The following is a 53,630-nucleotide window of genomic DNA, read 5'->3' on the forward strand; positions in this document are numbered from 1 at the left end:
TAACTGCTTTACTTTTTATAGTGGTTGACATTTGAATCAGCCTCTAGGCCCTTATACACTTTGTCAACGTAAGATCAAGAATTACACACTAACATTATATATGTGCGTGTGTGTGTGTATATATATATATATATATATATATATATATATATATATATGTGTGTGTGTGTGTGTGTGTGTGTGTGTGTGTGTGTGTGTGCGTGTGTGTGTGTGTGTGTGTGTGCTCTGCCAAAGTGCGTCTATGTACCTAAATAATGTATACGTATAATATACTTCAGCTTTTTATAAGTAAACCTGAAATAGCTTATGTCCATTGCTCACTATTGTTATTTTAATGATGAGACTTCAATGTAATAGAAAGTTCCAAAACGTGAATGAGGAAGATCCTCTTTCCCCGACAACTTTCCTATTAATATGGTGAGATATTTATTATTTATAATAACTTCAGTTATTTACTATGTATGTAAGACCTATTTTGGAATACAATACAACAACTTGGAATTTTGCATGTAATGATAATATGAAAATCATGCTTGAAAATGTACAGAAAATATTAATTTCATTTTTGTACTTTAAATTCAGACTTATTAGATCTTATTATGAATATTACAATTTGTTAGATAAACTTAATACTTCGTGCCTCTTGAATAGAAGAAATGCTAACGATTAGAATTTTATTTCCAAATTAATTAATGGAAAATCTGATGCACCTTATTTATTATCTAAAATTATCTAAAAAAAGTCTCATCGCTATGCACTTCGAAATAACTGCTCTGCAATTTCTGTCATTTCCCATTTTAGAAATAATAGGTACTTTAATTTTCTTATACCCAATACGGTCATAATCCTCTGGAGTCTAATGACCTTTTATTATTAAAATAACATGTGTAATTTCACTACTAACGTGTTTTAATGTGAGTGATTGTATTGTATTTTTGAAATTTGTAATTCTTTTATTTCAATGTAAATTAATCTTCTTAGTATGTCTTATTATGTAGTACACATTTAATTTTATATTGTTAGGTATATTGTATATATGATTCGGTCAAAAGAGATAAATTATATAACATATTAGAAGAGTTTGGAATACCTAAGAAGCTTGTTAGTATGATAAAAATATGCACCAGTGAAACAGAAAGTAAAATTCGTGTGGGTATTAATAGGTCTGACAAATTTACAATTCATGATGGGTTAAAACAAGGAGATGCATTATCGCCATTGCTCTTTAATTTTGCCTTAGAACATGCTGTTAGGAAGGTAAAAGAAACTAAAGAAAGACTAAAATTAAATGGTGTGACTCAGTTGTTAGCATATGCAGATGATTACTGGGGGATGATGTGATGTGAATAGAATTAAGAATAATGCTAAAATATTTTTCAAAGCGGCTAAAGAGATAGGTTTGAAAGTTAACAAAGAGATGCTTACAGGCCGAAACCAAGTGTTAGGTAATAATCAAAATCTTATTATCAATAACAACTCGTTTGAACAAGTTTCCAAATTCAAATACTTAGGAGTAATATTAACAAATGAAAATTATATCAAAGAGGAAATAAAAAGTAGGCTTAATTCAGGAAATGCATGTTACTTCTCTCTTCATAAACTTTTGGCTTCTCGTTTAATATCTAAGAAACTAAAAGTTAAAATATACAAAACCGCAATTTTGCCTGCAGTATTATATGGATGTGATACTTGGTCCCTTACATTGAAAGAGGAACATAAATTGATAGTATTTGAAAATAAGATCCTTAGGAAAATCTTTGGACCTAAAAGGGATGAGGAGATAGGTGAGTAGAGAAGGTTACATAATTTAGAACTACACAATTTGTATTCATGTCCAGATATTATTAGAATAATTAAATCAAGAAGACTTAGGTGGGCAGGCCATGTGGCACGAATGGGAGAGGAAAGAGGAGTTTACATAATTCTTGTTGGGAAACCTGATGTTAAGGGACCTGTAGGAAGGCCAAGATGAAGATGGAGGGACAATGTTGAGATGGACCTAAGGGAAATCGGAAGCAATGGAAAAGAGTATATAGAACTTGCTCAAGATAGGGAAAGATGGAAGGCCTGTGTTGCTGCAGCCATGAACCTTCGGGTTTAAGAAGGATAGAGAGTTAGTTAGTTAGTTAGTCCAGTATTTTCTCTCATTGGATTATCCGGATACATGGCACAGTTGACGAAGGTGTAAATTACAAAATGTTTAATTATAATAAAGGGAACTCGAGATGTAATAATTGATGCCAATGATTGTTTAGAAGTTTTTGAAGTCTCCCATGTATCCATAAAACTTCGAGAAGCAACAAGTCTTGGAGATGTTATTCAGGTAACTACATCTACAAAGCAGACCAGTGATGTTTCTTCCAACTTCAAGAAAATATCTTTACACAGAAAGGTAACAATTTTCACTTCAAACAAGAGTGCAATGCTGCATATTCGACAAGTTAATTTTGAGATTTAGTTCCATTTTTCATTATTGCATTCATCCACATAATAGTTCAAAAGATGATAAACTTGCCATAGTTTCAAACCACCATAAATATACAGTATATTAACATTATTTAGTTATTTATTTATTTGACTTCTACAGAGAAAGGATATCTCCAATTACAAATGCATTAATATAACATAAATAATGTGAATATGAATATAAGTGAGATTAAATAGCATGCATACATATTACACAGTTATTAACTATAACATAAATACACTTATATAACGTAGAGTAATGACGTGCTCGCACACACACACACACACACACACACACACACACATATATATATATATATATATATATATATATATATATATATATATATATACATACATACACAACATACACAAATTATACAGATATATCCACAACCAATAGTATTACATTTCTCATTAATGTACAGAATAAATATGACCATAATAGGATAGAAAGAATAATGAAAAGAATACATAGACATATTAATGCACACATATCCTTAAGCCTATCCCCATACATATATTTACATTTTATATATATATATATATATATATACTATAATATATATATATATATATATATATATATATATACATTTATGTGAATATAGGGATACATATAGAACATATTGTACAATAATTAATAAATACAATAAATAATCAACCATTTGTGAAAGTATCTCTGTCAAGTATGGCTTTTATAGCATTTTTATATTCCAAAATGTTGAGATTAAAATCAATATTTGGATTTGTACATGTTCTTCTATTATACATACTACTCATTCTAATTAATGGTGATTGTTTGTACTTTTCAGTTTTAGGGATATTATATAGCAATAAATTTCTTATTCTTAAATTACATGTGCTAGCATTGAAACATATTTGGTGAAGAAACTCTCTATTATCCAACAACCCAGTTATAATTTTATAAAGAAATATCTGTTGTCCTAATTCTCTTCTGTTGCTGAGTGTCATACACGAGAATTCCTGCTGTGAAAAGCCATACGAAACTCTGTTTGCGTATGCAGACATGTTGAACCTCTTGTAATGTAGATATCTCAGAAACTTTTTTTGCACTTGTTCTATTTGTTTTATGTGGGTTTTGCAAATTGGCGGTCAAACAATAGATTCATATTCTAGTTTGTTTCTAACTAAGGCACTATAAAGAAGCTTGATAGAAGTAGTACTGCTAAAATTGAGACAGTTTCTTATTAGTAAACCCAAAGATCTATACGCATTATTTATTATGTGAGATGTATGTTCAAGAAACGCTAGTTTACAATCAATTATTATTCCCAGATCTTTAATAGTTTTCACTTGTTTCAGTTTATCCTGATTAATGAAGAACTCATAATGTGTGGTATGTTCTCTATTTGATATTATCATAAAACAGCATTTCTTGATATTGAGTCCAAGATTATATACATTTCTGATATAACATTTATTTCATTTCCCTTTTCTTAGTGTCTATATTTTAGAATTTCAAAGTCTTTCATGCCTGGCATTTATCGGGTAACATCATAGAAATTCTTCATATTGAAAATTCTTATACCCAATAGTAGAGAAATCAGGTGAAAACATTTTTACATCAGCTGGATTTTCAAATGTCTCCTTCACTGTCCCACAACTACTCTTCTTCTAATGGACTCAAATATATATGCTGTCCTGTCCTACTGTGTAAGCAGCATTTTAAATTATAAGGGACAGTCAAATGAAAATAGATCAGTCACCATTGAAAATGTACTATCTCAAAGGTAATTATTACCTCTCCATAACTGTTAACATATTTTTATTACTGGGATATATGGCGATCAATTCCATTCTTGTAGAAGCTTGTCGGCTGCTGACGGATTCACAACCATATCAGTCGAATACGTCCTCATCCAAGTGAAATTTATTTCCACGAACATCTCTCTTCAGGTCTTCAAAAATGTGAAAATCACATGAGGGAAGGATCTGGAATGGAGGGAGGATCAAGCATGTCCCTCAGCAGATTAGAAGTGTGGAAGTGAGCGTCATCACACACAAGAATGATGTCATGGAATAGAATGTTTCGACTTAATGGCATACCTCAGTTTGTGCAAAGTGCCTTCATAGCAACATAAATGCGATGATGAATTTCTCATTCTCCAGCAGGCTCAGCAGAAAAAAAACTCTCTCTTCTCTTCTTTACTCGCCTCCATCCTGATTTTGGACGAATACACATATCGCTTACCTCACTTCCTTGCAATAAACAAACAACGAGAATGCACATGCGAGTTGTCACTGTGCTTCTCTCCCTCTTCAAAGATGGCAGTATTGTTCATAAGCAGCAGTATTTCCAACTTTAGCGCACCTTAAGCTCTATGCGTGTGACCAGTTTCAATTTCACTGGGCATTATACACTCCTCAAAACAAGTTTGGAATATTGTTATATTAGGCACCTTTGGAATATTATTATGTTAGGCAATAGTTGATAGGCACGGTGGCATATGTCGACGCAAGAAACGAGAATGTCCACCAGACAGATACCATGTGCTGTTGCATTCCAATGCTGTGTCTATAAGCTATTGTCTAACGTAATAATATTGTGAGGAGCGTATATTAGGACGAGGAATGCAATCACAGAATCGTTCCAGGAGTTTTCACATTAGAACTTTGAGCTCGTCTCTATCTCCATGATTGAACTCTGAATCTATTCTTCTCTCTTTGAAGCTGTTCCAAGTATTCATTATCTTCACACATGTCTTTCTTCTTTTTTCTTGTTCAGTCGATTTCTTTCCCGGTCCCTCTTCCGATGCTTTGCTATCTTCTCATAATCTTACATCAATCTTTATTATACTTAGCTATTCGTTGTCCTGCTGTAGTACGTGCCACCATCTGCAATGAATAGAATCAAATCACGTAGTTGAATACTGCATGTACCAAAGTTCTATAATAAGTTGAAAAACATTTTATATTGCTCCCACATTATCAATTTTGCATTTCATTTTAATATACAGGTAGAACAAATTATAGTTCGGTAACGCGTCTGACTACCATGCTAAAGGTCCCGGGTTCGATCCCCGGAAGGTTCAAATCCGGGAACTTTTCTAACAATGGAAGCGGCCCCGGCGCCCACCCAGCGTCGAATAACATGGGTACCTGGGGGGAAACCCTGGGGGGTAAAGGCAGTCAGATGCGTGATGCTGATCACATCACCCCCACTCACGACCGGATCAAGAAAGTGTGGGGCGTTACCCCCACACCCCCTATACGCCTTCATAGCGTGGTGCTATGCACAGGGGAGCACTTTACCTTTTTTTAATATTAAGAATCAACTGATAATTCTTGCATATACTGATAAAATACAGTACTGATAACTGACATCCTAATGACCTGACGATCACAAACACTCCATGAAAAAACTGAATAAATCATTCACCTTCTGCATTCATGCATACAAAACGTGAATGCAGAGGCATGTTTTAGGAAAGGAATAGATGTGACAGTTTGTGTTGTGGGTAACACCGTTTTCTTGTAATCAAGAGTTCTCAGATTCGATTTCTCATGGAACACATTGTTTTAGATTTCATGCTAAATTGTAGGTACAGTTCTGATTAGGCTACTTGAGCATTAACCATAACAAAGTTAGTGAAGAAACGGTATAATTACACTCTAAATTACAGCCTGTTTAAAAAAGTATCAGTGCCTCCTTGATGGCATATTTGTAATGTTTTTTTCCTAGTAATCTAGGGGTTCTAGGCTCAGTGCCTGGTGGAAGTACATATTGGTTTGGATACCACTTTAAAATGTTGACCACAAAAATATGACTAATTGGATAAACTTAAAAACATACTTACGATGTTAGAATCTGGTACATCTGACGAAGGTTCCACTCGGCAGAAAGAAATGAAAGAAGACGTAATCTCTGTATAAGTCCTTTCAGTACCACGCAGAGTAAAGAAACATCTGTGACGAATCATGGTATCTGTGACATCCATGATAAATAATTTATTAGACGTTAGTTTGTGAATGTTGGAGGGATATTTTAATCACATTACAAGACTTGTCCATAAACATCCCAAAAATTGCTAAAATTCCCACCAACAACTTTAATGAGACATTCTATCATGGAATTCATAACACTATCCTGTTGCCTCTATATAGAGGGACATACCAATGATAGGAGGTAAACACATGTCAACGACTTTATAGATTTGTGACACTTTTACAATTCCACAGATTAGTCAGTTTCTGACCAAGAAGAACTTCGTTGCTTTCTCCTCACTAAATGTTGAAAATAATTTTGCACCTTTGAAGGACCTGTATTATATGTTTACATCCTTGAATGGTTATTTGTATATAAAATATCAAAACCCAAAAGCAATAGTTCTTTATGGAAGAATAAAATGCATGCCTCTACCAATATGCAAGTGGAATGAATTTGAATACTTATTCAATATTCAAATGGACAGAATTTGGAGAAAATGTGATCAAAATATTGTCACGATTAGTTGCATTCTCATGGAAGAGGGTTCGCGTATTTAAAAAATAAACGTAGTTACTCAGGGGTACATAAACGAGTATACAGGTAAAGGTAAAGTTAAAGTTCCCTGTGCACATAGTACCTTGCCATGAAGGCACAATTAGGGTATGTGGGGGTAGGTCCCACATATTTTCGATGTGATCAGCACCACGCTTTATGCGGGACAAAGCCGGAAAAATTCCGACCATAGATCACCCACCCCGGGTCTTCCACGTGGCAGTCAGACTAGAATCAAATCAGGTTAGATTTTCACGATAAATGCAGTGGTGAAGGTCTCTTCAACCTATATGTAATAAGGAAAAATTATTACTGAATGATTCTAACAAAGTTATAATTTTCCAGATGTGAGAAAACAGTGTCATATATATATGTGTGTGTGTGTGTCACATCACTAAGGCCCACGGACGCAGAAACCTGGGAGACCAGGGGACCCGGGCCCCTTCAGTTCTCGCCCAAACCCCCCACTTTCAACAAATTACATAACTTTTGCACACACAAACTTCGCACACAACAGGTGGGAAAATACGCAGGATTTTGCCGGGTAGAATCAATAATGTGGGGCTATCACCCAGTTTGAGAGTCTTTTTTGTGCTTCTCGTTTACTATTTCAGAATTTTCTTTTTAAACCGACAATGAATTAAGGATAACGCATGGTATGTATGTGAATGCATATGTGTGAGAAAAGAGGAAGAAACAAGGGAATACTCTAGTCTTCATTCTCTTGAATGAGCCAGTCCATTGCAAAATAGTCACCTTTGTTTCCCCTCGGAAAAGTCAAGCATAAGTTGAAAGTATCCTGTTTTCAATATGCCACTGTTTTATATAATCAGATTAGTATTTCTTTTACATGTACCTATAAATAGATAAGTGCTACTTCATACTGCATTGATGTGGCTGAAAGTTGCAGTGCTACAAGTTTATACCAATGCTTAACCAACGTCCAAAAAAATACGTGTATGTGTGTGTGTGAGCGGCTTAAGGGCGTCCCGATTTAATAGAGCCAAATCCTTATTTCTGATTACATAAATGTGGATATTTATTTTATAAACAGTTGGATTTATTTAGAAAAAAATTAATTGAAGTTACTTCTCAATGACACAAGTATATTGCAAAATCATGTATTAATTTAAACTAAGACAATACTGTTATTTTGATATCAACCTACAATATACGAGTGCTTCGACAATAACATATTGAAAAAAAAGGCTATTATTCATTGTCATTCAAACCATAAATATACAAGATGGTCTTTTTTTTATTGGCTGAAGGTGGAAAGTAGTGGGATCAGAGTGGAAAGTTGACGCGGGGGTGACAAAAATCGACCTCACCTGGATGAAAATTTTATTATGGGCCTTCCTTTTTTATGTAAGTATGTGTGAAGATATTAAACTCCTATAAAGGATTGTAGGAATAAGTATTATAAACCGAATTATGGATATAAGTATTATAAACCAAATTCTCAGTCAAAAGTTACATGCAGAGTATTATGTTGTACAATTACATAATCACAGTAGTAGACAGTGAATTAATTTTTTGTCCAGCTAAAAAGTTCAATGTACCCTGATATATATATGATGTGTTGTCAAAGCTAGTTATTGTAATTGCAATTTTTCAAATGTTAACTCAAGTGTATTATGTCCCAACTAACCCCTCCCCCAAACAGAAAGAAATCAGTATTCATGCTTTACTTAGCTTTGCTCTCCCCCCAAATCTCTGAAAAATTCGGCGCATAAGCACATCACCCCCTTCCCATTTAAAATTTTTGAGTTGAATTCAATATGGCGGCCACCAATATGGCGGACATCCGCTTGGAACACGCCAATGTAGTTCCATCTAAGCCTAACCTGTTTCTATCTTAACCAATTGTACCCAGCCTAACTCCATTACTTTTTGTAGGGAGTGTTAAGGGACTTTTGAATCACCCTATAGGCCCATGTGACTGTCAACATGAAATCAAGAACATACACACACACATACATTATATATGGTGTAATATATATATATATATATATATATATATATATATATATATATATATAGTGTATGTGAAGGTAGATAGTAATAGCCCTTGGTAATCTTTTGCGGGGGGGGGGGGGCAAGATTTGTAGATCCGGCACTGATTTTCTCGCAATATGGCTCCAAGAGGCTGTGTTATTTCTCCGGATAGCTTTTGTTTTATTTGTGGCGAATACACTGTTAAAGAGCAACGACGAAACATAAGTGATTTTGTGAAGAAAGTTTACTTCGAATTACAGCGCCTAGAATAACGTAGTGTGGAAAACGGCATGCTTCTGCGCTCTCTGGGTGGTTCCACTCGAAAATGATCCGCTAGAGGCGCTGGTGTTGACCCCGGTGCTTGGTGTTCGACTGTTTATAATGGAAGTAAATGGAGTTTTCGCTGCAACGTCTGATTCTTTTACATGAAGCATTTCTATGAATGTGATAATTGCTATGATATTTGGTACAGTGGTCGCGAAGATATTAACGAACATTCTAGACAGTCGACCACGTCCTGTTATCGTCATACTTTCGTTAATAATACGGGAGAAAAAATACGCGTAAAATGCTCTTGGCAACTAAATTTTTGTGTATGAATTAGGTTCGTTATTATTATCATCATCATTTCTTTTAAAGATATACATACTGAAGCATTTGTATTTTTGATATTTACTGTCTCTTTTCTTCCGATTTAAACTAATCGCGGCGATGATGATAATGATGATTGCATGAAACGACAAGGGGAACCCCACAAAACTTTCTTAGTGCCATAGACATGATTGTAAGGCAACTTTCAAGCCAATGGGACAAGCGACACGGGATGTTCACACTGTCACACTAGTGACACATACTTCCAGACTGTAAAATAGCATTCATTGCACATGAGGGTCCAAACAGCAAACGACACGTTCATATGGCGTATTCGCGTGCTACTTGTTACTTCAGTCGGAAAGCTCCTTAAAGGAAGGGTGCTGAGACCGAAGCGACGCGCTACAGGGGGAGTTCCAAACTAAGTGACAAGCGACATGGTGCCTTCAGTCTATTAGCAACAACAGATAGGCGACACGATAAACCGCACATTACAACTACAGATCTAGGCGACACGATAAGCAACACGTGTCGCTTTGTTGCTTCTGCGTCGCTCAAACTGGGCCATTTCCTCAATAGCTTGCAACATGTTGCCGTGGTTTGTTGTTCGCACATACGCCATGCAATAAGTGTCTTGATTTAGTGAGATTGCGCACCAAAGCGACAAGCGGCACGCGACACTTATAGCTTGAGGATTTCACCAACCGAACGCTGCCCTGTGCTTCCCGTCATGCCGCTACGATGTGAAATGTTGCTCTTGATTGGCTCGTTTCCAAGCAACATGTGTCGCTTCGGTGTGAAAGTTGCCTTGGACCGAAGGACCCGTGTCGCTTTGGTGTGAAATCCTCGTATCGTTTGTCGCGTGTCGCTTTGGTGTAAAATCTCCATGAGGAAACGGTGCAGTCAGAGCTTGTGTCCCTACGGTTCGAAAGGCTGCATTGATTTCCGACTGCTCGCTTTCAAGCGACATTTGTGGTTTGTCGCCTTGGTATGAAATATCTCTCAGGATACTATTTATATTCTAATAACATAGAAAAATAAACTCTAATACACAGTCCAAGACCTGACGTCCGGAATCACATTGCGATGTTTCTTCTTGTGTTACGCATGCTATATATTTATTAATTTTATTTTACTTTTCTTTCCAAATTAATGCCATTTCGTGACTGCAAATCACTCCACAAATGTAACTGTTTCCATCAATTCACTTACCGCCTTTCTAGAGAAACAAATCTACACAATATATTCCAAAAAGTAACTAAGCCGCATTACTTTCATTACAAAATTAGCACCTGGGTCGATCGCACTGCCATCTACTTGTCATCGCCTCGGGGAACCAGTTTCTTGGGTCGTTTTCCACACTACGTTATTCAAGGCGCTGTACTTCGAATACTTCAAACTGAAACTTGGGGATCAAGACAAGGCCTGGGCAGGAGGTGCGAAGAAGATCTCCGCTTGTGGTATAAGGGTAAGAAGCAATCTTTTCGTTTTGTCATCCCAATGATGTGGCGTGAACAGCAGAACCACGATAATGACTACTACTTTTGTTCGGTCATTGTTAAAGGTTTCAATAGACGAAACAAAAAAGAAATAACTTATCCAAACTTAAATTCAACTATTCGTTCAGTCCTTCACTCCAGCGAAATACAAATACCACATCCATCCCCTAATTTGGATGATATCTGATTGGAATCAGCAGAATAAGATGCAATACCAGCACAGGAAGATTCTGGCTCTGATTTTTTTTTATCGATGAGGGGCCTCTACTTTTTTCTCAGAAAAGTTAAACGATCTTGTTAGAGATCAAAAGATACTGCTGAATTGTTGGGATCAAGACTCAAGAATAAAAACCTTCTATCACCTGGAACGTCGTTTTCGTGGTACAGGCAATAGATAGAGAAATAATTCACATCGTTTTATTCTAATGGCGTGGTGCTAAGCACAGGGGAGCACTTTACCTTTACCTTTTTTTTTTAATCTAAAGAGGGAAATCTTGTTTTTTGTAGTGATGTCCTGGGCTCATGAGGCAATTTGACATAGAATACGAATCGTCCCAATTGTGCTTATTTATAGACTCTTCCAAAGCAAGCCTCAAAGCAGTCTTGCTGCATAATGGAAATGAATTCGCTTCAATTCCTGTTGGATACTCAGTGCATCTGGAAGAAGGTTATAAAGATTTGGCTCTAATTCTTGAGAAAAGTCAAGTACGATGGATGGTTTGTGGAGACTTCAAGATACTAACCACGTTTTTGGGCCAACAGTCAGGATATGCAAAGTATCCCTGCTTCCTGTGCTTGTGGGATAATCGAGCCCGAGATCTTCATTGGAAAAAAACCGACTGGCCACTTCGAAATACCCTAACTCCTGGTGAGAGGAACGTCATAAGTAAAAGCCTGGTTCCACGTGAAAAGTTCTAGTCCCACCTCTTCACATCAAATTGGGACTTATCAAGCAGTTTGTGAAATCTCTACCAAGAGATACCTGTGCTCCAAGTTCCCGAAACTGTCTGAAGCCAAGTTGAAAGAGGGAGTTTTTGTAGGACCCGACATACGTAAACTTTTGTCTGATTCCTTGTTTCCAGACTCCACGAATGAAATTGAAACACAAGCATGTGATTCATTTAGAGATGTGGTGCACAAATTTTGGGAAATAAAGATCCAGATTACAAAAACATTGTAGAACGAATGCTGTCTGCATTTAAAGCTCAAGGCTGCAACATGAGCTTAAAGGTCCATTTTTTACATTCACACGTGGATTACTTTCCTGATAACTTAGGAGCCTACAATGAGGAGCAGGGGGAAAGATACCATCAAGATGTTATGGAAATAGAGAGACGTTACAAAGGAAGATGGGACGTGAATATGATGGCTGACTATTGTTGGATGTTAAGCGGGAAACTGGAAATACCGAGAAACGAAAGCACACAAGGAGAAGTATGAAAGAGAAGAAATAAAGGCTTCACAGGTCAACATTGTGAATATTGAACATGTATCAATCAACCGTGTTTCATGGATGACAAATTTAATTGTGTTTTAGTTGATAATAAAATTATGTTTTTTTGACCGAGAATTGTGGATTCAATACTATTTCCTCTTCTTTTGCAAAAAAACGGTACGTGCTGGGAAAAAATGGAGGTCATATTCAGATTCAGCACACCAAAAAACATAAAATTCAATAAATAGAACCCATGCAGCTGTTAATTTTCTTCTTTTTTCTTTTGCAGACATGAGTTATTTATAACACAAAATCTTGGATGAAAAATAGACCTCAGATAGGTGAAAGCGAATATGCTCATTAAGATGTAAAATTTTATTTTAAGATTTAATGCATCATAATAAAATCACCTGCTCGGCACTCCTTGGCTCTCAAAGGGCTGTTGATTGGAACATTGGAATTTCTTCCGTTCATAATATATTCACTCATAATATATAGTATTGCTATTACTACTCCTCTTCTTCAAAACCTGTTTCCTTTATTTTCTACAACAGACATTTCAACTACAATCAATAGATTTATTTTCTTCTTACTATTTGTGCATACTTTCGATAAAACGTATTCTTTCTTTCATTTCTCATTGTTCAATAATTTCTTAACCTTTTTATCATTCAGACATCTAGTTTTCGGCAAACATGAAGTCCCTTATAACACGAATTCTTCTGAGGCTGCACGTAGAAAATAAAAATCAATAGTTGAAAATAAAAACAATTTATTACGCATTTAAAGTCCTCTATATAAGCACAGATTAAACTGTTACCTACGATCATAACTGATATATTTCATCCGTATTTGGAGTTGAACCAAGGTACACTTGTGCATATAGCTCCATAGCATTAACATTAAAGTATATTTCTTGGAAAAGTATTTTAAGAAAATAAGTTAAAATTTAAAGTTACAGCACTGCAATTGGTTCTAATGAAATCAACGCTCTTAAAAATGCAGGAAACCGCACCTTATATGTCCACAACTGCCGTTAAAAAGTTATAAAATATATAGAAAAGTATAAAGTAAAGTACTCCCCTGTGCTTTGCTCTACGTCATGAAGCCATATAGGAGTGTGTGCAGTTAAGGCCGATCACGGCCGAAGGTGGAGGTGATGTGATCAGCACCACGCCCCTGGCCACCTTCACCCCCAGAGTTTCCTCCAGGTTAGGTTATACGACATTACAACGCTGGGTGGTCACCAGTGCAGCTTAAACAAGTGGAAAAAATCCCGGTTCTCCCCCGCCGGGGATCGAACCCGGGTCTCTCGCATGGTAGTTAGACGCCCTGAATATTTCTTTTTTAAGGAATACCCCTAAGCGGTAGTGACCCCCGTTTTTCTCTTTATTCTCAATTTTCACATATCTCTTTTCTTTCTCATTACAACAAACACAAACATCCATGTCTTACCCGGAATTCGAACCCAGGACCTCTGCCGTGCTGTGCTAACCACTACGCCACGGAGGTCGACGAACGACTGAGCTACACACACGTGTGTGTGTGTGTGTATATATATATATATATATATATATATATAAATTCTAGCCTCATTTGATACATCACATCACCCCCTTTCCTTTGAAATTTTTGCGTTGAATTCAATATGGCGGTCAACAATATGCCGGACCTGCGCTTGACACACACGGCTAGGGATCTCCCTGTGCCTAACCTATTTCTCTTATGACCAATTATACCCAGGATAACTCCTTCACATTTTGTAGGGAGTGTTAAGGGACATTTGACTCTTCATAGTTCATGTAATGGGGCTTTTATCAGTCACATAGTTACACATATTATTTTGTATCTTCTGATCCCATTGCAGTCCCAGAATGATTTTTTGGTATGTTTTAGAGTATGGTATGAGGGACCAAATATATTTTTTTCTCGACTTTTGGTGATGACATGTTTTGAGATATTCAAGGTCAAAAGTCAAGGTCACGTGACAAAATTATATTTTTATCCAAAGGTAGGCTTTTTATATATCACTGGAAAGCTTATTCAATTCCCTGTACAATGAGCTTTATTTGAGCTTCCTAGGCAAAATAGGGGCGGAGTTACAGCAGATTTAGTATAGCTAAGCGGGCTCAAAAAGAGCAATTTATGCTAACTTTGACCTTGAATAATTTAACAATTACAAGACGCACGAGACTAAAAATTTTCATAGTTACTAAGTTATATGCATAGTTTCAACTCCCCAAATTTCATGAAAATCGGAGATGGTCAGGTTAAAAATTGCACATATCTGTGTTGATTTGGCATGGAATGACTCGTATATAAGATTGTAACAGGTGACGAATCATGGATATATGCATATGAGCCGAAACGTAAGCAGCAGTCGACTGTATGGGTGTTTCAAGATTAACCCAATCCAACAAAAGTTGTCCGCGCTCGAAGCACATCTAAACAAATGGTCACCTGTTTTTTCGGGAAAACTGGTCAAGTGGCAACTGTGCCTTTAGAGGAACGTAGAACGGTCAACTCTGAATGGTACACAACAATTTGTTTGCCAGAGGTCTTCGGTCAAATACGGAAAACAAACAAACGCCGTCGGATCATTCTTCATCAAGACAATGCCAGCTGTCACACATCTCGTCTAACAACCGACTTTAAGAAACAGTCAAAAAATTGAATTGATGGGTCATCCGCCGTACAGTCCTGATTTGGCACCCAATGACTTCTTCTTGTTCCCGAATGTCAAGAATAAATTGCGTGTAAAACGATTTTCGTCGGCGCAAGACGCCGTTGATGCGTTCAAAAACCATATTATGAAGGTGTCTCAAGAAGATTGGAAAACTGCTTTGACAAATGGTTCGAACGAATGCAAAAGTGTATTGACCATGAAGGAGAATACTTCGAAAAACAATAAAGCAGTTTTCAATGCCAAATTCCTGTTTTTTCATTGGTAGGCTCAAAATATATAAATAGTGAACCTCGTATTTACATTAAACTTTATGGAAAACGAAATTCAAGTTTCATCTTACAGCTTTGTTTTACAAACAATCGTCAAAATGGGATAAATAAAAGCTGAGATAAATGCTGTAAAGTGATTCCTTGTCGCCCACCGTCTTGAACAAATACTATTCTGAGGTGTGAATTATGTCACGAGCCGGCATTAAATGTTAAATCAGCAAACACCAGCCAACTCACACGCGGGCCAACTCTAAGGTGTACACGCTAAGGCTACTAGCTTCCGACTCTCTCGGCCACTAACTTCCGATTGTCCCGGCGATCTCTCGTCGCCCGGGAGTTGGCTGGTGTTTGCTGATTTAGAATTTAATGCCAGCTCTTGACATTTACGTATTTTTCGTACTCTCTATAGACCATCGAATAAGTGCCGTAAGTCTAAACGTAGATTCCATTATAACTACTTAAGTAGCAGCAAAGTGTTAGCACGTTCAATGAAAACCCAGAATTTTGGGATTATCCCTGCATTGTATACCAATAAATTATCTGGCACATGGATTATTATCGAACGTTCTCTTTCTCGACCACAATGATGAAATTACTTCATATTTCAGTATATAGTAATCATATTATTTGACACGAAACGCAAAGCACGAAATGCTTCATGAAACACGCGACATCAGTTATAGCTATTTAAATATTCATTGCTCCAAATGCCACTTCGAAGAGTCAAGTTGCAAACAGCTTTTCCATTTCAGTGAATACAACGGTACAGTTCTCTTCTATATAAATTCCATGAGTGCATGAAGATAGTAATGTTTCTCGTAGTTTAGCAAGTATTAATTGAAGAACAAGAAATTGCACCAACTTAATAATTTTATGACAAATACATTAAAAGTTTCTCCATGCAAGGCTTCGTTAGAGAAATATGGTAAGAATACTTTCGTGTAATGTGTATGGAACCATAACATTTAAAGCATGTGAATGTGTAAGTGTATTATTAATTAAATTATACTTTCTATATCTATACACAATTTCTGATTGTTCGGGAATAACAGAATATTCTGTATATTTTGGGATGGAATTTATATTAAAGTCGAAACTAAATAGTTACGAAAGCATAAACACCGGACGGCATAATCATGGCTCGAAATGGACTGGAGCGGACCGGAACGGCGTTCCGGTTGCTGAAGATCTGGAACCTTCTCGTTCGGTCTCGTTTAATATTTTACCTATTTCACTACATTTTTCATTTCAGTGTGAACTAAACCGTTAATACTCTTTAATTGTACGTACATGATATAGCATTTATGAAAGATAGAGATTCGCTGTTACGCGAGGAGACTTAGCAGAGTATGATGGCGCTTATGTTGCATTCATCTTCTTGTGTTTTGTGCTTCTTGTTTACATTTTTTATTTGTTAATAACGTTTATTTATCGTGTCTTCTGGATTAGATTATTTTGACAAAGGTATCCTCATGGACAAGATCTTTACACAAATTCTGGTTCTCTTTCTTCTTTCATACTTTCTTATTTTATATTTTCCCTCATTAACCTAACAATATAGAGTGGGCTGGGGATTATAAATCAAACTCACATCAAATCGTTCTTGTCACTTGGTTTTTATATTTCTGATACTAAGATAAGCAGATATATTGTTGAAGTTCTGAAGAACAATGCATGTTCAGAAGTAAACATGACAGGCAAGAACATTACGCGATTCTAATTCCATATGAAATTGACGAATAGGTGTCACACGTGATATTACAAATCTCCCCGTGCTTAGCTGATGAGAGTTTTTTAACTGCTGAATCTACTGTTTGACTGTCGATTGCCAAGATTTCCATCTGCTTAAATTTAAAAAAAAGAAGTACAAGAAATAAGGACACCATGTTAACGAAAATGAAGATTAGTGTTTCGTGAAAATTTCCATTTCTGAGTCCTGGGCATAATGTCTTAAAAACTTGTGTTAGATTCATAAAGGAAAATGTAGTTGATACCTATAAGAATATACTTGTCTATTTCAAATCTATGAACGAACTTCTAACAAGTAATTTTTGTATATATTTACAGTATACTGGTGCACATGGCTAGTGTATTATCATTCCAGTTCTCTCTGCCTGAACATTACGATAAGTATATAATTCCCAAAGGAGACAAGGGTAAGCGTATTATAATATACCTGCCTAGACGATAGAAGGACCCGTGTTTATTAAACTTTAATTTTTCACGTTTTATATGTCTTAATAATCTCTTTTCCATTCAGTGTCCTGATATGTTAATTTACTTTACATTATCTTTAACACATTTCAAGAGCACTGAATGCTATATATGACAGTAGAGCTTTACACAATTTATGTAATAACTGTGAAATCGTCGACCTGCGACTGAAACTGCTCGCAAAATGCATTAAAAAAAACTTAACGTATAGTCCGATCGAAATCGAGTGAAATCGATATCCTGCGACAATGAAGAACTGAGAGAATCCATATCTCTGAAACGCCTGGAGCGATTTCAACCAAACTTGGTACGCGTATCACTTGCAACCAGGAAAGATATACTGTGAGGTTAAGACACCCCTGGCACCTCCGGGGTGAAGGTTGTAAGTGGGGTGGCATGCAAAAATAATCGAAAACTACCCATATTAGTATGGCATCCATAGTTTTCGAAGTCGCTAAGATGAATGGTGACACTTCCAATGCCGTTCAACAACGAGACACCGCTGACATTCCTGATGGTGAGGGTGGGAAGGGGTGACATGTAAAAATAATCGAAAACGACCGATATTAGTGTGGAATCTATAGTTTTCATTGTCGCTTGATGAATAGTGACACTCCCAATCTCGTTCAACTCCAAGACACCACTGGCACCCCTAGGGGTGAGGGTGCAGAGGGGGGTGACATGTAAAAATAATCGTAAACGACCGATATTAGTGTGGACTCTATAGTTTCCGGGGTCGCTAAGATGAATACCCCCAATGCCGTTCAACCCCAACACACCCCTGGCACCCCTAGGGAAGGGGGTGGCAAGGGGGTGACATATGAAAATAATCGAAAACGACCGATATTAGTGTGGAATCTATAGTTTTCGGGGTGGCAAACATGAATAATGACACTACCAATGCCGTTCAACTCCAAGACACCCCTGGCACCTCTAGGGGTGAGGGTGGAGAGTAGGTGACATGTAATATTAAAAGAAAACGACCGATATTAGTGTGAAATCTATAGTTTTCGGGGTCGCTAAGATGAAAAGTGACACTCCCCATATATAAGCATATATTTAGTTTTCTCTTTGTTAACTTCCAAACCTATCTCTTTACCAGTTTTGAAAAATATTTTAGCATTATGCTTAATTGTATTTATCTCCACCCCTAATAAGTATACATCATCTGCATATGCTAACAACTGAGTCACACCATTTAATTTTAGTCCTCCGTTAGTTTCTTTTACCTTCCTAACAGCATATTCTAAGGCAAAATTAAAGAGCAATGGAGATAATGCATCTCCTTGTTTTAACCCATCATGAATTGTAAATTTTTCAGACATATTTAATACCCACACGAATTTTACTTTCTGTTTCACTGGTGCATATCTTTATCATACTCACAAGCTTCTTAGGTATTCCAAACTCTACTAATATATTATATAATTTATCTCTTTCAACCGAATCATAGCTATGCTTTTTTTTAAATCAATGAATAGCTGATGGACATTTTGATTATACTCCCACTATTTTTCCAAGTGTCTGTCTAATGTGAAAAATTTGATCTGTAGTTGATCTGTTACGTTTAATTCCACATTCATAATCATCTATAATTTCATTAGCATATGGGGTTAGTCTTGTTAAAAGAATGTTAGATAATATTTTATACGTTGTTGAGAGTAGAGAGATTCCACGGTAATTATTGCAGTTCATTTTACCACATTTTTTAAACACAGGAACAATTATGGATTCTTTCCACTGTTGAGGGATTTCTTCTTTATTCCATATTAAACAAATTAATATATGAATTTGACATATTAACGAATTTCCACCATATTTAATTAACTCAGATGGTATTAAATCAATGCCAGGTGCTTTGTTATTCTTTAGCCTTTTAATAGCATCTTTAACTTCAGTCAAGTTAGGTTCTGGACCTAAAGGTTCTGCTGTGTGGACTTCATTTACTTCTAATTTATCTCCTACATGAACATTTAAAAGGTCATTAAAGTAGTTCTTCCATCTATTTAGAATATCGCTTGGGTCAGCTAGAAAATCACCATCTTTATCCTTTATCAAGTTTACTTTAGGTTGCCAACCCTTTCTAAATTCATTTACACCTTTATATAAATCTCTGATATTTTTGTTTTTGCTGTTTGTTTCAATTTCGTTAATTTTGCTTTTCAAGTAATCTCTTTTTTTACTTCTAAACGTGCGGGTAACTTCTAGCTTTATTCTATTATAATTGCTTAGATTTATATCATCAGAGTTATTTAACCACCTAAGTCTAGACTGATTTCTTATTTCTATTAGATTGTGACATTAATAATCAAACCATGGCTTACTTTTTCTTGATTAATGGTAGTCTATACTGTCTTTAGCTGCTGATTCTATTGCATTACGTATGGGCTCCCAATTCATATTTACGTCTGTTTCATTTATATTTTCATCATCATTTAAATCCTGCAAAACATCAAATCTATTTGACAGTTTAATTTGGTAATCTTTCTTAATTCTTTCATCCGCAAATTTTCCTGTATTAAATTGTATAACTTTTAGAAGTTGTTGCTTATGATTTATCACTGTGAGTCTTTCTCTTAATTTAGCAATTACTAAATAATGGTCACTGGCACATTCAGCACCTCTATGTGTACGAACGTCAATTATACTAGTATGCCTTCTCTTATCAATGAGAATATGATCTATCTGAGTTTTACCATCTGGAGAAAACCATGTATATTTATGGATATCTTTATGTTTAAAAGTGGTACTTTTCACAATTAAATTCTTTGAGGTTGCAAAAGTAATCAATCTTATACCATTATCATTACTTAATTCATGAAGACTTTCTTTACCAATCGTGGGTTTAAATGTCTCTTCTTTGCCAATCTGTGCATTACAGTCACCTAACAGAATTTTCATATCATACTGAGAAAATTTATCAAAGACCTGTTCTAACTCTGCATAAAATCATCTTTAGTATTATCATTTTTATCTTCCGTTGGTGCATGTATGTTTATTAAAATAACTTTACACCACCTACCCTGTAAAACTGCATATGATATCCTATCATTAATAAATTCTACTGTTCTAAGAGCCGAGATAATTCTATTATTTATGAAAAAGCCTGTTCCAAAATTATGATTTTCAGTACCACCATAGAAAAAAGTATAATTTTTAGTTTTACAATTCCCTTCTCCTGGCCACCTAACTTCCTGGACAGCGACTAAATTTAATTTATACTTAACTATCTCATTAACTGTACACTGAGATGCTCCAGGCCGGTAAAGGCTCAGAACATTCCAGGTGCCTAATTTAATATCCTTATTTCTAATATAGATCTTATCCTTAGTCCAGAGACCTCCCAAAGTAGTCCCAGTCCGGAGATCCGAATGGGGGACTATTTTACCTCCGGAATATTTCACCTTGGGAACATCCATGGCCTCATATTGCTGTTTCTTGACATGTCTTTTTACAGTGCAGAGTTGTCAGCTCTACACCTAACTCCCAATATGAATGTAGGACCGCACCTGTCGTTTGTCAGCGGATCCCTCGGATCTAGCTTGGAGGATCACATTGTAGTCCACCAACCAAACCCCACTTCTGTCGACTGTGGGACGCTCATAGAGCCATGACAGGTCAGCTCTGTAAATGCCAACAGAGCAAAATGTGGCCATTTCACACTGTTGGTTGACTAATTGCAGTGAACAAGTTACTGGACGATGAGGTCGTCACAGCCCTACGCCTATTGCTATTTACATTAGTGTTTAATATAAGCACTGGTGATACCTTGAAAGCAGCTAAAACTTGTGCTCCAGTGTGAGAAAGAACAAGTAGGCGGAAAATAAACAGTTTATCAACAATGCCAAAAAGAAAAAGAAAACACTAACATTAAGCTGTAGGCTGTTGCGTACAATAATAACGGTCTTACTTCAGTACTTAACATTCGGCGCTCAGTATGACGACATATCATAATATGCCAGTGTTATCAGTTGAACGTAGGGGGTGCTGAAGGGGGTGCGGAAGAAAATTAAGGGGCACGCAACCCTCCCTCGCACACCTCTGGCGCCGCCCCTGTGTGTATGCCAAGAACACGCATTACTCGAATACGATTAGACTAAGAACATTCATGTTTGTTTTACAGATAGAGGTTGAACTTCATAATGAACGCATGCTGCGTAACAGACAAATTAGATGTCATTGGATTGGTGGCTTAAGAATAAACTTAGCAATCTTTATAAGACAAGAACAAAAGGTGGGTCAGAAGCAATATTAAAATGCAGGTCAGAAGGTCAAAAACGGCGGCATTTAAAACTAGATCAACAGATAAGACTAGTTAAAAAATTAGCCAAAGAAAGTAGGACAAAAACTGCTCCAGAACATCAATTAAAAATGTATGTCACAAAACGGCTACACAAGATAGCCTACAAAAAGATAGGTAACATATAAGTCAAATTGTGGTTCCAGAACAAAGAAAATTATACTACTTATGGGGAATCATACAAACACAATATGTATATTGCGTTATGAATTTTAATAGTATGAAAAGTTTCAATACACAGTTAATTTCTGAACAAACTAAATTATATTCACGATTATTATGAGCAATTTTAATTACTTTCTCGTTTATTGCAGTATAATATAAACACATGGATAATTTGACTTAAATAATGTATTTGTTTTTAAAGGTATGCCGCTTGAAGTCAGCCTTATCTTGAAAATACAAACGATTACAAATGTCGATGTGAAAAATCAGGTAAGTTGAATAATTCTCAAAAAGAAAGAAGCTTGTAATAAATTGTTAAGCACACACCAATTGCTAAGCAAATACAGGGATATTAAAAAAGAACTATACAACATTGTGGAAAACTAATTAAGATGCATTTCTTCCTTTGAGATTTAGAGAGAGACTTCGTGTTTGTCCCAACTCTCTCTCTCTCTTTGCTTCCTTAAGAGGACTTACGAGGGCTCATAACTGAAACCATTACATGTAAAATATATTGTTGTCAATCTTGCTCTTCCCCTCAAATATTTACATGACGTTGACGCCTCTGACTGAAACCATAGTACAAGCCGATCGGGAAGTTCTGCTGGTGTAAGTATGGGCTGGATTTTAATGTGGCCTAGACACGTGTATGTTACCAGCGGAGCACAAATGAAGACCACAGGGGAAAAACCTGCTTTGTACATTTACAATGTACTTGATTTTACAGGAGAGCACCTCATTACCTTGTTCAAATGGTCATGAGCACGTTCTCTCCCTGTATACACAATCAAAATAATCAAAACATCTTCGCAAAGGGGGGGGGGGTGTAAGGGGTGATTCTCCACGTAGTACACCCAACTGTCAACCTCACTTCCACGTTAGTACACCCTGGACTGCGTTTTGCAGACGAACGAGGCTCTGGCGACTGGCACTCTGGCCAGTATAATTTTGTGTGTTGTCCTGTTTTTGTCCTTGTGTGTGCTGAGTGCCCCTTTACAGCCTCAGCTTTTAACGGAAGTCAGAACATTTTTAAGCTTTTACGATTTTACTTACGCAACGTTAGAGTTGTTCTTTGTAAAGATAAGGGGCTGGACCCCGTATAATGTGACGGGTGCAAAATAGCCTAAGTGCTGACGCACCCAAGATTTTAAAATCAAATCAAATAAAATCTTCGCAAAGGCTGGAACAAGCCCATTCTATTCTTGTACAATTCCTAGTTAGAAAGATCCTTCACAGAGCTATCTGATAATATCTTGACCTCCGTTTGGCTAAAAATGGACAAAGCACTTTCTTTCTATGCGGTCTTCAAATGGAGAATTTGTAATTGCCATACCTATTTTCATTTAAATAATTCCTAGCTTCTATTTCAACGAATTTTTACATTTGTCGACACCATTAGATTACATGACATTTTCAGTTTCGGTTTGCCTTTGTACTCGGAAAAACACACTGGAAACAAAAGGTTTGTTTAAACTATGATTGACACTGAATATTAAAAATTTTTACAATACACTAATATATTAATTTTGCAACGTTGTGAATGATCAATGAAATATTGCTACTGTGCCTTCAGCTTCTTCATTTCTTGCAGATGATGACAATAGACGGCTATGTGATCCTGCAATGGGAGGACCCAAGGGTCAACATCAGTCTTCATGGAAAAGAGGAAAGAGAATTTGCCAACATTTACGACGAGGATCAATCAAAGATGTGGTTGCCTCATCTCTACGTTTGGAACATGAAAGATATGATAATCAGAACCACTGGTTTGAAGAGAAACATGAGACTCACGATAACAAAGAAAAAGCGTCTGGTATTTCTCCTTGGGTACGCGTTGTTGCATCTTTATGTAACAAAACTCTATACGTTCCTCTAATGTAATTAGGTTGTATCTGTTATTTTATTTTCTAAGTGCAATTGCTAATAAGTTCGTAAACAGACATTGAGCGCCAGTGGTCTCGGGTTTCAATCTGGTTGCCTTCAAGATTCAACGTTACTTCTACGTGCGACACTCCTGTAACTGGATTTCTGCAGGCCGACGAGGCCCTGGCGTCTGAATCTACAGCCAGTACAATCCCCTTGCAGGACTGGGTGTTGTCCTGTGCTTATGCTATATGTGCTGAGTAAGAACATTTTAGTCCTCAGAGACACGTGTGGCTTTCTGTTACGCCACCGGGCTTGACTCCGTGTAATGTAATGGGTGCAAATAGCCTAAGTGCTGACACACCCACATTTTTTTTTTCGTTTCAATGAATCAATCGGTGGATGCGGGTTGCCTTAAAAGATTTACACATAAACAATTGCTACCCCCAAGTACTGATGTCATAGCACGTCAATGAGTACATTACAATTCGTTCTAGAGAAAATAGTCCGAAAAATGGAAGCTCTTTCTAAATAGCTAAAATTATATTCAGGAGGTACCTTCGCAACATCTTATTTGACCGCCTCGAAAGAATTCTAAGTCCCGAAATCGTAAACTTAGCAACATTGCACTTCAGCTCCAGGTGAGAGTAGCCAACTTTGAGTAGGTGCTTCCACTAGACGATAAACGCTGCGGTGATAGGTTTTCAATTTAACACTTTCCATGAACTTAGAAACTATAAACCGCTATTATAATACACAATCAAACAGATATAATAAATTGGAAAAATAACCTTGAAGGATATTTACGATTCTGCTTGCTCGACTTGAAATTTGGGGGGGTTTGAAACACTGAATAGAGTTTTTCTCCACCTGGAGGAAATTGCCATCAAGTTTGTGCAGAAAGAAGCAAATTTGTGAGGATTTTATGCGACATTTTATTTACAATACCTTGATAATATTGAACAGTTCTCAAAAACATATATTTTACACGACTTGTCGAGAAAATGTGCTTGAAACACAGGAAGGTGGGAGTCTTCATAAACGTCAACATGTTTTTAAGGGCATAACGTCATTAAGTTAACGTAGAGCAGTTGGTTAGGCTCTGCTATCCTTATTTTTCATCAAGCGTGAAAGGTCGCGGGTTCAAATCCCACCCTCTCCTCTTCCTTTTTTTTGTTTTTTTTTGTTTGCTGAACAGATACCGTTGATATTAGAATATTAAAAAAATTAATCCGATGCACACTTGAGGGATGTCCCTTCTGCGCATATTTCCCCTTAGAAGTTCGATATTTCCAGGATTTAAAGTTAAAACTTTTCTTTTTAGTTATTGTTCACATGTTGTGTTAACACACACATCATGATTAATTCACAAATCACATATATGTATTCAGGATGCAAAATGTAATGTTATTTAAGTTATGTATTGTTTGTTCTTCACTGACACCTAAAATATTGATTATTTGATTTCGATATACTAAAAAAAGATATACAGTTATGTTAAGTAATGATCTAGTGTAGTACTGTAACGAAGGAGAGCGTTTAATGAGTTCAAATTGCTAAGATTGGTAATTTTATGTCCGTTCCTTCGTAATGACTGTTGTCAATCCCCTCACCACCATCTTACCAAGCGTCTAAAACTAATAGTAAATCGCTTATTAACATAAATAAATTGTTATTGCGACGAAGGCCGATTCGATAAGAAACTACTAATAAGTATTTATATAGTGAGTGACAAACAAAAAATTCAAAACCTCATAATGATCGTTAATTCCTCACTGCTTTGTATCTAAAATGTTTGTCTTCTTTGAACAGAAAGTCCGAATATCAGATATAACAAACTTTCCGCACTAACTTTGCAATATTCGAAACTAACATTACAGACTTAGCTCTATGTAACTTGATTCTGCGCATTCCACGTGGCATGTGACTTCTTCCTATCATCGAAATAACTTTCTCTTATTATTTCCTTTCCTCTCGTGAAATTCAGAGACCAATGTTAACCTCTTAGCAAGGTGGATAAACTTTACACCCAACGATATACTCCTGAAAAAAATCCTGCCTAGATCGAGAATCGAACCTTCGATCTCCCTTGTAAGAATCAAGCACGCTACCTCTTTTCCAGGTAGCTCTTGTTAAAATTTGCTACCAGTTTGAAGAAACCAATTCACACATAATGTCATATCTATAATTTCCTCATGGCAATTTTCATGAGGAAACGAATTCAGATAAAATCGAGAAACGCTGAAAGGGAAAAATGATGAACATGTCTATTGGCGTTTTGTCATATTTTGTAAATTGTGTAAAAATTCCGTGTTTTGAACAAGCAATATTTTAGGTACGAAGTAGTTTGTTGTTTGTTTAAAGTAGGAACAGGAGAGCGAAAAGGAGTCATTTGAACCAGACCCCGTTTGACAAGAAACTTCAGCTTTTTTCCAAAGACTGTATGAAAATAGAGAGGAACGTATGAAATATAAAATATGTGTGAAATTAAAACAATGGAAACCTTGAAAGATAATACTAACGAACTTAGAGCACCATAATTGGGCTCGGCCTGTTGAGCTCTATCAATAAATAAATAAATAAAACTTCAAACTATGAAAAACATATTTTCGTGGTGGAAAACTCCAAATCATTTTCGAAATATGAGCTTGATGTTTTTATTTATTATGAAGTGGAGATATGGGACGATACGATCCCTCAGCAAGAAAATTTTAAGTAAGCTACCTCCAACTTTTTCAATGGTCATACTTACTAATTAGGGTCCGGAAGTTGATGAAAAATCAACTTTTTTCTGGCCCTTAAAAACAATGCTAAACCTGATATCATGTCCGTTTCCCTTCAGTTAGAGCCGGAAAACACTTTCTCTTTTACATTTTCGTTTTGTTGCATTTTTCGGCCTTTTTTGGCTTTTAGTTTATTTGTCAGTATTTTTAACAGTTTTTGTTTGCATTTTTACTTATTTTTTAGGTTTATTTTTTCTCCTCCCCTGTTGTTTCGTGCATTTTAAATGCATTTACTAGTAAAACTTACATATTTAGATTTCTTGACATGGTCCTTTTAGCAAATTCACCATGAATCGAAAATACGGTTAATGGAAAACCATAATATTATTCTTAACTGAAATGTTTGGCAATGGATTAAAATAGTTTGTGTGAAGATCTACTTTGAGGCTCTTTTTCTGGACACTATTATCGGTTTAATCTGTAGTTTTAAAGTAAAATTAGTCACAATAATAAATGCAATTACACTCTGGTATACGCGAAGCAGAACTGTATTTTCGGATGCTGGCCGACTTCAGTATCATAAAAGGCCCACTCTGAAAGGAGATGAATTTGTTGATTTGGTGTTTTAAGTCAACTTTATGCATAATAAGGCTAATCGAGACTGGACCTACAGTTTAAAGTGGAATCCGAATCGAGTGCATAAAATAACGTGAACCGTGTGGTGTAGGGGGATCGTTTGCTTATGGAATGGAAGGTCATGGGTTCAAACCTACTTCTTTGCGAAATCTTTTTCGGGAAGTAAACGGCTTTGGACGAGAATGCTTATCTACGTTTCTTGGATATTTCCGTTGATATTTATGCGATTTATGTCCAGCATTTCCGGATGCAGAAAGTTGACATGTAAGTTCTTAATATGTGTTAACTTATAACAGCTGAATGAAAGGAAAAGTATTTCCCAAAATCCTGCCAATCACTGAAAGATTAAAAACATTAGTAGAAGCATTACTTGAGGCATGCACAGAGGCGACGATTATGGAGTGTGGAGGGGCAGATGGCCCAGCACTATGCTAAACTTTATCTACCAAGGGAAAGAAACTGTCCTTGCCCTCCCCCCTCCCCCCACCTTGCCCCATCAGTTTTGAAACCCAATCGCCGCCACTGAGCATGCATCGCATAAATATTTACAGTAATATCATATAATATTATATTACGTTATTAGAACACTTCGTACTCGGTAAATAAAAAGGAAAAAATAATAAGGAAAGGGTGGGATTTGAACCTACGATGTTTCGATCTTGACGAAAACAGTAAAAAAAACGAAAGTGCTGTCATCTAACCAACTACTGCAGGAGATTGCTAACAGAAAGCTCAGTAAAACACGTTAATCTCAGTTGAAGCAACAGTGTGCCGGAGTTTCGAACCATTTTTCGCCAAGAACCAAGGAAAAGACACACTTTGCAGAATCGTTTGGTGTTGTGCAAGGTATCTTTACTAAACATTTCGCATAAAATCATCATAAATTTGCCTTCTTGCATTCAAATGTGACCGCAATTCTTTCCAGGTGGATGAGAACCTGTTCAGTGTTTCACAATGCACATACATTTTCCTATTTTCAAATTCAGAACTAAGAATCTTGAAATATTTTCAACATACGTATTTCTACTTAACATTATTTTGTCTACTCATATATTTTATTACTGCTTTAGGGTATCTTTACTTTATGGAATGTGAAAGAATGAAAAAAATCACAAGAGCGTTTTCATTCAGGAAGAAGAAATGTTGCAAAGTTGGCTACTCTTAGTTGGCTCTGAAGCGCTATGCTGCCAGATTTACGAATTCCGGACTTTGAAATTTTTCAGGGCGGTCAAATAAGATGTTGCGAAGTGTACAAGTTCGGATACGCAGACAGATCACATCGACCTAGCAATTCTTCTCATTCATTCTATGTGAATGTTTGGATGCAACGTTGAATGAAATCCATGGAGGACGTAAGGGACATTTGGAGACATTTCTTAATATCAACCAAAATTCCAGATTCTTTTGTTTGTTGAATTGTAATTGATTTGAAAATGGAGTAAGGCTAATCGGGACTGGACCTACAGTTTAAAGTGGGATCCAAAGCGCTATATGCCTCCACCAGGTATCGAACCCGGGACCGCTTGATTACAAGACGACGACGCTACCACTCTTTTTTTATGTTTTTTTATTTCCATTTTAAATCAAACAATTACAGTAAATCTTTATAATCCTTACAGATATGTTATTCAAGTATTACATTTAAAAAGTTGGCATAATGTAATTTTCTATAATCTAAAGACATTTGTTCATATTCTTGTGTTAGAGTTAGTCCAAAATCCAAGTAATTATAATTTTTTCCCACAGGAAATAAAAACATTAGGTATTGTGCTATTAACCACTGAACTAATTTTTCTTTGTACTTGGGAACAAATGAAACTCTGGTAAGATAATGTATTTTGCTGATACTTGGTTTGGTGAAGTACGACAAATTCTACTGAGCATTGTTCTTAATTTTGACCAAGCTGTAGCTGCTTTTTTACATTCTTTTATCTTATGGGTAATCGAATCTGGAACATGACAATAATAACAATTTGGAGAATTACTAAAACCATATTTATGACATCTATCTGCCCTTACAATTACTTGTTGAATAACTTTGTACCATCTAGATAATGCCTTGTTCGTTAGATGTTTCGCCGTTACATTGTTCCATATTTGTTTCCAATTACATTTCGGATTTTTTCTTTAAATTCGAACGGTTATTATATTTGCGTTAAGTTGCTCTCTGTAAATTTGTTTGACAGAAGGACTGTCATAAGTATGTTGCACAGTTCTATAAAATGTATGAATATCGATCTCGGTATAAAACATTAATTCTCTGGGAATAATTTTTATATCCATTGGTGCTGTTAATGGTACATCATTTAACAGTGTAGTTATTACTTATTGCGTGGTGGAGTCAATTGGAGAATATATAGCTGAAAGACCGCTTTGAATAAATAAAGGTCTTGATTGTATCGCCACACTCTTTAACTTCATACCTCCCCTCTTTTCCGGGAGATATCGCTTGCTCATAGCCACGCGGAACACCGAGTCATGCCAGAGGAATTTGTCAACCTGTTGCTTCACCCTAGCTATTTGCTTCGCTGACCTGTCTTGGATAGGTACCAAAGCTTCGATAAAGCGTAGATGTTTACATATCTCACTCGCGATTTCAAACAAAGAAATCTGAGTTGATTTGCACGTAAAGTGTATATCACTTTTTCGGTCACTAACCGACTATTATGTTCAATGGTGTTAAGTGTGCATAATATCTGAATCGATATTCAATTGTTTGTAAAGTTGTTATTGATAAAATGGGGAGTTCCGCCATCTTAGAAATGGTTATTGTAAGTTTAGTATTAAATCATTATTTTGTATCCTCGTTTTTATCTTTATACTGTGAAGTACCTACGTGTGCGAATCAATTAACCTCTGCGTGTGAATACAAGACAGAGATTTATACATGGCGACGAGAATTTAGTTAGAAATCGAGGATAAGTATATTTCACTTCTAAGCTTTGTGTTATAGTGTAAATGTATAATGGCTTTAGTAGCTGGTTTTGATAAATATGATCCCCAAGATGGATCGATAGTAGCGTATTTGGAGCGCTTTGATAATTATTGTCAAACACAAGCTATTCCAGAGGACAAGAAAGTTCCTAGATTAATATCTGTCATTGGAAACAAGTCATATGAAGTTCTGCGTGAATTATTTGCACCTACATTGCCTCATGATAAATCCTATCAGAAAATTGCTAAAAGATTAAAATCTTATTATAGTCCATCAAGCAACTATATTGTGCAAAGGTGTACAAGAAGAAGACGAACAAATAGAAGATTTTGTAAGGAGATTAAGAAAGATCGGAGAGCAGTGTGGTTATGGTGAGTTTCTTTCCATTGCTTTATTTGATTCACTAATTTGCGGAATCAGATGTAACACAATTCGTAAGAAACTCATTGCTGACAATGTAATGGAATTACACAAAGCTTTTGAGGTAGCTAAGCAGATGGATAAATTAGAAGCAGATATGAAGGAGTATTACTTCCAGTCCAATGTAAATTTTGTGAACACTAACCGCGCAAAGGTAAATAAGTGCAAGGGCGATACGCGTTTGAACTCCGGTGCCAATTCTAATCCAAAACAGGATAGCTGGAAATTCCAAAATACTGTGTCAAGTCGATCCAATCTTTCAGACAAAATCAATCGGATAATGAGGGAAATAAAAATGAACGGGAAAGAAAGCAACAATATTTCAAGCACTGCAGAAAGAAATTCGGTCACGATGTTTCCCAGTGTTTCAAGTTACAGCGCAATAAAGAAACTAATAGTACTAAACCTTATAGCAAGTACAAGGCTAACGCTGTACAGGCTGTTGAACCTTTTTCTTCGGATGATATGGACAGTGAGGTGTTAGATGTAAATGAATTAAGGGTTGGAATAATTACTATGGAAGTAAATGGAGAAAGTAAATTTATGCAAGAAAGATCGATTGAGTATAGTTTGTCCCACTGTAATAAAAGTTCAGTTTCGTCGCAACCATATCTTAAATCTGACCATTCTTCATTGCCTTTGAAAATAGCTCATTGTGATAAAGCTACTAGTAAGTTTGTTTCTTCGTCCGAATATGTAATTGCTCTCAATATTAATGATTCTATGTTGAACTTTGAAATAGATAAAGGTTCACAAGTTTCGATTGCAAGTAAAACACTTTGTGACAGTCAACTGCATGGTTTGCAATATCTGGAAGCTGACTGTGTTTTACGATGTGCTAGCAATATGACTTTGTCGTTAGTAGGAAAGATTGCTGTAAGAGTTCGTTATGAACATGTAGATAAAATACTAGACTTATATGTAGTCGCATGTGATTTAAAATATCCACTCATGGGAAGACAATGGATTCAGCATTTATTGCCTGATTGTCACATTAATCTATCTCAACTTAGGCCATCGTTGGAGTGTATGAAGACAAGAATCGTGTTTCGTCTATGTTAACATCTGACAAGTTGAAATTTGTTCAAGGGCAAACTTTGGTTAAGTCGAAGGATACGACTAATGCTTCGTCTGTGTTAACAGCTGACAAGTTGAAAATTGTGCATGGGCAAACCTTGATTAAATCACAGATGGTTAAGTGTGAAAATCTGATTGCATCTTGTGATGTGCAAGGATTAATAAAATTTATTAGGCACGAATATAAAAAGTTATTCGATAATGATTTGTCGCAGCCAATTAAACATTTTACCGCCACGATTCCAATGAAACAAGGCATTACACCAATTTTTAAGAAATTTTATAATGTTCCGTATGGTTTACGTGACAAAGTTAAGTCTGAATTAGACAAACTGATTGAGCAATACATTCTAGAAAAGATTGACTCAAGTGACTGGGCGAGTCCTATGGTCGTTGTGTGTAAGAATGATGGTAATTTGAGGCTTTGCTGCGATTTCAAGAACACTGTGAATAAATATGTTGAAAACGTAACTTATCCATTGCCCAGGATAGACGAAGTGTTTCCAAAAGTTAATGGATGTGATGTATTTGTTACCTTGGATCTCAGAAGTGCTTACCTTCAAATAAAACTTGATGATCAAGCCAAACAGTTACTAGTAATGAATACCCCATGGGGATTGGTACAACATACTAGATTGCCATTTGGTGTACGGATCGCATCACAAATATTTCAAAGAACTATTGAAGGCATACTACAGGGATAAAATTTTGTCATTCCATACCAAGATGACTTACTTATTGTTGGCAAGGGTTTAGAACAAGCAGTATCCAGAACACTTGAAGTTTTAAACCGTTTGAATGAATACAATGTTAAGGTTAATTGGAGCAAGTGTTCATTCTTCAAAAACAAAATTGATTATTTAGGATATACTATAAGTAAAGAAGGAATACATCCTTCTGAAAAGAAGCTGCATGCATTGATACAATGTCCAAAGAGTTGCAACACCAAACAATTAAAGGCTTTCCTTGGAGGTATTAATCTTTACAGAAGAGGTGTGCCTAGTCTGTCAGTTATCTTCTCAGATCTTTACAATTTATTGAAGACAAATGTGCGATGGCAATGGACAAATGATTGTCAGCCGCAATTTGAGGCAGCTAAACTGGCTTTACAAAATGTCAAGGTCCTTGTTCCATACGACCAGAATAAAGAAGTTATTATACAGTGTGACGCATCTCAACATGGATTAGGTTCGCAATTATGCCATAATGTACAAGGGGAATTGCGTAACGTATTTCATGTACGTTAAATAAGCATGAGGTTAAGTATCCTTTATGTATCGTATATGCAGTGAGGAAATTCCAAAAATACGTACAAGGTAGATAGTTTGAAATATGGACAGATTCAATGCCAGCTAAGCAATTGTTAGCTATGGAAAAACCAATTCCTATTATGGCGTCGCCACGCCATGGTAGTGCTTATTTTTGGTTTCTTTCACATATAAACTAATATGTACTAAAAAGGTTGAACTTGCAGACATGTTATCAAGGTTGCCACTTCCTGACGTACATGAAGTGGCAAGAAGAATTTGTGTACCAGGTTACGCTTACACCGAATGCAAAGCAGGCGATTTTGACGTATTTGAAACGAGATGAAATTCTTAAGTTAACGAAATCTTATTGCAAGAATGGATGGCCACAAGATATGAAAGGGTTCAAAGGAGATGAATTGAAGGAACTGTTGGCGTACAAGAGAAGACAAGCAGAATTCAGCATTACGGATGAGTTACTGTATTGGGGTCGGAGACTGGTTGTTCCCAAAGGAGTGCGAAATTACATTATTCAGAGAGCCCATGAAGATCATTGTGGTATTGTAAAAATGAAAGTAATGCTCAGAGAGAGATATTGGTGGCCAGGAATAGATAAGGCTATTGAAGAGTATGTAAATAAATGTGAAGTTTGTGCAGCAGTCAAGCCAAATACAAGTGCTAAGAACCATAGTGCATGGACTGAATGCAGACATCCCTGGGAAAGGATGCATATGGATTTTTTGTGTATGTAAATTACTTATTTTATAATACAGTAGTAGATGCCTACAGCAAATGAGTAGATTGTGATAGAGTTTCGTCTACTTCATTTAAAGAAGTAAAGCGTTATCTAATTAAACATTTTGCTGTTTTTGGGCTACCAAAGTGTATTGTGGTAGATAATGGTCCCCCATTCTCATCTTCAGAATTTAAAACATTCTGTCATGAACGTCACGTCAATTTGTACCATTCTCCTACGTACCATCCTGAAAGCAATGGCTGAAAGCAATGGTCAGGTCGAGCGCTACGTGCAGACAGTGAAAACAAAGCTAGACTGTGCTGCACGGGAGCAATTGAATACGAATACGCATGTCAACGTTGAAGAATTGTTGCAGAGAGTATTGGTAGCTTTGAGAAGCTAATATAACGCATCAGGTGACAAAACGCCACAGCAAATGATATTTTCCTACATCCTCAGGAATAAATTTGATGCCCAAATGGAAGAAATAATAGATCAAAACTGCGAAAGGGATAAAGCAGAAGCAGATGAAAAGGTTAACCAAAGAGGCGATTTTGTATGGGTTATGTTACCATTTAAGGACAAGAAGAATGCTATGAGGTATGTCAAGGGAAAAATTATAGCACGGAAAAGCAAAGTTACATGGCTGGTGAATGTTGAAGGTAGAAACCGGGTCGTGCATGAAGATCAGTTAAAATGGATGCAAGACAAGAAAGATAGATATCATTTTGGAAGTCAGAAGAAGGAGGAGGATAATGATGAACGAATTCATGGACCAGATACAGGTCAAGACGGCAGATCAGTTTTCTGTGATGAAGACTTATTCATTACAGGAAAAAGTGGAAGTAATGGAAGTGGTTCTGTGGCGCCGGAAGCTTCTACGCCAAATGACAAACCGTCTACATCGTACTTGGATGATTCCTGCAGCCCACATCAGCGACAACAGTAGCATCAGTGTAGGAGGTCCTCTCGACAGAGAAAATCGCCTGATAGACTGAAATATAACTAAGTCAAATAAGGAAGAGGGGGAATGTTAAGTGTGCATAATATCTGAATCGATATTCAATTGTTTGTAAAGTTGTTATTGATAAAATGGGGAGTTCAGCCATCTTAGAAATGGTTATTGTAAGTTTAGTATTAAATCGTTATTTTGTATCCTCTTTTTTATCTTTATACTGTTTTTATCTACGTGTGCGAATCAATTAACCTCTGCGTGTGAATACACGACAAATAGTGTCTCTGATATTTGTATAAAAATGTATACCTAGTATTTTCACTTTCTGTGCTACACGTACACTAGTGTTATTACTAAACAAATTGTTGACTCCCAAGGGTAACAAAAACGTTTTGTTTAAATTTAGCTTTGCATCCGAGACATTTTCGAAATATTTCAAGTACTTTTGTGCATTCTCCAAATCCCTTTCGCTATTTAACAATAAGGTAATATCATCCATATAACTACTAACTTCAATCGTTTTTGACATGACAGAAATGCCTTCATTTATTTATTGTAATCTTTTAAGTAAGGGAACCAGTGTTAATACATATAATGCACTACTGAGTGTACTTCCTTGTAAAACAGCCCGTTTCATTTGAAATGTTTTCGTAAGACACTCATTCAGTGTTAGTTTTAACTGAGTGTCTCCGTACACCTGAGTGTCTCCATTTTATAAAGGTATCTCCAAAACCAAAAGCCTTTAAAACACTGTACATATATTTATGACTAACTCTATCATAAGCCTGTGAAAAATCCACTGATAAAATTGCTTTGTTGGCTTGCTGGTTTTTGTGTTGTAACAATTACATCACGTATAGTTTGTAATAAATGATGAATTGTTCTTTGAGGATTACGCATATTGTGTGTCCCCTATTAGTTTATGCATGTAAGGAATTAAGCGGATGTTTATGCATCTGCTGATAATCTTAATACTTAGAATTGTAATCGGACGGTAGTCAGTAACCACTTTGGGTTTCGTTTTTTTCGGAACAAAAACCACTATTCCTGTTCGACTTGAGGACCCTAATTTCCCACTCTGTAATACATCATTGACTCATTACGTGAAAACATCCCCAAGGAGATTCCAAAAGGTTTGATAAAAGTCTGAGGGCAGGCCATCCTCTGCCGCTTTGAAAATTGCATTTCTTACTTCGGTGTTCGTAAAGGGTTTACTAATTTCCGTTCGCTCTTCTTCAGTTAGTCTTCCTGTTACTTGGTTCGTAAAGTCCCAATCGGATTCTAAGAGATTATGAGCTTGACCCATTAATTTTAAATAATATTGAAAAAATGTACTCTGAATTACTCTGGGATTAGTTGTAATCTCTCCTGTGTCATCTGTTATCTCTGTTATTAGGTGACTTTTGACTTGTCTATGCTCTTGTAAAATATGATATAAATTTGCCTCTTCATCATTATCCAAAGGTAACTTTTTGCTTTTAATGTTTACGATGATTCTCTTTTTTCGGTGTAGAGAGAGTAATTTTGATTTCATCTCGTTAATGTAAGGCATATTTACATTACCTTGTAATGCTAGACTTTGTAAATCGTGTAACACGGCATAATAGAAATTATACATCTTGTTAAAGTGTCTACTTTTTCTATACTATACATTTTACTAATATAACGAAATTTTGGTTTTACAATGAATTCCCACCATTCTGTTAGGGTCTTACTGGGTGATCTACGCCTAACTAGCTCTAGCCAAGTGTCTTTTATTAGCAGTTCATAATTTTTATCCGCCAATACTGAACAATTTAGCATCCAGTATCCTCTTCCCATACATGATTTGTTTTGTTCTAATTTTATTTTTAAATTTAAGGCACTATGATCACTGAAGAAAACGGAAAACACACTTACACTATGTACATTTTCTTTATAACCCTTCGCTATATAAAATTGGTCAATGCGTGAAGAACTTTGAGTTGTAAAATGTGTAAATCCTGGTTGGTCTCTATGTTTACAACTCCATGCATCTTGTAAATGTAAACCTTTTGTCCATTCATAGAGTGCCCGAGAAAAATTATAACCAGATTGTTGATCTTGCCTATCTAGGACGGAATTGAAGTCACCTGCCACTAACGCATTTAATGTATGCGATGTTAATTCTGGGCTTAGGATTGTAGAAAAAAATGTTCTCGTTCATGCTTATTGTGACTTCCTGAAGGCGCGTATACATTGCATAAAAACAAAGGACCTAATTCCGCACTTATTAGTCTTCCTGGTGGGTGGAGGGTAGCATTATGTAAATCAATTCTTTGATGCACCGCTATTACTGTGCCTTGATATGTGGCAGTAAAATTATTATGAACATTGTACCTTGCCAGAGATGAAAAGTTGTCAATGCCTACCTCTTGTAGGAAGGCTATATCAATATCCGACTGTCTAAAAAAATCATTTAACGCCATTAGTTTATTCTGACTTTGTAATTTGTTAAGGTTAATCGTTGCTAATGTGAATATATAAATTATGGATGTAAGGATCTGATTTAAGCAATGCATTAATAATTGTTAGTACTTTACGCTTTGCAATTGTTCCACTTTTGACGCTGGGCAGAATCACTCATATCTCTTCGTCACTACCTGAATCAAGAACTGTACGCATTACTGTATCACTTGGTTTATCTGTCCCTGCCCCTATTAGTTCTAAACTTTTTTCTTCTTTTCCTAAAAAAAAGGGGTCGGTTGAATAGGTTTTTCACTCTTGGACTTAAGCTGTACTTCTACTGCTGTACTTACCACGTCATACTTTTTTTGTTTCTTCGGACGTAAGGTCATATGGTCTGTAGAATTTTTCCTCGCTTTCCTGGTGGATTGTGAACGGGGTTTTTTGGGGGTAGGTTCTGGAAATTCTGCTTCTGCGAACATCGAACTTGTAGGGATTTGGGGGTCTTGATTCGGGATTTCGAATAGAGTAATTGGAACTATAGATTCATTCCCACTTGCACTTCCGTGCACACTTTCCATGTTACCATCACTTGCATTCTCTTCTTGCTGATTTAACTGTGGGGGTTTGGGAATCGTAGTACTTGCCTTTGGTTCGTTATCTTCAGTGACTACCGTCTGCTCCTGTTGTTCCTTGTGATCCTCTGGAGTAGCCTGTCGATATGCCGGTACTGGTAAAATGGTTCTGGTATTCTGGTCTTTAACAGTTGATTCCGTGTGAGGGTGTGAAGAACTGGGGAGTGTATTTTCCACGGCTGCAGCATATCCTGTAGTACGTGTCGACCTTGCCACCCTATGCTGGAACTGATGCTGTAAGTGGTCCTGTGCCCTACATCTAAAACAGAGTTTGGGTTGCCCTTCATACGTAGTCCAATAATGCTCTTCATTTAACATAATATAAGAAGGCACCGGTTTTTGTAGAATGATACTGACTATCTTCCTGTCTCTTCTGACTGGATAGGGGATGGAGGTGGAATACACTTCATCTCGTACTGTTTGTACTATTCCGTATTTAGACATTTCAGTTGTTATAGCACTTTCTGGTAATTCCATGGGAACTAGATGAATACGAACGATTGTAACAGGTTTGTCTGGTCTGTGTACTGGAATTTCATATTCTCCCGTGTCGTCTAAGAATACGAAAGTTCCCGTACTACGTGCCATTACTTCCTTGCAAAATTGCTCGGTACTTACTATAACAACCACCTGGTGTTTTACGAAGTCTACTTCAATACTCAAAACATCCGCAACTCGCAATTTCACTACATCTCTCAGCCATTCGTGAATGGCAAGCGTGGTCGGCCTTTGATGCACTCTTGCAAAAGAAAATTGCAAAGTGTTTAACCTTTTGACCGGCATGTCTGAGAAATTACATACGTTCACTTAACTTCACTGCTACAGAGCAGGTCGCTCTGCTGTTAATATATTCACCTGTCTGTAGAAAGTAAATTCCGCGTGTTGATTCTACTCTACTTGACGAATGTTCGGGGAGCGGTCGCTAGACACGTCTGCTCTCTACCTCGATTCGTCGCGGAATAATACTCCGCCATCAGGGAGGCCTTCTATAGTTTGTTGTCAAACAATCAAATTTAATGGCGGTTGTAACCTATATGTTCCACAGTTCTAAAACCCGTGTACACACTAAGAATCCAAAATATATTTTATTTTATTAGACACCATTAATAAGAAACATATTAGAATTAAAGATGATTAACTTAATTTTTACTTATTTCAAGAAATTGAATGTCCCACATTTTACGTGAAAGTAAAATGCAATTATTACTTCTTGAATGTGATTGTGTAGCAAGTAAATAATTTCAAGCTCTTAACGAATATATAAATTTCTTTTTCAGAATTACTCTCAGATATCCGTGTGGATTTGATTTCGGAAAATATCCGTTTGATATTCAATGCTGCCGCATAAAAATGGCAATATGTAAGTAAATACTTGATTTATTCCTTCATGGGACCTAAAACTTACAAAACTGTTCTGATTATTTCACAACTCCACTAGACATACAATTTCTTCTTCATCTATGCTGTCAGTACTCGAAGTGGAAATCGTTAGTCTAGTAGGTGTTTGTATGAACCTTGGGGCTGGCTGCGAAGTGGAAATCGTTAGTCAAGGAGGTGTTAATATGAGCTTTGGAGCTGACTGCGAGGTGGAAATCGTTAGTCTAGGAGTTGTTTGTATGAGCCTTGGGGCTGGCTGAGGCGTACAGACAGTGGGGTCGTTAGCTATATAGCTATCTATAGCTGGGTGATACCCCGGACCTCCTCCATCTCGAGCAGTGACTGTCTACAATTTTTACCCGTTGCTTTCATAAAGTGCTGAGAATATACTCTCATCTTAATGGTAACATTAATATATTCACTACTCACTTTTGACATCAATTTTTTATATCACAAAACAAAACAACGTTTTACACATCTGTATTCGTTACTTTCACATCTGGCATTTGCATTTTAAGATCATTATCCCATGATATTTTCCACAAAATGGAGCATTTATAATCTTGGCTACAATATATTTTTTAGTAAAATTAAGTACACAAAATTATTCCATTTGTTAGAGAATCACGTATTGAAAATTATACTATGAATACAAATTATAGATGAGTAACTAGTAATTTTTTTTCAGATCCAGAGCCAGCCGATGATTTAGTTCTCAAATGGTCATCTATGAGTCCGGTTCAATTTTCGAGCTCGGGAACTGACGAAGAAAGGACACCAGAATATGTGATGAAGTTGTCACGCAAGAAAAAATCAATTATGCTGGCAAGTAAAGCCTGTGAGTAATATTAACTTGCCTTACTAGTTCTTTGTATACGCTCACTCGTCCACTTCAGCGTTCTGACAGGGACGTAAAATATGTTTTCAAAAATTTTACTTTGATAGCAACTTGAATTCAGTTATACAAGTACCTTTAGTTTCTATTAAGTTCCCACAAAGAAGATACTTACTTTTATAATACAGAGTGTTATGGTGATGTTTCTATTTTCAGTGAAAATATCTGCACTTGTGATGGACATTAAGTTAAGCCGACAGCCAATATCCTACGTTCTTCAGTTTTATGTACCAACTGGAATGTTTGTGATTATTTCGTGGGGTAGTTTTCTAGTTTCTCCGGAAGTAGTTCCTGGACGCATCGGTCTTCTGGTGACCAATATCCTTACACTGGTGACCATATTCGAAGCAACAAGGTAAGCAAAATATTAGATATTTTATTACAATTTACAGAATTTGAAAAATTAGACAATATTCAGTACTTGGAAAATATTGTATTTGATATTGAAGCTCTTGAGCTATTGTAATTAGTATACTGCTCTCACCATATTCCAATAGTAATGAATAATATTCAAATAGTAATAATAAGTTGGTCCATTTTGGCAGGAACCAGTGATAGCACCATAGTGTGGCAGGGGGGATCGGCGCCCCATTCACAGCTTAATTTTGAATGTTTTCATTCGTATTGACACGTTAAAAGCATCAGGCGTCTCGTCGAAACTTACGTAACAGGTAAAAGAATGATGTAAAATCGCCAAAGCAGCCCCCCTCCCCTCTCCCGAAGTCCGTTACTTAAAGACCTTCCCAGCGGAAGGCCTTTGCTAGAGCTTACCTACCTAAAACAAAGAGCTCGGTAAGGCAACTATATGATGATACCTAATATGATTCTTACTTCGCTCGCAGCTCTGAACGGTGTTAGATGTCATGTGGCTACGAATTTATCGACAGTACAATACTAAAAGGGCTACATTTGGAACTACATTTACTCTCGTGGAGCTAAGAAGCACCTTGGGGCGTTTCCAAATTTTGGAGCCAAACGAGTGCACGAAAGAGACAGATCAGGCTCCAAAAGAGCTAAATTGACATGTGGCTACGAGTTTATCGACAGTATAATACTAAAAGGGCTACATTTGGAACTAAATTTACTCTCGTGGAGCTAAGAAGCACCTTGGGGTGTTTTCAAATTTTGGAGCCAAACGAGTGCACGAAAGAGACAGATCTGGCTCCAAAAGAGCTAAATTGGCATGTGGCTACGAATTTATCGACAGTATAATACTAAAAGGGCTACATTAACTAACTAACTAACTCTCTAGCCTTCTTAAACCCGAAGGTTCATGGCTGCAGCAACACAGGCCTTCCATGTTTCCCTATCTTGAGCAAGATCTATATACTCTTTTCCATCCCTACCGATTTCCCTTAGGTCCATCTCAACGTTGTCCCTCCATCTTCGTCTTGGCCTTCCTACAGGTCTCTTACCATCAGGTTTCCCAACAAGAATCCTGTAAACTCCTCTTTCCTCTCCCATTCGTGCCACATGGCCTGCCCACCTAAGTCTTCTTGATTTAATTATTCTAATAATATCTGGACATGAATACAAATTATGTAGTTCTAAATTATGTAACCTTCTCCATTCACCTGTCTCCTCATCCCTTTTAGGTCCAAAGATTTTCCTAAGGATCTTATTTTCAAATACTCTCAATTTATGTTCCTCTTTCAATGTAAGGGACCAAGTTTCACATCCATATAATACTACAGGTAAAATTACTGTTTTGTGTATTTTAAGTTTTAGTTTCTTAGATATTAAACGAGAAGACAAAAGTTTATGAAGAGAGAAGTAACATGCATTTCCTGAATTAAGCCTACTTTCTATTTCCTCTTTAATATAATTTTCATTTGTTAACATTACTCCTAAGTATTTGAATTTGGAAACTGGTTCAAACGAGTTGTTATCAATAATTAGATTTTGATTATTACCTAACACTTGGTTTCGGCCTGTAAGCATATATTTAGTTTTCTCTTTGTTAACTTCCAAACCTATCTCTTTAGCAGTTTTGAAAAATATTTTAGCATTATTCTTAATTGTATTCACATCATCCCCCAGTAAGTCTACATCATCTGCATATGCTAACAACTGAGTCACACCATTTAATTTTAGTCCTTCTTTAGTTTCTTTTACCTTCCTTACAGTATATTCTAAGGCAAAATTAAAGAGCAATGGAGATAATGCATCTCCTTGTTTTAACCCATCATGAATTGTAAATTTGTCAGACATATTAATACCCACACGAATTTTACTTTCTGTTTCACTGGTGCATACTTTTATCATACTAACAAGCTTCTTAGGTATTCCAAACTCGACTAATATATTATATAGTTTATCTCTTTTGACCGAATCATATGCTTTTTTGAAATCAATGAATAGCTGATGGACATTTTGATTATATTCCCACTTTTTTTCGAGTGTCTGTCTGATGTGAAAAATTTGATCTATAGTAGATCTGTTACGTTTAAATCCACATTGATAATCATCTATAATTTCATTAGCATATGGTGTTAGTCTTGTTAAAAGAATGTTAGACAATATTTTGTATGTTGTTGAGAGTAGAGAAATTCCACGGTAATTATTGCAGTTCATTTTATCACCTTTTTTAAACACAGGAACAATTATGGATTCTTTCCACTGTTGAGGGATTTCTTCTTTATTCCATATTAAACAAATTAATTTATGAATTTGACATATTAATGAATTTCCACCATATTTAATTAACTCAGCTGGTATTAAATCAATGCCAGGTGCTTTGTTATTCTTTAGCCTTTTAATAGCATCTTTAACTTCAGTCAAGTTAGGTTCTGGAACTAAAGGTTCTGCTGTGTGGACTTCATTTACTTCTGATTTATCTCCTACATGGACATTTAAAAGGTCATTAAAGTAGTTCTTCCATCTATTTAGAATATCGCTTGGGTCAGCTAGAAAATCACCGTCTTTATCTTTTATCAAGTTTACTTTAGGTTGCCATCCCTTTCTAAACTCATTTACACCTTTATATAAATCTCTGATATTTTTATTTTTGCTGTTTGTTTCAATTTCGTTAATTTTGCTTTTCAAGTAATCTCTTTTTTTACTTCTAAACGTGCGGTTAACTTCTCGCTTTATTCTGTTATAATTGTTTAGATTTGTATCATCAGAGTTATTTAACCACCTAAGTCTAGCCTGATTTCTTATTTCTATTAGATTATGACATTCATTATCAAACCATGGCTTACTTTTTCTCGGTTTATGGTATCCTATACTTTCTTTAGCTGCTGATTCTATTGCATTACGTATGTGCTCCCAATTCTTATTTACGTCTGTTTCATTTATATTTTCATCATCATTTAAATCCTGCAAAACATCAAATCTATTTGACAGTTTAATTTGGTAATCTTTCTTAATTCTTTCATCAGTAAACTTTCCTGTATCAAATTTTAGAACTTTTAGATTTTGTTGCTTATGATTTATCACTGAGAGTCTCTCTCTTAATTTAGCAATTACTAAATAATGGTCACTGGCACAGTCAGCACCTCTATGTGTACGAACGACAATTATACTAGTATGAAAAGGGCTACATTTGGAACTAAATTTACTCTCGTGGGGTAAGAAGCACCTTGGGGCGTTTCCAAATTTTGGAGCCAAACGAGTGCACGAAAGAGACAGATCTGGCTCCAAAAGAGCTAAATTGACATGTGGCTACGAATTTATCGACAGTATAATACTAAAAGGGCTACATTTGGAACTAAATTTACTCTCGTGGAGCTAAGAAGCACCTTGGGGCGTTTTCAAATTTTGGAGCCAAACGAGTGCACGAAAGAGACAGATCTGGCTCCAAAAGAGCTAAATTGGCATGTGGCTACGAATTTATCGACAGTATAATACTAAAAGGGCTACATTTGGAACTAAATTTTCTCTCGTGGAGTAAGAAGCACCTTGGGGCGTTTCCAAATTTTGGAGCCAAACGAGTGCACGAAAGAGACAGATCTGGCTCCAAAAGAGCTAAATTGGCAACGGTGCTCCGCAGCCCGCCGCGGAGGCTCGTGGCGGGGAAAACCTTGCGTCTGAAGATGAAAACCCTTCCCACATGCCCTTATGACGAAATTCAAATCCTGTAAATTCACGCATTTTGAAGAGCTCACATAAATATCACCACATTCGTAAAGTACGAGGTGTCCCTAAAGGTACTTTACAACTTTCATGTCATACAGCACAACTTGTAATTGACATAAAGAAATATACCATGTCCTATTTGATTTACCAACGCATGAAGTTTTATTGTGTATTAGTTAACTTCAACATGCGCTCCTCTGGTGGCGCATACAACATGCAAGCACTTAGCCAGGAGGAGGGCTAAGGGGGTTAAAGCCCTCCCCCAAATATCTAATTTCAATGTAATTTTTAATGTTAATAACAAAATAAAGTCATAACCACAGTAAAAACTACATTACATAGAAACAAGTTTAGTGTATAATAGAGGAATCAGATTATATTTTTATATTCTATCATTTAATTAAAATAATAACTGGATCCACAGCTTCTAAAACTTATAGTATTCTTTGTGAGAGGTCACAGAATATAAACTTTATGAGTAAAATTTAACAGAAACTGTTAAAGCATTTTTTGAACGATTGTGTAAAAGTTAATAACAAAATACAATGACTATGATTTTCAGGAAACACTAACTGTACAAGTATATAAGAAAAATAATGGACAACAATTGTGTTAGATATTCACTGATTCGGTGGATCGAGTAGCAAAGTCTCTCTATTTAGTAATAATAACAATAAATTTGGATTGAAATTGTTATATTTTTAATAACATATAATAGTTATTAATGTCATTATTATTTGTATTTACTAATCAAGTTTTATCTATGGCCTGACCCCTCTACAAATATTTCTGGCGACGTCCGTGCTGATAAGGGATGAGCCCTCCCACCCCCAAAAAGGAATTCTGGATACGGGACTGACAACATGTAATCGAAATTCCAACTGTCCATACCCTCTGTAGCATACGCCTGTCAACTTTGACAATGGCAACTCTTATTCTGCTCTCAAATCATCAAGATCATTGAGAGATGTGCTGAACACTGTGTATTTGACATAGCTCCACAAAAATAAGTCCGGGGTGTAATGTCAGGGAATCTAGGAGGCCAGGCAATTGCACTAACTCTTCCAATCCAATGTGCTAGAATGTCCTGTCCAGGTCATCTCTCACGTCTAAGACCCAATGTGGTGGTGCACCATCTTATTCAATACCTAACAACAACAACAAAAAGAAAAAAAACTTTAGGCGTTGGTGAATCACCTATAACAAAGTACGTATATTCCTGCATGTCAAGTACAGGGTGGGGCAAAATAATGTTACCACTTATATGGTGTTTCGGTCAACGATGGATTGGCCGGCGTGGTCCACTACCATGGGCGGCAAAATCACCAGATCTCAGCCCGTTCGATTTCTGATTATGAGGGATAGTAAAGGAGCTTGTTTACGCAACAAAACCGCGGGACATACAAGACCTTAAACAAAGAATTTCGACAGTGATACGCTCTATACCGCAAGACATGTGTTCAAGGGTCATGGACTCAATGGTTGACAGAATGCTCAAATGTATTCCCATTTCTGGTTCACAGGTTGAAGGGGTATATTAAATGTGTATGTTTCCCTTTTGGTGGTAACATTTTTTTGCCCCACCGAAACACCATGTAAGTGGTAACAGTATTTTGCCCCACCCTGTATAAGTTGTTATGTATGACTTTGAAGTTGAAAGTACCTATTTTGACACGGTGTATAATAACATCGACCAAATAATCTCATTTGCGATCAGGCACGTATCCAGGGACCAGGCTCTATGGTATGAAACCCTCCCCTGAAATCCTACAAATGTTTCGTTGGTTTACCCATTCACTTTTTCGCCTATAGATGGCGGCAGCTTCTAAGGGATGAGCTCCCCCAAAATAAAATTCTGGATATGGGCCTGTTTGCGATAGTTTTGCTAAAAATTGTGAACATGATAAGTGTTTGCTTTCAACATGATAGTCTTGTTGATAAAAGTGTGCCTTTACTCACAGCAGGTGTTGGCAAAGCGGAGGGCATCGTCACTCGTCAGTTACTCAATAAAGTTGAATTGATAGCAAATTATAAAACCAATAGGCACAGAGGCGTGGCGTGCACGTAGCCGGTGTTACCGCAGGTAACAGCAAAATGTAAAGAATTAAAAAGTTGTTTCAATAAAATGACAACATTGTTAAATACGTTAATGAACACCGTTGCCGTCGAGTAGATATTATTTCTGCAGCCAACAGAAGCGAAGAGGGAGGCCGTTCCACTACCCTGAAGAGGCAACAAGGGAGAAGAGGGCGCCAATGCAAGGAAAGAGCGGGGAAGGACTTTATGGGGTTATTCATATGCCTGTTAAGAGACCTTGTTGCCGTTCAGACCTACCGGATCAGTCAGTGTTGTCACATCGGATTGGCAGAAAAGAGCTAAATCCCGCCTAAAATAGGAATACCATTTCTGTGAAGCAACTATAGGTAGACTGCATAGCCAAGGGGATTGAACTACAACCGAAACCAGTTAGGTAATAGACGAAAATATAGTACCTTGGTGTGATTTGTGATTTGGACAAACCTTGCTCCAAAATACTAAGTTGTCAACAACAGTAGTACGTACAGCTGGGCTTCCCTTCCACAAAGGAGCGGGTCTGTCGCCTGCTCAGTGATCACCACACATACGTCAAACTGACGCGAGAAAAGTGTGCATCTTCTTCTTCCCCTTTGCACCTCATTACAAAGAAACAAGAGACAGATGAAGAATTCACAAGGGTCCACCACTATTCATTGGATTTTCGTGGTAACTGTCTCTTGAGTGGTAGTTCTTTCTAGGAGTGTATGTGGCTAAATCACTGTGCTGATTGCAAAACAAGAACGAAATGAACAAATATCTAGCTCGAAGACATGTTTTCTTTATTGAATGGGGGGGGGGGGGGGGGTGATAACGTCTAGCAGGCACAATTGTCGTACTGATAGCCGGTAACACTTTTGAAAAAGTCACGCCATGCCACTGAATAGGCAAAAAGCTACTCTTATCTGTTAGTACAGGGTGTCCCAGTTAAAGTAGCCCGGCTCCGATCAACACTTACATGCTAAGGATCATGAAAGAAATGAAGTGTGTGTACTGATGACCTTGTGTACCTACCATGGTTAAAGTTACAATGGACTATTCCAACTTACTGGTACAATATAGCCGTGTTTTGCCTCATAGACAAATGTCTTTGAGCCGGGTTACTTTTAACTGTATATTGAAAATTGTAGATACACATATGTAAGTGCTCTTGAGTTTAATTGAAATTTTTATCGTTCCAGCAACTTGGCACCACCGTCGCTGAACATCAGAGCTTCTGACGTGTGGATCCTGTCCTGCATTGCCTTCGTGTTTCTGGCGCTCCTGCAGTACGGCCTGGTTCTTGTGAAGGAGAAGGAGGCTGACGGGGATAAAGACATGCTAATCAGCTGCAACCGGAATACTCTGCTGCTTGTAAATGACAAACAAAGGACTTGTGGGAAGGTGCTTGATTTTCGTTTCAGACCACGTTTCTACAGGGTGGCTCAAAAAGTCACTTAACACCCTCGGTACAAGACCACTGCAGCGTGCAACATGGAAATGGTGATGACCAATCGTTGCCAGGCTAAGGGGGAACCATATTGACGCCACCCGCACGGTCGGCGGCGATCTTGATGTCCGCCATCTTGAATTCAACTTCAGAATTTTAGATGGGAAGGGGGTGATATGATATATTAAATCAGGCTAGAATTTCACGAGAAATGTAACGGTGAAGGTTTTTTCGACGTATCTTTAACCAGTAAAAAGTTATGACTGAATTCTTGTACCAATTTGCTCCTTTTCGAGGTGTTATAAAAATGCCTTAAAATTTGTTTCGCACATCGGTAATCCATCGAGATCAAAGTGATGTCTAGTTAGAGAAGTTCACATGCCATTGAACAAGATTTCAATCGGATACATCCAGGAAGAGCTGTGCATTATGAATGGTTGTCGCGAACAATTACAGTGTGACGCTTCCATTAAATGAAAAGACCTTCACAGTGACAAGGCTAATGTTTATGTTCATAGGGAAGTTCATAAACAGAATATTCGATGCTTTTTATCTGATAACTCATTTTCGACAGATCAAAGCTGAATGGTTAGTCCAGGTAAGTTAATGGTGTGGCGTGCTGTGTGGAACACGATTGGGTAGTCAATTGTTCATCAACGGAACCTTAAATGCTTACGGCTATTTGGATTTGTTAAATAAACAGGTTTTTCATCCTTGCTTATGGAAGAAGGTACTTTTTGCAGAGTTTTTTTCAATAGGGAGGAACACCAGAACACTATGGGAACGTTGTGAAGCAGTTTCTGTCCAAAGATAGTTATCAGATGACAAGGGTCGCATATTCTGTTTATGAACTTCCATATGAACATAAACGTTAGCCTTGTCACTGTGAAGAACTTTTAATTCAATGGAAGCGTCACACTGTAAATTGTTCGCGACAACCATTCATAATGCGCAGATCTTCGTGGATGTATCTGATTAAAATCGTGTGCAATGGCATGCGAACTTCTCTCCCTAGACATCACTTTGATCTCGATCCATTACCGATGCGCTAAACAAATTTTGAGGCATTTTTGTAACACCTCGAAAAGGAGCAAATTGGTACAAGAATTCAGTCGTAACTTTTTACTGGTTAAAGATATGTCGAAAAAACCTTCACCATTGCATTTCTCGTGAAATTCTAGCCTGAATTGATATGTCATATCACACTCTTCCCATCTAAAATTCTGAAGTTGAATTGAAGATGGCGGACATCAAGATGGCCGCCGACCGCGCGGCTGGCGTCAATGTGGTTCCTCCTTGGCCTGATAACGATTGGTCATCACCATTTCCATGTTGCGCGCTGCAGTGGCCTTGTACCGAGGGTGTTAAGTGACTTTTTGAGCCACCCTGTATGTCCGTTTTCTTATTAAATATAGACTTACTGAAAGTGCAAAATGTGGGGGGGGGGGGAGCAAGGACTCTCTACTTTCTCGTGGTACATAAGGTTTAGCATAGTGCGGTCACAAAAGTGGGAAATAGTGGGGGAAGGCAACTACTCCTCCTAATCGCCGCCACTGGTTACTGAGAATTTTGAAGCAAGTTATCAACTGTTTCGCCCATATCTGCGCTTAATAGGGATAATTTTCTTTATACAAGCAAATTGCCGAATGGTTCACTATGGTTCGAATGTAATATATACACGTATATCGGTGTATCGGCCATGAAGTATTCAATTTTCGATCTTGCCATCGAAGTTACGGGGTTCTTCTAATCCCGGCCTGACCTGAGCATGGGTGTTATTTGTGAGAGTCACTTCATCGATTTCACCCAATCATCACTCATCTTCATCGTCGTAATTAGCCAAAAGTAGCACGAAAGTGACGTAAAACAATTAAAGTACAAAGACAATTGATAATAAAATTTTATCAGCATGGCTGGTTCGTTGATGCATGTTTGTCATCCTTAAGGTTCAGATTCAGGCATTTGGCATTGACAAAGACGTATTCTCAGCTCTGACAGTTTTCCTGTTTGCACCACTGTTTTTGAAAACCGATGTTTGGATAACAAGGAGGTTACCTAATATTAAAAATGCTACATCATCTAAATGCTTTAGAATGAATATAGGGCCTATGTACTTGCAATATAGACACGTTCACAAATTCCCTTGCATAGTTATTTTTTTATTATTCCATTAGATAATTCTCTCTAATATAGTTCACTTGTTTTTAGCGTGATGATAATTGGTAAACAATTACTTTCTCTTAAACTTCCACGATTAGGCAGAATGCTCTGAAAAGCTTGTACGTACAGAAACCTAGTTATACCATGTTGTAAATGAATTTGGGGTAATTGTTACAGAATACATTTTTAAGCATCTTCGTGATATTTATCCCCTCTTGCAACAAATATGGATAATTGTAAATAAGCTTACTCTCCATATCTTTATATATCTTAAGTATGAATTAGTATACTTTTCTTCGGAAATATCTAAATTTAGCATACTGTCTAACATAAACTTTTGTCCGATCTTGAGATATTTAGGCTGGTATTTTACATCATTGTTAGTACATTTATGATATTTATTTAGGTTTACTGTTTCTGTGCAGCATAAACAAAGCATTCTCTTATAGCACAGTGCCTAACGCTACATAAAGTAAGGAAGTTTAATACTTGTGGTTTATTAAATTTTCAGTATTTAGATATAATTTAATTGACGCAAGCAATTCGACCGTCATATCTCAGCCATCATACTCTTCTGACTATATTTGCTTGGACATCCGCCAGAACTATGTTTGTAGGACGCATTCCTCAGGTACAAAATTCTTGGGTTCGACAACTGCAAGGTACGTACATGCCACTAGATGCCTTTCTATTGTTAGCTAAATATAAAATGCAAACAAGACATACAGAATCATTGGATTTAAATAGCCTACAATTGGTTCTTGGTTGTAGAGATTTTGTTTTCGTTGTCACCCAACATAATAATGTTGTATAATGCAACAGGCTTGGGGGTTCTTCAGAATGATGAATTGTCTAAAGGGTGTCCACAGTATTTTCTATATCATTTCATAAAGTGTTTTCATTCCTAACGACCATTGAATTTTTTTCATTTTTACAGAACTCTCCGAAACTGAGAAAGTTGCTGAAAGCCTGCCTGCAGTGCTTGAAGAAGAACAGGTGGAATATTTACGACCGAGCAGCCATCTTCATCTTCCCTGCATTGTTTGTGCTGTTCAACATCACCTACTGGTCCATCTACTTCAGCTGCAGTAGTTACAATGGCGAGGGCTGCGACTGATGCATCTGCCAGAAGACCATTAAGGGTCATAGGAGAATGTAAAAATGTCTCAATTATACAGTATGCATCATAGTCATCGAACACCGAGTCTGAAGAAGGTGGAGTGGAGAAGCTAATCTGTGTTCTTGTTACGTAGCTAAATATCACATGTAAAGACCGTATTTTTGCATAGGCGTGCGTACGGGGAACAAGGGAGGCCAGTTGCCCCCTAATCTTACAACTATGTTTCAAGTGTGCTGTTTTCGGACGACTAACAGAGTTCAGTGTAATGTTGGACCAACAGTGTTTCATATGCTTTCCAATATTTGATTGATTGATTGAATTTGTGTTTTAAGTCCACTATGCACAGACAGGCTAATCGGGACTGGAACTGCAGTTTAAAGCAGGATCCGAGCCACCATTTGCCTCCACCGGGCATCGAACACGGGAACGACTATTACAAAGCGACGACGTTACCACTACGCCATCGGGGAGGCACGTTCTTTGTATACATACATAATGTAACATAACCCGTGGCTCTACAGGCCTGAAAGGACCCGACTGCCAGTCTCCGTCCCACATTCCTACCTATAGGTGTGGAGATCTTCAACCGCTAATGGGGTGACGTGGGATCAGCACGTCAGACCCTCAGCCGTTATAGGAGACTTCCTAGTGAGTAGTGAAACTTTTAATATTAGAAGTGTCAGGTTTGTTTAATTTCGTTCTTCTTACATGGAGTAAATATGAGTTCCATTTCTACATGAGAAGTGTGGTATGTATATAATTACATGCGTTTAAATACACTAAATGAACTTGGGATTTATGGATATACAACCATGTTTGATACGCATTAATATATATTCTCTTTTTCTGACTGATCTTTTTCATCTTGGCCCCTAATCAGAGGATGTGTTTGTTGGGAACCGGTAAAGGATGATTGGCTACTTTAGGTACTGCCCTGGTCACAGTCATCACGATGGTAATTTTAGTAGTCTTCTATGTATTATTAGTGTTGATGTCAATCACTGCTAAGCTTCTTACTTATGTGCAGATGTGAATTAAAAGTGACTCCACTGAAATAGCTCTGTATTATCGAAATTTACAGTTGTAGATATATTACACACATTGTAGTATTATAATATATTATGTTATATTTTATCATGTATGTAAAGTATCTGTCATTAACAAATAAAACAATGAAAATATTCACATTTTCATTTTGCATCACTAAACTGATTTGTAACTCATAAGCTTGATTTTCCTGTTCACGAATTACCAACACACTTCACTAAAATGGGAAGCTTGAATCTGTAGATAACATGATAAAATCAGACATGGAAACTTATTTTGTAGTGAAGGCAGAGGCGCATATATATATATATATATATATATATATATTTATAGTGTGTGTGTGTGTGTGTGTGTGTGTGTGTGTATGTGTGTGTGTGGGGGGGGGGGTTAAAGGTAGGTAGGTAGAGTAGAGGAGGCCTTTGGTAATATTTTGCGGGGGGGCCAAGATTTGTAGATCCGGCACTGAACCTATGCAAAGTTGCATCTCCATATCTTTTAAATGTCTGAAATTATAATTGATTGATTTGCTTTATTTTACTTTGCTTTTCGGGCAACTTTTGGCTAATTTTCAAAGATGATGTTGAGTGATGATATGATAAAATTGATGAATGGATGGGGGGGGGTAGCGAACCCCGAAAGAGCCTACCTCCACCCACATGCATACGAGGGTATGCGCTTATGTCCTGGTGCCTTTAAATAAACCCGGACGGATTTTGCTCCGAATTTACCGGTTTTTGTCTTATGTGTACTCTATTTATAACATTACATGTTTTATAATAACTTTGAACATTGTTTGATTTATGTATTTTTAATTACAAAACTTTAGATTATAAAACATGTTCTGTTAGCCAGAACAGGTTACATAAGGAAACAAATAAAATAAGTTGCATTTTTCTTACATACCTATAACTGTACATAGTATTTTAATAATTGTGGTTGCTGTTACTCTCACAAACATCCATGCCCAGGCCGGGATTCGAAACCGGAACTCCTGGCGTCGTAGCGCGATATGCTAACCACTCCGCCACGGGGACCGGCCCGTCGTATAAGGTTGGACATTTTTTTAAACATCTTGTTAATTTTAAATTGCAATATTTCAGCAATCAGAGAACCTATAGAAGTTATTCACACGCCAATCGAAAGGTGTTGAAGAGCTCTTTCACACTAGATATTATATGCCTTTGCCAGAGGGAGGTTTGAAGGTAGTGTAATCAATATTTGGGTAACCATTTTCATCAAAAACGGGCCTTTTGTTATTTTCACAAAATGATATGCCATGCACGTGTATATATACAGGGTGTTCATAAAGTCCCGGCACCATTACGTTACCCTGGCCGCCGCTCTCCTGATATCACACCCTTGGATTTCTTCTCCTGGGGGCATGTCAAAGATTGTGTTTACCGCACTCCTGTTCTAGATGTTGCTACTCTTCGGAGAAGAATAACGGAGAGTATTCTAACTGTTACTGGTGCTGCGGTGCGTATGGGATATAAACGTGGAGAGTTGTAGCTCATTTTTCCAATCAACAGCATTGTTCTATTGCATGTATTTTCCGTTCTATTTTTCTTTGTAATGGTACCGGGACCTTATGAACACCCTGTATATTGACAATGACAAACACATAGAGGATTATACTGGTTGCGAGTCTAGATGCCAAAGCCTCAGTCTATA

At 36.9% G+C, this 53,630-nt stretch overlaps 1 protein-coding gene across 1 annotated transcript; it reads left to right on the forward strand.

The window, feature by feature from the left end:
• The first annotated feature begins 22,331 nt into the window (after positions 1 to 22,331).
• Positions 22,332 to 51,630, forward strand: LOC145983489 (glutamate-gated chloride channel alpha-like). The gene is made up of 7 exons (XM_083116580.1): positions 22,332 to 22,397; positions 23,719 to 23,954; positions 39,056 to 39,138; positions 39,844 to 39,993; positions 40,207 to 40,405; positions 47,385 to 47,586; positions 50,730 to 51,630. Exons 1-7 carry the CDS (start codon positions 22,332 to 22,334, stop codon positions 50,907 to 50,909), a joined length of 1,116 nt encoding a protein of 371 aa, XP_082972706.1. The 3' UTR covers positions 50,910 to 51,630.
• Positions 51,631 to 53,630: the final 2,000 nt, after the last annotated feature.

This window comes from Lepisma saccharinum, unplaced genomic scaffold (genome assembly GCF_977018435.1).
Source record: "Lepisma saccharinum unplaced genomic scaffold, izLepSacc3.1 HAP1_SCAFFOLD_1064, whole genome shotgun sequence".
NCBI classification, from domain to species: Eukaryota; Metazoa; Arthropoda; class Insecta; order Zygentoma; family Lepismatidae; genus Lepisma; species Lepisma saccharinum.

Bases quoted from the DNA above. Each gene is read 5' to 3' on its own strand.
- LOC145983489 (XM_083116580.1), top strand. From the start codon at position 22,332: ATGCCGCTTGAAGTCAGCCTTATCTTGAAAATACAAACGATTACAAAT. The intron at 22,398-23,718 runs GTAAGTTGAATA...CATTTCTTGCAG, and splicing joins ATGTCGATGTGAAAAATCAG to ATGATGACAATAGACGGCTA. The intron at 39,139-39,843 runs GTAAGTAAATAC...ATTTTTTTTCAG, and splicing joins CCGCATAAAAATGGCAATAT to ATCCAGAGCCAGCCGATGAT.